Source organism: Eubalaena glacialis, chromosome 7, assembly GCF_028564815.1.
Source record: "Eubalaena glacialis isolate mEubGla1 chromosome 7, mEubGla1.1.hap2.+ XY, whole genome shotgun sequence".
Classification (NCBI taxonomy): domain Eukaryota; kingdom Metazoa; phylum Chordata; class Mammalia; order Artiodactyla; family Balaenidae; genus Eubalaena; species Eubalaena glacialis.
Genome location: NC_083722.1, coordinates 41,660,057 through 41,732,145, shown reverse-complemented (window position 1 = coordinate 41,732,145; position 72,089 = coordinate 41,660,057). Strand labels below are relative to the sequence as shown.

At 42.4% G+C, this 72,089-nt stretch overlaps 1 protein-coding gene and 1 pseudogene across 1 annotated transcript; both read left to right on the top strand.

Annotated features, from left to right (window-relative positions):
- The first annotated feature begins 20,580 nt into the window (after nucleotides 1-20,580).
- GCLC (glutamate-cysteine ligase catalytic subunit) lies at nucleotides 20,581-59,567 on the top strand. The gene is made up of 16 exons (XM_061196430.1): nucleotides 20,581-21,180; nucleotides 38,781-38,893; nucleotides 39,721-39,903; nucleotides 42,118-42,231; nucleotides 43,810-43,868; nucleotides 43,992-44,125; nucleotides 48,561-48,635; nucleotides 49,115-49,231; nucleotides 50,313-50,451; nucleotides 50,872-50,984; nucleotides 51,464-51,556; nucleotides 51,854-51,958; nucleotides 56,506-56,587; nucleotides 56,664-56,767; nucleotides 56,855-56,975; nucleotides 58,045-59,567. Exons 1-16 carry the CDS (start codon nucleotides 21,031-21,033, stop codon nucleotides 58,254-58,256), a joined length of 1,914 nt encoding a protein of 637 aa, XP_061052413.1. The 5' UTR covers nucleotides 20,581-21,030; the 3' UTR covers nucleotides 58,257-59,567.
- An 8,673-nt stretch (nucleotides 59,568-68,240) lies between these two features.
- LOC133095722 (DLA class II histocompatibility antigen, DR-1 beta chain-like) overlaps nucleotides 68,241-72,089 on the top strand; it is a 10,518-nt pseudogene continuing 6,669 nt past the window's right edge.

Below are 72,089 nucleotides of genomic sequence, written 5' to 3'. Positions count from 1 at the left end.
AGATTTCTGTGCATTAATTTTGTATCCTGCAACCTTACCAAATTCATTGATTAAACACAAAAGACCCTGAATAGCCAAAGCAATCTTAAGAAAGAAAAAATGGAGCTAGAGGAATCAGGCTCCCTGACTTCAGACTATACTACAAAGCTACAGTAATCAAGACAGTATAGTACTGGCACAAAAACAGAAATATAGATCAATGGAACAGGATAGAAAGCCTAGAGATAAACCCACACACATATGGTCACCTTATCTTTGACAAAGGAGGCAAGAATACACAATGGAGAAAAGACAGCCTGTTCAATAAGTGGTACTGGGACATGGACAGCTACATGTAAAAGAATGAAATTAGAACACTCCCTAACACCATACACAAAAATAAACTCAAAATGGATTAAAGACCTAAATGTAAGGCCAGACACTATACAACTCTTAGAGGAAAACATAGGCAGAACACTCTATGACATAAACCACAGCAAGATCCTTTTTGACCCATCTCCTAGAGTAAGGGAAACAAAAACAAAAATAAACAAATGGGACCTAATGAAACCTAAAAGCTTTTGCACAGCAAAGGAACCCATAAACAAGACAAAAAGACAACCCTCAGAATGGGAGAAAATAGTTACAAATGAAGCAACTGACAAAGGATTAACCTCCAAAATTTACAAGCAGCTCATGCAGCTCAATATCACAAAAACAAACAACCCAATCCAGAAATGGGAAGAAGACCTAAATAGACATTTCTCCAAAGAAGTCATACAGATGGCCAACAAATACATGAAAAGATGCTCAACATCACTAATCATTAGAGAAATGCAAATCAAAACCACAGGGTATAACCTCACACCGGTCAGAATGGCCATCATCAAAAAATCTACAAACAATAAATGCTGGAGAGGGTGTGGAGAAAAGTGAACCCTCCTGCACTGTTGGTGGGAATGTAAATTGATACAGCCACTATGGAGAACAGTATGGAGGTTCCTTTAAAAAAACTGAAAATAGAACTACCTTATGACCCAGCAATCCCACTACTGGGCATATACGCTGAGAAAACCATAATTCAAGAAGAGACATGTATCACAATGTTCATTGCAGCACTCTTTACAATAGCCAGGAAATGCAAGCAACCTAAATGTCCATCCACAGGTGAATGGATAAAGAAGATGTGGCACACATATACAATAAAATATTACTCAGCCATAAAAAGGAACAAAATTGAGTTATTTGTAGTGAGGCAGATGGACCTAGAATCTGTCATACAGAGTGAAGTAAGTCAGAAAGAGAAAAACAAATACCGTATGCTAACACATATATATGGAATTTTAAAAAGTGGCACTGATGAACTTAGTGGCAGGGCAGGAATAAAGATGCAGATGTAGAGAACGGACTTGAGGGCAAGGGGGGGTGGATGGGGAAGCTGGGATGAAATGAGAGTAGCATTGACATATACACTACCAAATGTAAAGTGGATGGCTAGTGGGAAGCAGCCGCATAGCACAAGGAGATCAACTCGATGCTTTGTGACGACCTAGAGGGATGAGATAGGGAGAGTGGGAGGGAGGCTCAAGAGGGAGGGGATATGGGGATATATGTATATGTATAGCTGATTCACTTTGTTGTACAGCAGAAACTAACACAACATTGCAAAGCATTTATACTCCAATAAAGACGTGGAAAAAAAAAAAGTTCAACATACACCTCCCATGTGACCCAGCCACTCCACTTCAATGAATTATCCAAGGAAAAAGAAAGTATATATATGTCCATACAAAGACTTATATGAGTGTTCACAGCAAATTTACTGGTAATAGCCAAAACCGGAAACAATCCAAATGTCCATTAACAAGTGAATGGATAAACAAACTGCCATACATTTATATAATGGAATAGTACCGAGCAATACAAAGGAATGAACTATTGACACATGCAGTAACATAAATGAACCTCAAAATACTTGTGCTAAACAAGAAAAACAGAAAAGAGTTCATAGTGTTTGATCAATTTATATTAAATTCTAGAAAATGCAACTAATCTACAGCGACAAAAAGCAGGTAAGTGGTTGCTTGGGGGTGGGGAAGAAGGGCAGGGAGGGGTGGGAGCAGAGTTACAAAACAGCAGAAGAAAACTTTTGGGGGACATGAATACGTTCATTATAGTGATATTATCATGATTACAGTAATGATTTTTAAGAGTGTATACATGTGCCAAGACTTATCAAAATGTACACTTTAAATATGTGCAGTTTCCTGTATGTCAATTATACCTCAATCAAGCTGTTAAAATGGAAAAAAATAAAAGTTACCAGAAAAATAAAATTGGTCTGAAAAAAGTAGATGAGGGACTTTCCTGGTGGTCCAGTGGGTAAGACTCCGCATTCCCAATGCAGGGGGCCCGGGTTTGATCCCTGGTCAAGGAATTAGATCCCACATGCATGCCTCAACTAAGAGTCCACATGCTGCAAGTAAAAAGCCCACATGCTGCAACTAAGAGTCCGCATGCCACAACTAAAGATCCCGCATATTGCAACAAAGGATGCTGCATGCCACAACTAAGACCCAGCACAGGCAAAATAAATAAATAAATATTCAAAATCAACAAACTTAAAAAAAAAAAAAGAAAGAAAAAGATAGATGAAATACAAACCCCAATTTTTTATTTTTAAAAAATGAGCAGGGCTTCCCTGGTGGCGCAGTGGTTGAGAGTCTGCCTGCCAATGCAGGGGACACGGGTTCGAACCCTGGTCTGGGAGGATCCCACATGCCGCGGAGCAACTGGGTCCGTGAGCCACAATTGCTGAGCCTGCGCATCTGGAGCCTGTGCTCCACAACAAGAGAGGCCGCGATAGTGAGAGGCCCGCGCACCGCGATGAAGAGTGGCCCCCGCTTGCCGCAACTAGAGAAAGCCCTCGCACAGAAACGAAGACCCAACACAGCCATAAATAAATAAATAAATAAAAATTTTTTTTTAAAATGAGCAAATAAAAGAAGGAAACTTAAAAATAAAAATACATATTTATAATAATCTAGAATTAAAACTCTAGATAATATCAACGCAGTGGTGGAGAGCAGAAGCCAAAGGGAGATAAGATGACGTCTCTCAGTTGGAGTCCACTTGGGAGGCGGAAACACACAGCCATTGTTAACAGTGAGTATTGAACATAATTGAGGAACTGCTAGCCAGGTTGCAAAGAACTGGAAAATCAAAAAGGGAACCATTACCACCCCTCAAGCCTTCCTTTCCCCAGCAGTGGAGTCTGTGCCAGTAGCAACAGTTGAGCCTGGTTTGCAGGGTTCCCGACATTCGCCCAGCCAGCCTCAACGTGACCCACTGAGAGCAAAGCCACCTCCTCAGAGCTGTTAGTCCCGCTCTGCAGGGCTCCTCCTCCAAATTTACAGATTTTAAAAATTTCCATCTCCTCTAATATTCTACAGGAATATTAGGGAAATACAAACACCACTTACTGAAGAAATAATTAAGGAATTTTCACTAATTTTTTAAGCAAGATAATAGCACTGAAGTTATGTTTCCCTCCCAAAAAAGTCCTTATCCCTTAAGGATTCAGGCTGAAATAGTTACAGATGAAATAATATAATGTCTGTGATTTTTTCAAAGTAATCTGACCAGAGGGATTGCTAAAGTAGGTGGGGCTATAGATAAAATAAGATTTGACAGGAACTGATCATTATTACAAGTGGATGATGCATAGTTCATTTACTTTTGAAATTTTCCACAACGAAGGGTATTTTAAAAAGCATGCACACAACCGTACTTATATAATAAAAACACATACAAAATAAGTATGACTATCAAGTGCATTAGCATGGTTGCCATTGCTGGGAGTGGGAAATAAAAGGAAATAAAAATGAATGAATGAATGAAACAGAAGAGTCTAGCACAGACCAATGGCCAAACTTTGCTATAAACTGAGGAGTACCATTGGCTTAACTTTTAGCACAATATAGGACAAAACAAAACAAAGTCCCAAGTCTTTAGATTGGCATTTTACGTCTTCTAGATTTGGATCTACCTTTTAAAACATTTTTTATCATTCACCTTGAAAATCTAACATTCCATCAAAATAGAATATTCACTGTGGACTGAGCAGCCTGTCCTCTGATTCCATGATGTAGTTCCTAATGGTCCTACTGCCCAAAACTCTGTGCCCATGTCGCAATCTCTACATAACAACTTTTCACTTGTCCTTCGAAGTCTAGCCCATGTATCACCTCCCACTGATGCCTCCCCAGTGCCCTTCTCTTCCAGTGGAGAGAAATCTATGTACAAAACAAAACAGAAACAAAAAACTAGCATTTCATCAGAATTTTCCTTAAATAATTATCCTTTTCTAATTCATACTAAAGTTTTTTTGGTATTTACCGTCGTTCTCAAGATCCAGTTCTTTGCAGTGTAGTATCCTAGGAAATGTACCAGCTATATTCATCTCTGTATCCCATTAGCACTGTCTCAAATATTGCAAGTGTCTCCTAAATGATCAATGAAGGAAGAAGAAAGAAAGGGTGGGAGGGAGGAAAAAAAAGATTGGAATGAATGAATGAACTGCATTTCAATTCACTGGTTCTTTCAAGGGAGAAAACTGATCAAAAAAAAAAAAATCCAAACTCACTTAAAATCGTAAGAATGATTTCATAACAAAAGATGTCATCACTTTTGTAACTATTTCTTCTCAGCTGTCTGGAGCTTCCTTTTTTTTTTTTTTTTTAAGCATATAAGTGCATGTATCAAATGGGATTAAAAAAAGAAAAATGCAAGGTAAAAGCTGAAACACATGTTCAGAAACCTTTTTGTTAGGACACTGTCCCTGCTTTATGCCCGAAACAATGGCAGCAACATGAAAGGGGTGGGGTGGGGTGGGGGTTAAACCAGTTGCACTTGGAGGAGAGATGTGCTTCCCACTTCTTACTCCACCTCCCTCAGCTGGTAGGCTCAGCAAGAGGCAAAAAAAAAAAGCCAGGAGGACAAAGAAAACTCAGTCTTCTTATGGGCAGTGGCATAGAGAGTTTTGGGTTCTCCGCCTGTCCGTGGTTTTCCTAGGTCTGGGACCTTGGACAAATCATTCAACCTCCAATCTTCTCTGCTGAGTCTCCTAATTTTAAAATGGGGCAACAGCTATTGTAGTCTCCATTATTCTTGCTGACTGCCTTTTCTGAATTTTCTTTTAAATGACTTGATGCCTTTTGGGGGGAAAGGAGGCCGCTGCAGTTTCCTTGTTCAGAGGGGAATAGGTTGGAACCGCCAGGACACTCTTAAGGAGACTAGTCTCTGAAAAGAAGGTTGGCAAAAACGAGGGATGGGGGGCCCAGGCGGCAATGAGGCAAGGAGGTGCCACAGAAGCGTCCCTCGGAGGCTTGGAGACCATCTGGCTTCCAGCAGAGCTGCCTCCAGACCAAGTGCAGTTCAGCCCTGGGGACATCTCTCCCGGCACTCTGAAGCCGCGGAGATTCTGACGACTGTACACAGGTGGAGGCAGCATCTGGGGACTTCCCTGTCTATACAGACCTGGGATGTCTGAAGAGACCGTCCTTGAGGCACAGGAAGTGCAGTGGGTGTGGCCCAGACAGAGCGGGAGAGAGAGCATGTGGGTCCATCGCGGTGACAGGAGAGGAGGGGCTTATAAGCCTGGTGCAAGGCACCCCTCCCAGGACTCGCAGAAATACCTAGTGGGAAATGTGGGAAAGTGAGGGATGGGGCAGGGGCTCAGGTCAATCAATCGCATTCTGGGGAGAAGAACCATGGTAAATTGGATATTAAAAATTAATGATATTCACACACTACTATTATATAAAATAGATAAGGAATAAGGACCTACTGTATAGCACAGGGAACTCTACTCAATACTCTGTAATGACCTATATGGGAAAAGAATCTTTAAAAAGAGTGGATATATGTATATGTATAACTGATTCACTTTGCTGTACACCTGAAACTAACACAACATTATAAATCAACTGTACTCCAATAAAATTTTGTAAAAATTAATGATATTTCATTTTATACCCCAGGTGGATGAAAGCAAGACTTGCTGCTGAAATCACTATGTACATCATGCCATATTTTGCCAATTCTAAGATCCATTACATTTGACCCTCGAATAAGGAAGGGGTTAGGGGTGCTGACCCTCTTCACAGGTTCACAGCTGAAAATCCATGTATAGTGGACCCTCCATACCCCAGGATTCAACCAACAAAGGATTCTTGTAATACTGCAGTATTTACTACTGAAACAAATCCATATAAGTGGATCCAGCAGTTAAACCCCTTGTTGTTCAAGGGTCAATTATAGTTGTCAGCTGCACCATCAATTTAAATAAGAAGGGTTGGGGGGAAAAATTTTATTTTACCCCAGCCGTAATGCTAATCATAAACAATGATCATAAAACAAATCGTGACTTCAGACTGTAACAAAGAAGAATCAGAACTGAGGAAATATATTTTTACCATTTAACAAGCTTTACTGTTATTCAGCAGTATTAACAGTTAAAATTAACAGTGCTTTTAATGGTTTGATAATTGTAAAATTTCTCACACACATTACTTTTACACTTTGAAATATACATACACCGCTTTACATGAAGTTTTTGCACAGAGGTAGGATGGAATATAAAAGATTTTGATCAATATTTCTTCCCACTAATTAAGATAACTATTTTTAATGTAAAATATTTAAGGAGTAACTTTCAATAGAAAATAAGGTGATAATTCATACTCAAAAGGAAGGGCGAGGGACTTCCCTGGTGGCATAGTGGTTAAAAATCCTCCTGCCAATGCAGGGGACACAGGTTTGAGCCCTGGTCCGGGAAGATCCCACATGCTGCAGAGCAACTAAGCCTGTGCATCACAACTACTGAGCCTGTGCTCTAGAGCCCGCAAGCCACAACTACTGAGCCCATGTGCCACAACTACTGAAGCCCGTGCGCCTAGAGCCCGTGCTCTGCAACAAGAGAAGCCACCACAATGAGAAGGCCACACACCACAACGAAGAGTAGACCCCACTCGCCACAACTAGAGAAAGCCCACGCGCAGCAAAGAAGAACCAGTGCAGCCAAAAATAAATAAATAAATAAACAAGAGAAAGACAAATATCCTAAAAAAAAAAAAAAAAAAAAGGTAGGGTGAAAGTACATATTTTATTGTATTTTTTTGGAAAAGCTTTCTAAATGTTTTATTTGGCCATTAAATGTTGCTAAAATTTTATCAGTTTATTCTCTATGAAAATGTAGATGTATCCTAAACCAAATATTTAAGTAACATTTTACTGGAAACAAAACGCTATGTGGTTATATAAATAAGACTTAAAAATGAGATGTAGCCCACATACTGTAGAATATTAATATTAAAACAGATATATTAAATGGTGAGAAGATAATTTCTATTATATGTATAGAAGGAGTTAAACTTTGGTTAATTGGGGGATATGAGGAAAAGAGAAATCTCTTCACAAAACAATTGATATTTTATCTGTAAAAATCAATGATTATTATGTCTTACTCCAGGTAATACAAAGATAATAATAGTTCCTTAAAATTTATAATTATAGCAGATATAGAAATATTCACTTACAGCTGAAATTTACTTTCAAAAACTATAGTATGCATATGTAATAAAAATAAATGCATTTCCTACTATTATGCATAACTTCCATCAAAGGTTAATAGTTATATTATTCTAGAATCATCAATATACAAGTATTTCAGTATCAAACAGTTTATAAACATGTTTTCAATATCACTTTCTCAGAAGGGCCTTTTCTGAAACTATCTCCCATATGAGGATATATGTATATGTATAGCTGTTCACTTTGTTATAAAGCAGAAATTAACACACCATTGTAAAGCAATTATACTCCAATAAAGATGTTAAAAAAAAAATCTAAAAAAATTTTTTTAATTAAAAATAAAAAAAAATAAACTGTATCCTCCTCTCCTTATTCCTTTCCATAGCACTCTTCTACTGTCCTAAGACATCATAATTTAAAGTTATGCATTAATTCACACGTCTCTTTATTTAACACCACTTTCTTTCTACCCAACCTGGCTGTAAACAGAGAGAGAACTACTCTGCCTTTTGTTCACTTTTTTGTCCCAGCACCTATCACAGTATTGGGCACCTAGCAGGCAATTAACTACTACTCATTAGATCTCTTCATATTTCCCTAGTAGCCTTACTTTACTCCTTTTCCTGCCTCTTTTCCCTTTTTTAAAAAATTCTTTTTTATTGAAGTATAGTTGATTTACAATGTTGTGTTAGTTTCAGTTGTAGAGCAAAGTGATTCAGTTACATATATATATATTCTTTTTCAGATTCTTTTCCCATATAATTTATATACAGTAGTATGTATGTTACTCCCAAATTCCTAATTTATCAGTCTTTCCCGTTTTTGAACCCTGACACTTCCCAGCTCCTCCATTAACCCCTGCAAAGTATTCACCAACCTCTGGAACTAGGAGAACATCACTGAGAAGCAAACCATGGATACCCTCAAGGATGGTGCCGCCACCCCAAGAGGGGAGAAGAAACACAGACACCCTCCGGAAATGCTACAGGAAAGGGGGACAGGTGGGGGAAAAAGGTCTCTGATTCCACAGGGCCAACAGCTGACTTTGCAGGGGAGCCCTGGGCCCCTTGCCTTTGAGCCCCTACACGCTGGGGAAGAGCAGGTGTCACAGGTATGCCCAGAGAGCTGAAGTGGAGAAACAAGGTGGTGAACACCTGGACTTGGATTCGAACTCTGCCGTTTACTATATATGTAACTTGTAAATATGCTTAAATCTTTAAAGGTTGCTTTTTTCAGCTGCCACGTGGAGCTATTATTGCTGGCCCCATAGAGTGGTTGTGAGAATTAAACAAGAGTACGCTTAAGAGTTTGAACACAGTGACGGACACATACTATGGCCTCAATGAATGGAACACAGCCTCCATAATTATTGGATCCTGGCCTTGAATTGGATGAATCAGCTTCCTTCACCTTTTCCTGTCTTGTAGAATGAATCACCTACCCAGTATCTTCCCAATGAGATAGCATATCTTAAATATGCACAAATACAGTTTTGGTTTCTTTGTTTTGTTTTGTTTGGGGGGTTTTTTTGTTTGTTTGTTTTTTACAATAGGCACTAATCAAAGAGATACTGTTCTGTTCCTCCTACACCCACATGCACCCACTTGAGTATTGAGACACTGCAAGTTTTCTCACAAGATAAAGGATGTTCATCTTACTCTCTGTGCCTGAGCCCGGCTTGGAGGCCCCTCGAAATACCTCAAATATAGTTTTAGAAATAAGATGGGAAATGGTCCTGTACCTTTTATTAATACAGGCACACCTCGTTTTATTGCACTTTGAAGATATTGCATTTTTTACAAATTGAAGGTTTGTGGCAACCCCGCATCAAGCAAGCCTATTCACACCGTTTTTTCATTAGCATTTGCTCACTTCGTGCCTCTGTGTCACAATTTGGTAATTCTCTCAATAGTTTACACTTTTTCATTATCATTATATTTGTTACAGTGATCTGTGATCAGTGATCTTTGATGTTATTACTACGACTCGCTTAAGGCTCAGATGATTGTTAACATTTTTTTTAGCAATAAAGTATTTTTTTAATTAAAAATTAACATTTTTTAAGACATAGTACTAGACTACAGTATAATGTAAACATAACTTTTATATGTACTGGGAAACCAGAAAATTCATGTGACTTACTTTATTGATATTTGCTTTATTGGGGTGGTCTGAACCAAACCTGCACACAGACTCTCTGAGGTCTGCCTGTAGTATCTGCAGAGAACTTTCTTCTGTAGAGAAGTTTTTTGAAGCACTTTCATATATGTTATGCTGTTTAAACCTCACAATAACTCTGTGGCTGGAATTGTTATCATTTTCAATTTCTTTTCTTACGTTTTTTCTTAATCTTGTTTTTTTTCCCCCAGAACCCAGGCTAAGATGTTAATGTATTTGCCCAGAGTCCTGTCACTAGCACACTAATATCTGAAGGAATGAGTTGGTCCGTAAGGAACCAAAGACACTGCTCCAGGCTGTCCCTGGTTTTTTTTTCTTCTCTTTCTCCCTTTCTTCTTTCTTTCATTTTCCCCTCAATTCTTTCCTCCTCTCCCTTTTTCCGGTAACCCTTCATAATCTACACCAGTTTTCATGCCCTTCCTCTGGGAGTCTGGAATGCAATACTAATGTGATTACTAAACTACAAGCCTCGGAGGAAACAAAATACAATAGCCTTTTTTTTTAATTATTTCAACAGTCTTCTTTCTAAGTACAGTTAAAAGAAACCCAGCTTTCATTAATCATGCAACATGTTACCTGAATTGAGCTGTTAACAGACTTTTAAAAGTTGAAATAAATATTTGCAGGCTTACGTTGGCACTTCTTTTTGCCTTTTAAATAAACTACCATATAATCATCTGAATATAAAACAGCCCTAAAACTATATAAACTGGCCATAACTTGAAAATGAAAACTTAGAAACCTCAGAACATATTACCCTAGTTAAAATGGGATGACCTGAATCTCCTTTTTACAACTAGAAAATACAAAAATGGATAAAAGAGAAAACTCTTGCTGGGCTTCCATCTTGAAGCAGAATTTATGTTTGTTTCTTATGAGGAGAAGAAAAAAAAAACAGGATTTATAAACAACCTTGGGTGTAATATAATATGGATTAAAATATGTATTTCTTATAAATTTGACCTCAATCAAATGTACCAAATATCCGAAAAACGGGACAATTTGTACTTTTTCCCTCTGGTTTTACATTCTAGATGCCCTTCACCACCCCGTGCTAGGAACTTTCTATCAATGTGGTCTCCATGCAGAAGAGCAGAGTCTAATGTTAGCAAAGGCAATGCCACTAATTATCATTTTCAATCCAAGTAAATTTTGGAAAAAAAAACCCTGACCCAAGTAGCATGTCAAGTCAATTTAATGAACATCAAATCAAATATTCTTTGACATTTTGACACTATTTTGACTTACTGAATAAATCCCATCATAAATCTTTCTTAAATACTTGACGTTTTAGAAATTGTTTAAATGTTGTTTCTAAGATCTAGAGATGCATAACAAACTATCAAAGGTAACTAAAGCATCTGTCTTTCAATAACAATTACAATGATTATCTCATTTTGAAGGATTTTAGGAAGGAAGCTGTATGCCCTACCTGAAGGAAAAGAAGGAAAAAACTCTCTACTTCAACTAATAGATTTTATCCCCAGCAGGAGCAAAGGAAAATACTCTAGAGCTGGTAGCTTTTTTGGCCTGCAAAATCACAGCTCTGGTAGTTAAATCGTTAGCAAAACTAACCAGAAGAAGGTCTGACATACGCAAATCATCACAATAGTAATAACTTCTCTCTATTACTTTCTTCAAAATGCACCTAAAATCACTGTGCTTATTCTCTTGTTTATTTTCTGTCTTCTCGCTCTAGAAGGAAAGCTCATGAGAACAGAAATGTTGTCCTTCCCATTCACCCAAAGTCCCCAGTACCAAGAACAGGACCCACATAGAGAGGGTACCTAGCAAATATTTGTTAAATAAACAAGCACACATTTAATCCGACTGGCAGAGAATTGCCTTCATTATATAATCATGGAACTTTATGTATTGTCTAAATTTCCAAAAGTTCTTTGTAGCCCAGATCAACATTGGTACTCATTTCACAACTAGTTTATGGACATATTTAATCCATGTTCTTAAATATTAAAAGACAACTGTAAAAGATTTCTTAGTTATTTGTTTTGCAAAGTGAAAACAAGAAGATAGTGCCTAAATCTACTTCAGTAATAATCTTAAATTCAAGGACAAATTCTCACATTCAAGGTTTTAGCTATCACCCTTGCAATTTAATTATGACTAAGAAAACCCACTGAATTTCCCCAAAATGGTTCGTGAGCTCTCACAGAAGTTACATTCGGTTTTCCTGGACAGGAAAAAGGGCTGTGCTATGTGCCTGAGAGACATCTCTGGGCAGAGAATTTTATTTTCAATACGATGAGTTTTAGTGAATGATACTGAAGAGGAGCGGCCTGTTTTACATCTATGGGTTTACTTTAAGGAGTGTACTTATTGAAGATTTTCCTTTAGAAAGAAATCATTTCTTGAGGGTCTTCTCAAGACCCTCATGACCTTGAGGGTCATCCAGTCTTTCTCTCATCTTCTTCCATCAGCACATGACTTAGGTAATTATTCTAATGCCCCAAAGTTCTGGACAAAGAAATTAAAAGGCATAGAGAGAGAAACAGAAATTTATAAAAACAAAAGAATCAAGTTTAAGAGTTTCTTTCGTACAGTCTTGAGCCAGTAAGGATGATTGCCTGATTCCGAAAGTCTCTACTGAATGAAATGACACCATCACTCCTAGGGCAAGGAGGGTCCTGATTTTTCTGTCAAAAGACCCGGGTTTAAGTGCAGGTTCTATCATTCAACTTTTCTCCAGCTCAGTTTCCCCATCTCTAAAATGAAGTCATATTAAAACTCTACAAGATTATATAAACTGGTTATGAAAGGGGGGCATATATATTAAGGCAGCGTATTATATGTTATATTAAGGCAGCCTATGTGTAAAGGCAGCCTGCAGGCAGGAGTCAGGTGAGGGTACCAGAAGGAAAGACTTTGGGAAAAGATGGGGTGAACCTGGGTGGTCAAGCCATCACCCGGATGAAGAGAGACACTGACCTTACTACCTGCCCCAGGCCAGCGGCTCCTTTACCCAGAGAAGAAAGCCATTTCCTGGGCCAGCCTTCTTTTTGTATTAGTTCTTAAAAGACAACTGATTGGTGATATTTTGTGTTTGTTTGTTTTGTTTTTGTTCTGGTTTTTTTTTTTTTTTTCTGTTGATTGGGAATATTTTGAAAAAGAGGGGCGGGAAAACTATCTGCTAAACTTCAACTCTTGAAGAACTGGGTTGGTGATGAAATACTCATGAACCAATGTCCACTGCCAGGTGCTGGCAGGGTTGGAGAAATAATGTGTGTCCTAATCCCAGCCTGGCCTTATGCTAGTGGTGCCACTTTGGGGCAAAATAGGTAACCTCTCAGCCTCAGTTTCTTCCCTGTAAAATTGCCCTACTCCACAGGTGTGTTATAAGAATCAAATGAGATAAACTATGTGAAAGCTACACTCTCATACACAAATATGAGCTATTAGTGTGCTTGTTCTTAGAACTCGTGAGGTACAGAGAGAAAATAATGAAAGGGCAACTTAAATTTGTAAAATAAACCAAGACCATCTACTATAAGTTTTGTGAATCAGAAATTCACACTGTTAAGAAGATTAAATAAAACGGTTGATGGAAAGCACCAGATGCAGTGTAGGTATATGAGAAATGTTCGTTCCCTCCCCTCTTAATTCTCCCTTTCTTCTGTCAAAGCACTTGGTAGGCCATAAAAGCCTAATCAAAATTTAGGTATTACTGTTTATATGGTTTGGTTTGGTTTTTAGCAGTGTGAGGAAGGTGGAATGAACTTGGACTTTGAAGGCAAACAGGCCTGGTATCAAATCCTGGTTTTGCTGTTCACTTGCTGTTTCTAAGTGTGGCCTTTGAGGATGGAATAATCTGTGAGCCTCAGCTTCCTCTTCTGTAAAATAGGCTCATACCTCACAGAAGTCTTTCCCAAACTTTTCCATAATATTGCACACCTTGAAAAGGAGAATATTTTTACTGCAAAGAATGTTGCCGCCCACAGTGAGATGTGACCATACCAGGTGGCAGCGATCACCCAGATCAGGTGCTGCTTTATTTGGTTTGTGGGGAGGAATAAATGTGAGCCTTCCTGATCATAACAGATGTAGCATGATTTCTTAGATCCCCTTCCTTCCCTAGATCAAGGACAAACGGAGCAACCTGCTTGGCTGGCGCGCATCTCCCTGGCTGAACACTCCTCGGAAGGGCAACCAGGGCAGGGCTGCCCATCCCAAAGTGATGCTTCGTGGCGACTCTCTTTGTGAACTCACTGGCCCACGTGCCATGTGAGCTGTGGCCTGCCCTCCTTGAAGCCCCTACAACGCCCCTACCTGAGGCCATGGGGCAGCTGCTGGGTAGCAAGCTGTTCTCTACTTTGTCCAGGCTACTTCTTGGAGAGAAATAAGGTAGAAAACCCATAGAGATTTGCCTGAATGACACTTCCAGAAAAGACACTGGCAGAAGTCACAAAACCTTAAAAATGAAAGTCCCAGAGAGGCAGTTTTCAGTGGCCAGGGGGGAGTTTTAACCCCAGCTTTTACAGGTACTGAGCTTTTGAGTTAACAAGGGAGTGTCACTCCAGAAAAACCTAAAACTTCTTACCATTCCAGCAGCAGAAGCATCCATGGCTGGAAGATGCTTCGTGAGCTCACTGCTATTTGAGTGTAGTACTGTTGCTACGCCTGAAATTCCTACCCTGCCTTGACTGATGCAAAAGAAGTACCATTTCATGGGCCCCAATATGTGTCAGATGCTCTGCAGGTTATTTTCAATCTTTACAACTACTCAACAAAGTAGCACCCAAGCCTTCTTCCAGCATGCTGTCAGGCTGCACCCCGCAGCTTGCCCAGCTTCAAGACCAAAGAAAGAGCCCGGAGTCAGCAACAGAGACGTCAATGGCTTAATGGATGGGGGAGCTTACACACCAGAAGCAAGGTCCTAGAGCAACCCCGCACTATGTGGCAGTCTTTGCTTGGGTTGGGGGGTGGGGGGTAGGAGGGACATGTGTGCTGGGGGCAGGTTACCAGTTACAGGGGGAACTGACGTCAGCTTGGCTATGGATGACCAGGGAAACTAGCAGAGGGGCACCCCTCACCGCCCCTTTGATAAGGTATCATGGTAGAGATGTTCTTATCTAAAGTTAAAACAATCACTAGCTGGGGCAGGGGCAAGTATGTATCAATAGGAAGGTCAGTCACGTGAGTAGGTGTAGGTGAAGCAGGCACTGGTCGAGCAGGGGATGTGCAGGGAACAAGAGAATAGCCATCTTGGATGGCCTGATCATACATATGACATATTCCCTGTCCAGTAGGAAAAGAGCTTTTAAGAAAGCTAATGAGTTTTCATTCTTTAAAACTGAATTTTTAAGAAATCTAGACAGGGGACTAAGAACTCTGCAGTTTAATATTAATATTGGTACAAATATATAACTAGCCTCACATGGACAGGAAATAAGATGCTATGGAGAGTAGACCAGGGTTGGATGACTAAGAGAACACGAGGAAAAGAAAAACAGGATAAAGAAGGGGCCCTAGCCTCACTCTCCTATCATAAGCTCCAGAAGCACACTACAGACTAAGAGTGTACTAGACAGCTGTATATATTTGTGTCCATGGTAACTGCAAATAAAGTGATACTAACCATTGTATATATTCAGTTCGTCTCAACTAATCATTCTGATGACCTTAGAAACCCTTGCAAAGATTTAAGGAAAGGCACCCACGTAATACTCAGAATTAATCCTGATCCATGTAGACCAAGATTTCTCACCCTTGGCACTGCTGACATTTTGAGATGGATGATTCTTCATGTGGGGCTGCCCTGCGCATTGTAGGATACGTTGCATTTTAGATGAGTTGATTTTTTTTCCCCCAGAGGTACCTATTACATTTTAGCCTAAGTACTAAAATAAATGGCCAGGGGTATTGTGTGTGGAAAAATACCTTCAGGAAGTAAAATTACGTTATTTTTTTTTTTTTTCTTTTAGGAACTGATCTTATCAAAGCAAAATTGCTCAATATTTAGTACAATTGCCTTTTCAAGTATATGTAATTACAGTTAGCACCTTTTCACATCTCATCATCCACAAATGATGGGTTGCTGTGTGCCAAAGGTGAATTATTTGATGTTATCTAATCTACAATGAAGTTTACATATGTCTGTGTGAACCAGTGTAAGCGAAATGGGAGGAAAGGGGTGTATACTACCATTAGGGATCTTTAAAAGGGTAAATACATGCTTGAAAGACCTTATTCTCCTTTTGACAGTGGGCCTACTTTGACCATAATAATTATCCATGCCAGCTATTGTGAAACAGTTTATACTACATGTGACAAGCACAGTTTTTTGGTTTTGTTTTTGGCTTTGTTTTTAAATGCAAGGTCCCATAATTTATAACAATAGCTAGAACATTTGGAATAAAAACCACTGGATAACGTCAACCGTCTCCAATTTCTGCATGAAGAAAACTGATTTCCAGTAAGGGATTAGCCTACTGCTCATTCCTTCCTGTCTTCCTGGATCACCCCTCATCTCTACGTTTTTTTCTTTAGCACTCACTTAGAGCTAACCACTTGAGATCATACTCAGTAAGATTTGCTCTACACTAATGAGAGGGGGTGAATACCCGAAACAAGATTAGCCATGCAGTGATACTGAACATGGGTAATAGGTATATTACGCTGTGTTCTCCCTACTTCTGTGCTTGTTTGGAAATGTCCATCAAAAAAAGCTGTGTTTCTTTAACTATACTCCAGTGAAAAGAGTGAGTCTATGGACCTCAGTTACCACATTGCCCATCCCAATACATCTTCCCTAGCATCTCACAGGAAGATGATACTATTATCTAAAAAAAGAAAAGACAAGAAAAGAAGCTCATCTCTTTACGTGTGCTCTGGATCCCATCAAGTCTTGTCTCCTGAGAGATCTTGCCTCTAAGGCATCCTTTCTCACTCCCACATCCTTAACCTCATCCCCAGCTGACTCCTACCCATCTTCTTTACACACTCACGCTTCCCCAGCTTAATAAAGGGCTTCCCTTGACAAGCAGATCTTTAGTAACTCTACATGAAAATGAACATGTTTATATTTTTTAAATCCATATAAACTAAAAATTGGCTTTTAGAAACTAAGTTAAAAGAGGTGTTTCTTGGGACTTCCCTGGCAGTCCGGTGGTTAGGACTCTGCGCTTCCACTGCAGCGGGTGTGGGCTGGATCCCTGGTCAGGGAACTAAGACCCCGCATACAGCACAGTGCGGCCCAAAAAAAAGGTTTTGTGTTTTTTTTTACTTAAAATAGCAATTGCGCATCTCAGCATCATGTGTTAGAAATACTACACAATACAAAAAGGTTTGCACTTTTTCAACTAATTTAATAGTATTAACATCAATGTTTAGGTTGGAAGGGAAACCTCATTTCTTCCAGATTCTCATTGGAACAGGTGAAGAGGTAGGGGTCCCCTACACAATGTTGCTTAGCTCCACCCAGCTGGTTACCGTCTGAGCTAACATGAAGACCCCAATCTCTTGGCTACTGCTCTTCTATCATAAGGTCCTGGAGGCCTTCTTCAGTATAATCAATTCAGATTCAAAGTACAGTGAAATTGTAGGGAGAAAATCCTTTCCACAGCTTTTGGATTTTGTACTATGTACACTGAAGTTAACTGTCTTTCTGCCAATTAATGAAAATAAAAAGAAAGTCTTAAGCCCCTCACTAGCAGACCAGAGGTCTTTTGGGGGAAGGGTGTGTCAAAGGAGGAAGGCTGTAGTGGAGGAAGTATCAAGAACCAAGAGTCCCACTGCAGGAGGCCATCAGCTTCACGCAGGATGTGAAGTGCAGCAGAAAGTGCACAGGCTTAGAAATCACACTGGAGTTCAAATCCCTGCGTAGCGACTACCTGTTGCTATTACTGGATCTCAGTTGCCTCGTCCATAAAACGAGACAACAACCAGGACTGCCTCACAGATTTCCAAATCAAAGTGCGTGGCATAAAGCAGGTGCGCCATAAAGAGTAAGGTACTGACACCACCCAAGAGACCATCTAGGGGATGCTCAGGCCAAACGGAGCAGTAAGGGCTGGTGCGGGTGACCGCAAGTAGCCTGAACCTCAGAGAGCCCTAGGCACAGCCCCTCTGCTCTCCTCATTCGCCCCGTGCAAGGCCAGCTCCGGGTTCTCCGCGGAGCCGCCGACTCAGGGGAAACTAGGAGAGGCGTAGACACAGGGAAACATTTTTTTCCTCTTTGACCGGAGGCCCGAAAACCGACGAGACTGAAATGGCTGCCGCAACATCAGCAGCAGCAACCCCGGGGGCAGGAGTGGAGGACCAGACTTCAACCCTGGGCGGCCTCTCCGGGATTGACTTTTAGCTCTGAGCCGGCACAAACTGCTGAGTCACGGCGAGGCGGCGCTGTGCGCGGGGGCCGGGCCCGCGCAGTCACGTGTCGGGGGCTGGACCACAACAACGGCTCGGCGTGCAGCGCCCGCGGCCTCGGCGCTTCCTCGCGCGACCTGCCGGCTCTCCGAGCATGCTCAGAGCGGCGCCCGCTCCCCGCCTCCCGGCTCCACCGCCCGGATTTTCCGGGCGGCCCTGGGGGCGGGGCTTGCGGCCTCCCTGGATGCCCCGAGCGCAGGGTGCGGTGTTCGTACAGTCGCTGGGTTCCGGCCCAGCGGGTCTTGCTGTTTTCTGCAGAAGAACTGTCCGGGAATCCACCTTTGGTCAAGGCTGATTCTGCACGATATGCGCGCCTTCTTTTCGCTTTAGCCATCATTAAGGCCTTAAACGTTCTGTGCGGGGCTGTCTGCTGAAAACCCACTCCCACAAGTCGAAACGCAGTCTTGGGTGCAATCTACAGAATGAAATCGAGAAGTAAACCAAAGAAAATGCAAAACACTGTCAAATAGAGGGGAATGACTTGTTAAATATGACATCTGTTGATCTGTAGTTGTTTTTTCCCCTTGTAACAGCAATTACAAGTCACCCTGGAGGTCAATTAATTTAAGTAATATACTATAACATATCCAAAATACTAGTATAGAAACATGTAATCAATATAAAATTACTAATGAGATATTTACATTCTTTGTGTGTGTGTACTAAGTCTTTGAATCTGGTGTGTGTATTACACTCACAGCTCATTTCCAGTCCAATAAATTTTCTTTGGAAATACTTGATCCGTATTTAGATTTCATAAAATTTGCAGATGAAAAAGTGGATTTCACATTCCCAATCTGTTCCAGATTTACTTAGAAACTTTCCAGTAGCCAAATGGAACATCAATTTTACAATTTCTATTTTAGTGGATTAAAACAAAAGTAAAATTCACTTTCTCAAATTAGCCGCATTTCAAATGGTCAGCCACATGTGGCTGATGGCTATTGTATTGAACAATGCCAGGGTATGCAGATGTGAGATGAGATTATGAGAATTACAAAATGATCCTTTGGATGCCTCGCCTGGACGTGAAACAGTGACCAATACTATCCCTCCCTCCCCACCTCTACACTGCCTTCTTTCCATTTATACCAAGCACTTTTCTAGAGTTAAAGATACAAAAGGCGTCAATCATCTCTATCCCAGAGGAAGTCACTACCTAGTGTGGAAATATTTTTTAAATGATTCTATCATAACGTAGAAATAGTGACATGTTCAAATGCAACCAAAATACAGAGAGGAGTAACTGGAACTCAAAGAATGAACAGGATTGTGTCAGGTGGAGAATTCCAAGCAGAAAAAACAGCAGAAAGCCAGGACCGCACAGGTCTAGTGAGGTTGGTGGGGAGGGTACAAGGAAGAGGGGGCTGTGGACAAAGTAGAATGAGACTTGGTTTTTATCCTGGCTGTTGAAACAGATGATTGAAACCTCATCTACTGAGCTTCAAACCCCCTCACATCCCCACCCACACTCCAGACACATATACATACACCCCTGTGGACATTACAGCCAGACCTTGGGTATCCATGTCCCCAAGCCCTGAGATGGGCACAGCCAATATGAAGGGTGTGGGAGAAGAGACTTCTATGATCATGTACCCATTTGTCAGTCAGTAAGTGGTCACTAAATGTTAACTTTGTGGTGTGAGGGAAGAGGGCACAGTAAGTACACACTTTCTGGTCTCAGTACACATATGATCTAGTTGCTGTCACTTTCCCCCTGATCTGTCATCTCATTGCTCTGTTGACATATTTTTTGAACAACTACTTGGGGGCGAGGTACCTCGTTCCTTCCCTTTCCCGCCAGGATAGGGCCAACTCCAGCTGTTTCTAAAACCTTCCACCCCGTGGTAAGCTCACATGAGCATCATTTTAATCACTTGATGGTTGAATCCTAGGTTTGGATGGGGGATATACTTTGGAGATGACTCCTTCTAACGATCCTTATGGAAATGTTGACAAAGCCCCTTTGGTTGCAATGAATGGTGTCTGTGCCATCCACAGAACATATGTCATCAAATAAATAGTTAGAGACTACACAAATACTTATGTACACGTCTAAAAACCTGTAGACAAATTTTCTTGCCACACCTTGCTGCTCTCACCCTGGTTTTATAAGTGTGAGGCGCTTCTCTCCATAAAAAATAATATGGTGGATTCTTCATTAATTCGAATAATGAAACTTCTTCCCCAATGCAGAGTTTCTCTCTTTGGGTTAGAGAAAACGGATTTTTACACATCGCGTTTGCTTAAAGCGAGGCTGACCCCGGCCTGGTGAGCCCCTCCCCTTGGACTCCGCCCTAACCACGCCTGCGCACGCCTACCCCGCAGCCTCTGAGTCTCCGCGAGTGCTCGGCCACGCCTCCTCGCCCGCACCGCCTCCTTTCCCCGTCCCAGCCCGCAGTATATAAAATCCGGAGCGGCGGATCGCGCTGGGGAGCGGTGAGTGGTCGGAGGCACTGGGCATGCTCAGCGGCGCAGGTTTTGGTCACAAGTAGGAAGGAGCTAGTGCAGGACACCGGCAAAGAGAAGCGAGAGCCGCCGCCGCGCCGCGGCTGTGGGGGCCACCGCCGCCGCCTCGGAGCAGGAGCGGGGCGGGAGCCGGAGCGGGCGAGCGGCCAGGCCGTCGGGCAGAGGGCCGCCCAGCCCGCCCCCCGGTCCGCCGCCTCCGTCCGCGCGGTGCACCCGACCCCTGGGTCGGTCCCCCGGACGGCGAGTATCTCGCGCCGGGCAGCCGGAGCGGACCGGACCTTCCCTCCGCCGGCTGCGGCCCGAGGGCGCCCCCTCGGGGCTGAGCCGCCGCCGCCTTCCGTGGGCAACTGAGTGTCCGGCCCGCGCCGCGCGCCGGGAGCCCGGAGCGGCCGCCGCCGGTCCAGAGGGCGAGGCGAGGGGGCGGCCATGGGGCTACTGTCCCAGGGCTCGCCACTGAGCTGGGAGGAGACCCAGCGCCACGCCGACCACGTGCGACTGCACGGGATCCTCCAGTTCCTGCACATCTACCACGCCGTCAAGGACCGGCACAAGGACGTGCTCAAGTGGGGCGACGAGGTGAGCGCCCGGCCCCCGCCGCCCCGCGCCCCTTTGTTCGGCGAGGCCCCAGCCCCCTCGGTCCGCGCCCTGCGCTGCCCTGAGGGTCCCCGCCGCGCCCCTGAGGGTCCCCGCCGAGCCCGCGGGCGTTCAGCGCTGTCCAGGGCCGTGCTCCGAGCCTTTGGCCGGATTTCTCTCTCCCATTCATTCATTCGGGGTTCGTTTCCATTCAGCAAGTGCGGAGTAGGCGCTGGGAGGGCGTGAGCATGCAAAAGTGTGACACTGGGTGCCTGGAGGAGTTTTCAGGCTGGGGTGTCTGCCCGCCGCCTATCGACCCACGGTCCCGTCTCAAAACGCCATTAACGTGAAAGGGACTAAGTTGTCCTAGAAGGCCGGTTGCTGTTAGGAATCAGGTCTTCAGGATTTCGCTTCCGCCGCACCTCATCCTGGTACCTTTTAAACCTCCAGCTTCTCCTTCTCATCAACCACCCCCCGACCACCACTTTATAGATATAAATTAAAACAAATCATGGCTTGGTTTAATTCTAAATGGGAACTCTGAGAGCTTCAAAGTTAGGATTTGTTAGTGCCTTTCCATGGCCCAGATCTAGTATATAAACTTTCCGAATCTGTGCTTCCACATGTGTGCTGCTTCGAGGTGAAATGCCTCTAGATTCTCAATATTGAACCATTGTTTATTGGAATGATTTGGAAAGCACTGTCTCCTGTTAGTTTTAAAATCTTTTCTGCCAAAGCTTTTTATGCCTTCCCTTCCTGTTTTTAAAAATCACGTGTATATACAGTTCAAATAATCAAATGACATCTGGAAAGGTCCGTTTATATTTTTCGTGTTTTTACCTTTTGCCTTCCATGGCTTGCTCAGGTGTAAATAATTTATCTCCTTGTCAGTGTTGTCACTTTTTACCTAAGTGTCAAGGTGCTGCTACACCAGTGCTGAATCTCTCTCCTTGCAAAAAGTTAGTTTTTCTATGATTGGAAAATGCTTCTGCCTGTCAGTTGAAGGAATTGTGCTCTTGTAAGCTAGAAAAGTATCATGACTAGTAATTCACGTTTCTACCATAAGTGGTTTGCCATACTTTATTGGACGGAAGAGGGGCACAGTATGTTTGGTGATGATTCTTCAGTTTTAGACTAAAGCTCTTTTTTTTTTTTTTTTAACAGCATCCGACATTTTATATATTCATTTGTGTATTGTGTTTATTTTATGATCTATCCTCTGTTCCCTCTAGATTTTTTTTTCTCTCCCACACCTCCCTTTCCTTTTTTTCCACTAACAAACCCATGTCCTTTGGAATGAGGAGTTTACTGTTTAACAGAAACCATGGAGTAGAAAAGTTATCTTAGATTTAAAAAATAACCCGCTGATCATTTATTATTACTTTAAATTCTGCTTCAGTCATGTCTGGGTAGAGTGTAAGATTTTCAAAAAGAATAAAATTCCTGCCTGCCAGTATTGACAGGCCTCTTGGAAATAGGTAGCGTGACCCAAGGGGAAGAATTGAGATTGTGAAGACTTCCCAGGTGGTTAAGAAAAAAGCCCCACTCTTCCTACTCCTGGAATAGCACTTCAGTGAAGCCTTGGTCTCCCCCAGTTTGATTCTGTCTCCTCTCCTTGACCTGTGGCATGCAGGGGCTAACTCTCCTTTGTGGTACCTCTGCATCTCTGGACAGAGAGATGTGACTTGGGCGGGAGAGGGGGGGTTGTCTCACACCTAAGCATTTGCTGATGCTTTTGTTCCTCTAGCATCATGTAAAGGTAATCACTCTTATGTTACAGAAAATTACTTTTCAAACTGGAGATCATGATCCATTAGTGGGTTGAGAAATAAATTTAGAAGATTTTAGAAGTCTGAAATTCATCGTTTCTTTACAGCATCTGACATTTTGACCCTTGAAGAACTAGAGCCTAGGTTTACTCATACGAGGTTTTTTTGTCAGATAGTGAATACTACCTGATCCACGGTTGGCTGAATCCACAGATGCTGAATGGAAGGCCAACTATGGGACTTGAGCCTCTGCGGATTTAGGTATCTCTGGCGGGTCCTGGCACCAGTCCCTCGTGGATACCGAGGGACTACTGTGTATTATTTGTGTACTGTGTGTATTTTATGATCTCTCCTCTCCCCCTAGATTTTTTTCTCTCCGAGACTTTAAAAATTGAAATGGGGTAGGATGAAGAGTATTGGTTTATCACACATAGTGAGAATATTATGTCAAACGAGTTATTTGAGAGTGTGTGTAGGGGTGGTATATTGGGTGCATGTAAATTATTTCTTACTGTGGTTGCAGTTACGGGGTTTGAAAGTCAGAGTCCCACATTTATCGTGGCAGACCTCCCTGATGAGGTGAGCCTCTGAGAAAGAGCAGGACGTTAACACTGTTAGCCCTGATCCTTGCACACAGTGGAAACTCCCTGTCACGTCTACTGAGTAAAAGTCTGCAGGCAGGATCAGCCTGCAAGTGAGCTTGTTTGTATGCAGAAGCCTAGGAAACAACCAAAAGTCAGGCTGGGCCGATAAAAGTGGAGAAGGGTGTGGTGGGTGCCGTGGCCCTGGAGATGAAGGATGGCCCCATCAGACAGAAAGGGGTGTTTGGGACGTGATATGTTGGGCTGGGTCAGCGTGATACCAAAATACTGCTCTTTGTGGAAGTTTTGATGTTGCGCTTACAGGACCATGGACTCGGATTAAAAAAGGAAAAAAAGCAGCCTAAACCCATCATTGTAGATCTGGTTGGAGGGAGAGCCTGCCACTTTGGAAATGCTTGGCGCTAGGACAGTATTTGTCTCTGGTGGTTTTATCAGGAAGAACTTGGATTTGGAGTTGCACTTGTGTTGTATTCCAAGGCTTGCCAACCACCTTTGTGGTTGTGAACCTCAGTTTCCTCCTTTGGAAAATGAGAGGGTTGTTCCTCTTTGAAACTTGCCTGGGATCATCTTTAGACTGCTGAGTGAAGAGAAGGCTGCCACCAGTCACTGTGGTAAAAATGGTTGTATTGTACAAGTGTGTGTCTGCTGGCTTTTTGGAATTCAGAAGTATTTTCCTGTGAGAACCTTAGAAACAGGCAGATTCCCAGGTCAGCTTACAGATGCGAGTTTCGCCTTTAGTGTGGCTGGTCCCAACCCATTGATCATGCTGTTATTATGGGTAATCGAAGTTCTAACTCCCAGGTACTGGGAAGATACTTCATGCTGCCCCAGATGGGGGTGAGGGGGAGGTGAGATGGGTGTTCCTGGGGGCCCTGATGCTTGCCAAGCGTTCTTTTATGCAAAAAAGTAAGCACTTCTCTCTTCACAGCCCACACACAACTTTTTAGGTACAGATTTTGTTTGTAAGTTGGAGTATGCACATTAAAAGACAAACCTAGGAAGTTTATAAACACTGCAAATGTGGCAGTAAATACGACTCTTGAATGCTTCCTAATATCCCTCTAGTGTCAGCTACCTGCCAGCCTCTTCAGCTACTTAGTGGCAGAGGCATTATCAGAATTGAAATCTGTCTGACTCCAGGTCCATTTCTTAAACACATTACATCAGGTTTTGGAATATGTACAATGTATGAGATTTCATCAAATCTCTTTTTACAGAGTTCAAACTCTCCAGGTTACAGAGGTGTCAGAAAAACATTTTAAAGGAAACATTTTTTCTGATTTTTCTTTTCTTTTTTGCCTTTCAAAGGCAAGAAGGTCAATTGTGCTCTAATTAGCAGGTAAATCCATGAGAACTTTGAGAGAAATATACATCTTTAATATTTATGAGTGCGTTATTATCATGTGTAAAACCAGTAAGAACTGAGATGGGATTTATAAAGGGCTGGCATATCATTCATAGTTTGAACTTCAAATTACCTATGTAGGTTAAGAATGCTTACATGACTAATTAGAAAATGCATAGCTTGTTAATCAGTAAGCTTATGATCCTATAGCAAAAATAACATCCTAAGCTATAAATCTAGAATGGACAAAAGCATAGTCATTTGAGTCTAATTGAAGGTTCTGTGTAGCTTTGGACGAAGTGCTTATGTCAGTTTTGTCATCTGTAAAATGGGGAGAGTAATACCTTCCTTGTAGAGTTAGTAAGATTAAATGAGATAATGTTGTTGGAATGGTTTACAAATAAGTGCCTAGTCTTTTAAGTAAGACTCATAAATGTTCACTTGGAAATGTTTAAATACCCAGGATATCTCATTTAAAATATATCATTTAAATAGCCATGGTTATTGGGGAATGAGGCATTCCATGTTTGCCGGTTTTTAACTGAAATTTGCCCATTCAGATATAATTGTATTCCATTAGCTTAGTAATTGTTTATGGTATTTCTAAACTGCATTTCAGAATCTAAATTGTGTTTTTAAAATGCATTATTTGACAATGACTTCTTAGAATAAGGTATTGAGCACAAATTACTCTGAGAATTCATGAAGATTCCGTAGGTCATTGTGTGCTCTCTGCACACAAAGCACAGTTGCGTCATCTTTCTGTCTCTTGCTGTCACTGTGGACATTAGTTTATCAGCATTTACTGATGTGTCTAAAGCACGGTGGTGAAATCCAGGAAAAAGAGTGAAGTATGGTTGGAGCTTTCTGGTGATATTTTTTTTTTCAACATTACCTTTTATAACCAAGAGGTTCATTTCTGAAGGTTAGAAAACCAGATAACTGACTGTGTGTACAGTTGAGCTTTAAATAACATGGATTCGAGCTGCACTTGTCCACTTATACATGGATTTTTTTCCAATAAATAACGTAGTAGAGTACCACATGATCCAGACCATAAAATTTATATGCAGATATTTGGCTGTGGGGAGAGTCAGCATCCCTAACCCCCTCATTGTTCAAGGGTCAACTGTGTATTAGGAATTGAGGCTAAGAATTTAAGCTTGGCTTAAATGTGAGCTTGACTATCACTTCTGGTGTCCATCTCAGTTTGGGATTTTTTCCCCCTGCTCATTTTGTGTTATATAGTTTTATGTGGGCTTTCTTTTTAAACCAATTTCATTGAATTATAATTTACATACAATAATACGCACCCATTTTAAACACAGAGCTCAATGACTTCTAACAAGTGTATACAACCAGATATCTGCAACCACAGTCAAAATTAAAAAATAGGAAACATCTGTGTATATATAACACTTCCATCACCCTCCAGAAGTTCCCTTGTGCCCTTTGCAGACATGTGAGACACACAGCACCCCAGGTGATTCTGATGCTTCAGGCACCATCTTTGGGAAGCTGCCCTAGAGAATTAGGGTCGTTATTTATATGAAGAGAAGGGAAAGCATTCCAGGCAAGTGAGCAGTGTAATAAAGGCAGAAAGGTGAGAAATAGCATTGGTGTGTGAGCGTTCTGTGCCTGGTGGTGTTGTCAGTGTGGTGAACAGGTAGGATTAGTTTGTAGAGGTCTTTGGATACGTAGAGGTTTTGATGTACTTTAAAGATATGGCGAAAACACAGTGGGAGGAAAATGTTTATTCCTTCTGCACATGTGGCTCCCCTAGAACATGTTTCTGGACTCCTGAACAAGTTACTGTGACCCCACCACATCACTGTTGAATTCCTCTTTGTGAAGAGGAATGTCCAGGATATCACTTCTAAAGGTACCACTTCTAGGAATGTCTAGTAGTGGTGTTAGCAAATGTACTAACTAGAACTCTGTAGCTTCATTTTGAAGGAGAGACCTAGGTAATGTTCAGTGTAAGGCCCCGTATCTTGAGAAAAGATGTCAGAATATTATCTGAGCCTCTAACATAGAGTTTGTTTTTCTCTCTAGGAAATCTTTCATTATCTAAGGTTTTCTCCTGTATTTTCCTCTAGAAGTTTTATGGTCTTAGGTTTACTATTTAGGTCTATGATCCTTTTGGAGTTAACTTTTGTATATGATGCAGGGTATGGATTTTTGGGTTTGGTTGCTTTTGCACAGTGCCCTAGCACCACTTGTTGAAAAGACTATCCTTTCTCCACTGCCGAAGGCCCTTGCACATTTGTCTAATATCAGTTGTCTATGTGTGGTTTCATTTCTGGACTCTTTGTACTGTTCCATTGCTCTATTTGTCTGTCCTTATGCCAGTACCACACTTTTTATTGCTATAATTTTTAATAAATTGTGAGATCAGGTAGTCTTACCTCTCCAACTTTGCTCTTTTTCAACTAATTTTGACTCTTTTAGGTCCTTTGAATTTACACATGAATTTTAGAACATCTTGGCAGTTTCTACCCAAAACAAACCCTACCGGGATGTTGACTGTGGTTGCGTCGAATCCGAAGATTGTTTGGGGAGAATTGACATCTTAACAATGATGCTTCCAGCCCATGAACGAGTATATCTCTCCACTTGTTTAATTTCTCTCATCAGTGTTTTGTAGTTTTCAGTGAACAAGTCTTTCATGCCTTTGTCAGATGTATCACTGAGTGTTCCATTTTTTTTTTATTGTAAATGGTATTACTCTTTAAGTTATAATTTCTGATTGTTGTTGCTAATATATTAAAATAAAATTGATTTTGTGTATTTATGTTGTATCCTGCAACCTTACTATACTGTTTTTGAACGTAGGGAATACAGTTCTATAACTGTTTTAATGTCTTTGCTAATTCTATCATCTTTGTCATTTAAAGTCAGGTTCAAATGACTTTTTCTCTACATTTTGAGTAGGTTTCTCTGCTTCTTTGCATGCCTGGTAGTCTTTGATTGGATGCCAGACATTGTGAATTTTACCTCGTTGGGTGCTTGATATTTGCGTTTTCCTAAACGTATTCTTAAGCTTTGTTCTGGAATATAGTTATTTGGAGATGGTTTGATCCTTTCAGGTCTTGCTTTTACAATTTATTCAGCAGGTCCGGAAGAGTGTCAGTTTAGGGCTAATTATTCTCTTCTGTGAAGGCAAGGCCTTCAGGGGTACCTTCCTCAATGCCCTGAACTAGGAGTTATTCCATTCTGGCTGGGGGGAAAGCACCCTGTCCCAGCTTTGGGTCCTCACCTCTCATGTGTGGGTCGATTTACTACCGAGTCCTTAAGGGGGGACCCTCTGCAGATCTCCGGAATTGTCTGTGCAGCTCTCTTCTCTTTGGTACTTGGTCCTGTGACCTCTAAATTACTTGGTTTCCTCGGATATTCAGCTCTATCTCTTCAATTCAGGGAGTCCTTCCCCCCACCAAACCCCCACTCCCACCCTGGGCTCTGCTTCACCTCCCTGCCCATGATCTAGTGCCTCTCGCCAGGCAGGAAGCTGGGGCATTTGTAGGGCTCACTCACTTTAAAATTGTCTCTCCTATCACAGGGATCTCTGCCCTTTGTTATTTGATGTCCAGTGTCTTGAAAATTCTTTTATATATTTTCTCTCTTTCTCTCTTTTTTTTGGGGGGGGGAGGGGTGAAATTGATCACTATTACTCCATCTTGATCGGAAGTGGAAGTCTTTCTACCTTTTCTTTCAGCTCTGCTCTCCTTTGTCTATAAACTTTGTCCAAAGGCTAGCTACCCTCATGGTTATATCTCCAGCAACCTAGATATAGCCAAGTTTTTAAAGTCAGGATTTTCTTTGCCTTTATGCTGTAATGTTCATCACTTAGTACGACTATTATCATCCTATGACTGGGTATTTGGTGAAAACACAATTATTTTGAAGTTTGCATACATGTTTAAGAATGGACTAACTTGAAGATGGGAGTGCAGCCCCAAGTCTTCCTCCAAACAGTTGTGTGATCTTAGATACAGAACTTAAATTCTTTGAACCACAATTTCCTCATCTGCAAGAGTAATCAAAAAAGTCTATCATTTGGTTTTGAATTGCATGCTTTTATATATATATATAATTTCTAATTGTATCTTTTAACAATTTGACTGTTTCAGAATGCTTTAAATGCCACACAAATTACAAAAATCAGGAAATGTGTACAAGAGATAGTAGAATCCGTTTCCTTATCCTGTCACCTTTTGGGTTTTAGGATTTTTCAAAGAGAACGTACTTTACTGGCTACTGAAAAAGTAATCTAATTACAAACCCATAGATGTTAGGTTTCTAAAACCTTTTCCTTAACTTCCTAAGTAAACCTGTTTGAACCCCATAATGTTTCTATAAAAAAAAAAAAAAAAGCAAGATATTATCACAGACTGTTTCCTTCAGAAAAACTGAGACTTAAGCTTCACTTATATGTGGCAAACACTAAAGGCTTTATTTCCATGATGGATGACTTTTAAGTATTTATTGAGTGACTCCTGTTTATTAAGGACTTACTGTGGTAGGTCATGAGGTTGAAGAGAGAAACCAAGAAAAGGGAGAATCTGCCTGCCCTTGAAGAACTCCAGTGGCATGGCAGGGTCGGGGGACAGGCTGGAGGGAGGAGGGGAGGAGTTTGCTCTGTGCCTGGAGATCCTGGGAGTCTTAGAGATGGGGGGCGGAGTGGGGGACCTCCTGGGAGGATCTCAAAGGGAGACAGAGAGCGCAAGGGAAGGGTGCGTGCAGACGTGCGACTGTGAAGTGCCTGCAGTTGAGGATCACTGCCGTGGCGTGGTACCAGAGCAGGGCAAGGAGAGTGGCTAGAGGCTGAGGCTGTCGAAGGTCCTTTGTTTTTTTGGGGGTTTTTTTGTTTTTTTAATTAATTTTTTTATATTGGACTGTAGTTGATTTACAGTGTTGTGTTAGTTTTAGATGTACGACAAATTGATTCAGTTATACATATACATATATCCTTTTTTTTTGAATTTCTGAATTTTATTTTATTTATTTTTTTATACAGCAGGTTCTTATTAGTTATCCATTTTATATATATGTCAAGTGTATATATGTCAAGGTCCTTTGTAATGGACCACGCCAGGAGACGTGGTATTGTCAGTCCAGGAATCGTACAGGGAGACTAATCCTGGGTCCCTTCGGCGGTCGTGGGGAAAACGGGCTGGGAGGGTAACTAGAGGCTGGGAGCTCCCACTGCAGAGGTCACCTCGATGCTGAGGGAGGGGAGAGAGTGTAGCCTGTGGGGATGGTTCCTGGGGAACTGCTTGGATCTTCTGCTTTGGGACCTCCTGGGTGAAGGAGCCCAGTGCTCATACAGCGGAGATGCCAGGTAGACAGTGCAGAGGGAGCTGGAGCAACATCTGAGCTGGCCGTGTGTGTGGCAGGGCAGCCGCGGGCCTAAAGGTGGGGTTAAAACCAAGGAGGAGCGCGAGATGACTAACCCAGAGAGGAAGCATGGCCATCACCTCCGAACCCTGCTGATACACACAGAAGGACCTGGACGTGTGTGGGATCTGGAGTAGGACCAGTGGGGGCAGTAGGGCTGCCCTGGGGGCAGGAAGGGTGGCAGGCTTTCGAGAGGGGTGCTAGGATGGGAACGGAAGTGAAGCCGGAGTTGGCCGGTTAGGGGACTGGAGGCTTTGGCAGCGACCTATCTCGAACATACTAAGAACTTGGGAAAAGAGCAAAAATTGGTTTCCTGCCAAAATAAATGGCCCAAAGCCCATGCATGTTTTCACAGCTTGTAGGGTCCTTGAAATCTTGGTTATGATTTTCAGAAAGAAACAGAATTGATTTGGGAAAGCATATGCATTTTTGTTACTTAGTAGCCACGGGGATTGTATATTGAAACTGATCATAAAGGATTAAGTAATTTAGAATGATGACCCTGAATCTCCTCCACTTAAAGGCTGGGTTTCTCAGACATTGTTTCAGAAGTTAAAGAAACATAAATAAGCGTCAGACTTCTAGCCAAAAGATCACATCTTTTATAGGTATCCAGAAAACTTGGTTATCTAGGTTGGTATATTTTTGCAGCATTCATATGCCCTCGGCTCTACTCTGTTGGACACTGTTTGGAGAGCTTTCTGTGTTCTTAGATGTTTGTGTCTGTTATGGTCAGGATTTAGTAATTAAACTTATTTCCACAACAAGATTACAAAAGAACCCCCAAACCAGATGTTCCTTATTACATAAATGTTCACACAAACCCACTGTCTTGTCTCCCATCCCCCAGGCCCTTTTTTCAGTCCTTTGGATTTAGTTAACACCTTCCTTTTTTTTGAACTGGATGCTGATTTAGCAGAGTTAAAACAAACCCTGAAGGCGAGAGCCTCCGTGAAAGTTTACATTTTTTAATTTAAAAAGTTTTTTGCTTGAAAGGATACTCTGAGCACTGTAAGCCTCAGAGCGACGTTAAAAAGATTATTTGGGAGTGCTTCCCTCATTTCCCGCTAAAGCGTTCACGTATTTACACAAGTCGGGCACTTGGAAGGCATATCGTCCAACACACCATGCGGCAGCAGCCCTGCCTGTGGTCCTCCCTCCATGGCTGTGTGAGTGGTATTCAGGGCTCAGGAGCTGCCGGCCCCAGAACACAGACAGCGAGAACTAGGAAGCAAGCAAAAGCCCTCTCAGTACAGAGTGCGTGTACTTTACTCCTGGAAGCCTGTCTCAAGCCCTCACCCGGAGATTGCTCACTTTATACACAATTCCTGCAAGCTGGTCATTTCCTTCCTCAGGTCAGGATGAACTACAAAAAAGTCAGTCGAGGCAGCAATGAGAGACCAAGTCGGAGAGCAGCTTGGAAAAGCAGATCTAGACACGGCAGCCGGTGCCTCCCAGGGCCTTGCTCTGTTAAAGAAATGAAATTGCCCCGAGTCTGAAGCCTTAATAAAAAAGTGGAAGTATGTTTAGTATCTTCCTATTGTAGCAGAAGAGGGCGTAATCAATTTTAGAAAGATTTCCACTGATATATGCATACAATTTAAGAGATCATGTGCTTAGAAGGGGTGAGCTTAGGTAGCAAGATGATGCAATTGAAAAAAATTCCCTTCCTGGCAATGCAGTGTGTGTAATGTCTTATCTTTGAGAGGGAAAGAAAAATGGATGGTTTTATACCACAAGAATCTCTGGAAGAGTTTAATGACAGACATAGTAGTTTAGAGTTGGAAGGGACACTTTGTTAGATTAGAACATGTTCCAAATGTCCATAATTGTAATATTTGTGAGGAGAGAGGGAAAATTAAGACTGCTCTGGCCTGGGTAACCACTTCCACAACTCCACAAGGCACTAGTGTGGGTGGCACCCTTGGGCGTGGGACAAGAGAGGTCCTAGTGTTGGGTGTTAGCCAAGGTTGCTCTGAAGAGGTAGCACTTGACTAGAGCCCGTCAGGAGCCAGCTACTTGAAGGGACAGCTACACAGAGGTGCTGTCCAGGCCCTGGAGTGGTTGGCTGGCGGAGAAGCAGAAGGAAGGCCTGCATGGGTGCAGCCTGGGGGGCGGGGCTGGAGTGGAGGGGCGGCACACGTGGTGAGGGTGCTAAGATGTGCTGAGTCTGAGCCATTTGAAAGTGTCCGGGAGGGGGGTGACTTGACCTGTGCCCGCTGTCGCAGAGCTGGCGGTGTTCTGCACGAAGTCTTTCCTTTTACTCAGACTGCGAGTACCTGAAACAAACGCTGCGCGAAACAGTATTTGGGTGAAATAGTACTTCCTTTCCCATGAATGACATATTCTGGTATTTATTCTACTCATTTCAATGTTTTTTGGTGATGTTGATTACAGGCCACCATGGACCCGTAAGAACACTTAAAAGACACTGTTCTGCCTCAATACGTGTGTCCCTGCCCGAGAGCTAGAAAATAATCACTAACACGTGAGGATATGTGTACTCAACTGCCACTTTAGGCACTTGACACGTGTTATTTTGTGTGCTCCTCCCCAGTGGCCCCCTGAGGTAGGCGTTATCCTCATTTTATACAAGAAAAAAACACAGATGTTACTAAGATTCAAACGAGGCTCCAACCCGAGACGAGGCTGGAGGTGGAAGGGAAAGGAGTAGGGTGTGGGGTGGGGTAACAAGGGGGGTGGGCTGCTTTGATAAAGGTCTCGAGCAACAAGTGCAAGCTTTGGTGTTTTTGGTTACCAGATGACCAGTGATTCCCTCCTAGTGAAATGCCAGCTGCACTTTCAGATCTGAAAAGTCGAGGATGTGTGGTCAATTTCTCGGTCCGCAGGGCAAATGCTAACAGGTTTAGCGATGTGGCTGCGGCCTTTCCAGCTAATCTTCTGCTGGCAGCCTAGCCCTGTGAAAGGGCAGACACGGATGAGCCTCTGTGGGGATGAGGCTGACCTCACTTGATAGCTATGCTGCCAGGCGGACCTTGTCCCGGGCAGCAGGTAGTGGGGCCAGCATCAGAGCCCCGAGTCAGGAGCTCTGGTTTATCTGTTTGAGATTGTAATCCTTTCCCTTGAATTCCAGGTATGGCAGGAAGGGGTTTGTATTAGCAGGTCTGCATCCTGCAGACCCTGTCTTCAGCAGGTCAGAACTGTTCTCTTGGTGGGACCTGCCTCAGCATCCACGCACCATCAGATGCGGTTATGAAGGAGACCCTCATTGTGGTGAAATGGCATTGGTCTTGGAGGTCTGGAATCGCTGTCACCTGCCCCTGGGGGCCCCAGGGGCCCTCTGAGCACAGCAGTGACTTAGGAGTTGCACGTCCTGTTTAGGCACTGGCTCTAGGTCTCTTTAGAAAGCATCACCCTCCCTTTGTTGGGTGGGTTAATCTATCACCAGTTCCTAAGAACTCAAGCCCCGAATTTCTCATCTCTCGATGGTGGTCCCTGAATTTGGGCCAACTTCATCTCTAAACACACTTACAGGGACCTAGCTTGCTTTGTCAGTCACCTGCTCCAGGAGAGCCTGGGGCCCTGAGCCAGCCCTGTTGAAGCCCTGAGTTCTCCTTTACCTCGTGGGAGTCCTTCAGGGGCCCTGACCTCTCACCCCCTCACCGCCCCCTCCCCAGCTAAGCGCTGCAGAGCAGCTGGTCCAAGACACCCTCTCTTGTCAGCCACGTGGTGACCAGGACCCTGTTCTCAGGAAAGAAGCGAAGAATTCACTTGTCCTCAGAACCCAGAAGCTATAGTACTAACCTGCAGGTGTTTTGAGGTAAATAAGAACTATTTATATTTACAATATTATTTCTTTAGGAGGACGTGTCTTCTGGCTTAGGTTTCTAAGTTGCAGAGTGCCCGTGTTGGTGGCCACAGCAAACATCCCCTTTGGTAACTTCACGTGATGTGCTCTCTTTTGTGAGGTTAATTTGTGGGAGCAGACTGGTTGGGTTCCACTTTGGTTCAGAAATAAGGTAGGAGTGACTTAGCCTGGTCTTTGTAACCATCAGAAAATGAAAACTGACACACGCCTGAAGTGTAGTGGCATGGTTAAAAAAAATCAGCCAGTGTCAATTCAGAGGCCCAAAAAGTAAACATCTCACACCATTTGTAGGACATGAAAGAGCAGATCGGCATGCAGGGCTTTCCTTTGCACCAGCAGTAATGCATCAGTAAGTGTGTCCAGATATAATTCCAAGAGGTGGTTTTTCTCGGGTTTAAGTCCAGTGCTGTCCAGTACAACTTCCTGCAGTAATCGAATTGTTTGCAATATCCAGTTAGGGACTTAAGAACTGAAATTTTTATTTTACTTTAATTTTATTTTATTTTTTATAAATTTATTTTATTTATTTTATTTTTGGCTGCATTGGGTCTTCGTTGCTGCTTTCTCTAGTTGCAGCGAGCCAGGGGCTACTCTTCATGGCGGCGCGCAGGCTTTTCATTGGGTGGCTTCTCTTGTTGCAGAGCATGGGCTCTAGGCGCGCAGGTTCAGTAGATGTGGCACATGGGCTCAGTAGTTGTGGCTCGCGGGCTCTAGAGTGCAGGCTCAGTAGTTGTGGTGCACGGGCTTAGTTGCTCCACGGCATGTGGGATCTTCCTGGACTAGGACTCGAACCCGTGTCCCCTGCATTGGCAGGTGGATTCTTAACCACTGCAACACCAGGGAAAACCTACTTTAATTTTAAATCTAAAAAGGTCACTAGTGTCTACCATAAAGGAGAGGGTGTTTTTTTTTCCTTTATTGAAAGGTGTCATTGTCCCCTTTATGAGATCCATCACAATTTTCCCTGCTGTCTCCTGAATCTTAAAATTTTTCACTGAGGCTTCATATTACTAATCTTGGCATGTGAAGAATTTGTTTTGGTAATGATTCAAGGAAGTTACTTTACGTAATCGTATAGGAAATTCATCATTTTATGCAGTGTTAAAATTGAGATTAATGTATTATACATAAAGAACCTCCTGCTCTGTTAGCTGAAGTCCTGGTGTAGGACACTGGAGGAAGACCAGGCCAGGGCAAGGCCACGTTTATTTTGTGTAAACTTTCCTGGCATGCACCCTTTGTTATTCTGTGGTATGAAATGGCATTTCATAGTGGGGGAAAAGTCAGAATATAGCAGATACTATAAGAATTTGATGTAACTTTATTTTTGGCCTGGGTGTTTCTTTTTTTTTTTTTTTTGAAGTATAGTTGATTTACAATGTTGTGTTTCAGGTGTATAACAAAGTGATTCAGTTATACATGTATATACACGTACATATATATGTATACACATATATATATTCTTTTTCAGATTCTTTTCCCTTATGGGTTATCACAAAATATTGAGTATAGTTCCCTGATGTAACTTTAGAGTAAACTACTAAAACATTTCCTTTTAGGGAAAATAGAGCAGTTTAAAATAACATTTCAACAGTTATAGTCTAAAATGTCACCATATACAAAGGGTTCCTGGACCTATGGTGGTCACCTCAAGTTCACCCACTGTTTCAGGCACAGCTGCTCTTCTGGTCTTGCCACGCAGATCTTCCCTATTTCACTATAAGTGATTTTGAAACCAAGTAGCATTGCCATTGGTTCTAGCACCCCTTTGGGTGCTCCAGGCTTGAGTATCTTGCTAGATACAGAAATGGGTGCCATCCAACTGGATGGTTGAAAGTGCTCAGAAATATTGGTCATTAGTATTTTGCTGTGTGAGGAAACCATCTTCTGGGCAGAAGACACAGTTACTAGCATTAAAACAGTTTACAGTCTAGAGGCGGGACTACTGTGACATGGTCTCCAGGGGTGGGCCCAGTTTATCCTCATCTCTGGGCAGCCAACCAGGTGATTACGCTGCAGTCAGGGTGGTGGTCAGGGGAAGCACAGGGGTCGGGGGTGGGGGCTGTATTTATGACGACCCTCTCCTTTGCCTGGCCACCCCCCTCCCCCCAGGAAACCTTCTGATACCCCAGGCGGGACCAGACCCTCCTGTTACACGTGCCCCAGACCCTTTAGCTCCCTTGAGTTACTGGCTATCATTTCAGCCACCTGTGAGCTTGAGAGCAGGAGCCACATCCACCTGGCTCTGTGCAGTGTTCCCAGCACCTGCCGACCACAGGACTTTGGGCGAAAGGACAAAAGGTGTGGAGGCAGCAGGACGCTGTGTTTCAGCACTGATGGGTCATCAGCTAGTTAGAGCCTTATCACAAGATGGCTGCGGAATTGTTCAGGAGTCGGTGTAAGGAGAAACCCGGGTCTCTTAGATGCAACGGGTGGTTCCAGCTGAAGTCAAGACTGCTTACTGCTTGGGCCGGTGGAATGGAGGAGCTGGCCCTGAATCCTGAATTGTGAATTTCTTTAGGGTGGCTACGGACCCGGCCCTGCAGCCCAGTCCTCCTGGGCTGAGCTTCACCGCACCTTCCCCCTCCTCGGCCTGACCACCCGGATGCAACCCCTTCTCCAGGGTGTAAGGAGGCCAGAGTCTTCATCCCAGTGCCTGGGAAGCAATGTAGGACCTCACTGTCCCCCAGGGACGCAGTGATGGGTTCCCTCTCTCCAGAGGTCAGACACATGATAGGTTAAATACTTCAGAGAGGTGGCCCAGGGACCTTTGTATAACATTGTTTCAAAGGAATTTGAAAATTCCTTTTTTCTAATGTACGCAGAAATTGACAGAGGAACTTTCTCAAAGTACAATCTCCTTAAATAGGGAACTGCCTGTAGCTGCTTCTGAGTCTTATGGAACTAGATTGTTTCCAAATTAAGTGCTGTTTTCACCTCAGCGCTGATGACTTGAACTCATCAGTAAGACAACTCTCGGTCTATTCAGGCTGCTGTAACAAATACCACAGACTGGGTGGCTTAAACAGCAAACATTTACTTCTCACAGTTCTGGAGGTTGGAAAGTCCATGGTCAGAGGTGCTGGTAGATTTGGTTTCCAGGTGAGATCCCTCTTTCTGGCTTACAAAAGGCTGCCTTCTCGCTGTGTTCTCACACAGTGGAGAGAAATCATCTTTCTCCTCTCTTCTTATAAGGGCACAAATCGCGTCACAAGGGCCCCACTCTCCTGACCTAATTACTCGCTCCCCCCAAGGCCTCACTTCTAAATACCATCACATTGGGGGTTAAGGGCTTCAATGTAAGAATGGTGTGGGGGGGCACTAACATTCAGTCCATAACGACAACTAATAAAAATTCATCGAAAGTTTATTTTTGTTGTCATTTAAACCTGCCAGGCTATTTCCCTATGGTCACTAACATTTTTTCCCCTTTTATATTTCTTAGCTGAAGGGCAAACCAGTCTCTTGAATGGTACTATTTCTGTGATAGGGAGGGCTGACTCAGATGCCTTCCACCGGGATGGTGGGTCTGCAGACCAGAGCCCCCCTCAAAGGGGGGCTGCCCAGCCCCAGCCCCTCTGGACCCAGGCCTCCTGCTGAGCTTCCGGGCTTTGGTTTGTTTTTAAGGCTGGGATCTGGATTTACATGTGAAATGTCAGGTAGATAAGGTAGATAGGGGATGTATTGTTGCTTGTCTCTTTTATGATACGCCAAAAAAAGTACTTTCTGGGGATTGGTCTGCCACGTGCCACAAGTTTGCCATCTCTTCTCTGTCTTGGGGTCTTGTGCAAAGGGTGCTCTCAAGTGTTTGCCTAAATGGTCCAGCTCCAATCTTTTCACTTACCTATGGATGATGTGTGTCTTATTTTAACCGTAAATAGTGAGTCACAATCTTCACTATTAATACCAACTATCATGACTTACAGCATGCGATTTCAGGGAAAACAAATGCAGGTTCTATTTGTACTCTGCCCAGAAAAGTCTTACTTTGGTATTTCACTCTTGATTTTTTATCAGAATTCCACCAGGTATTGTTATGAATGCACTAGTGCACCTTGCATTGTAAATTCTGTATGAGTTCAGAGTGGGGAAGTGGTCTTAAATTATTCCTGAAAAACCAAAACAAAATTGCCGAAACTCCTAAAGAACACCTCTATATTGATTTTGATTTAACTGTCCATTAGTGGGGCTCATAGTGGGATGATTAAATAACCTACCAGTGAGGAAGGATAATCTACCTTGATTAGACCGCGCAGGTAACCCCTTTCATAAACTTACAGTAAGCCCACCGAGGAAATACGTTGTAAAATGCGACCACTACTTGCAACTGCAATTTACAGAATCCTGGCTTTGAAATACTTCTTTCTCGAAGTACAATTTGTCAAAATGGGCATCTTGACCTTTCCATAAGGTATTAAGTAGAACGGGGGAAGACGGAATCACGTAAGAGCCCTTGTCCTCCCACAAGGCCACTGTTGGCCATTCTCTCCAGGTTTTCACATTATGCAAACCTCACTCACTAAGCACCGTTGTGTAAGCAGATGTGACTCCTCAGGACACTGTCATCCTTTCCAACCTTCACGTTTCCCTACTTTTCCTAAAGGTCGCATCAAGCACGAGTCTGGAGGAATGTTCATCTTTCTCTCCTTTATTTTCAATAGGTGGAATACATGTTGGTATCTTTTGATCATGAAAATAAAAAAGCCCAACTGGTACTGTCTGGAGAGGAACTTCTTGAAACTCTGCAAGAAAAGGGGGAAAGGACAAACCCAAAGTAAGCTGATGTACTGAAGGCTTCTTTGAGAGTTTCTGAAACTGTTAGAACCACTGGAATATCATCTTTCCTCCCATGTACAGGAGACAGGAGAGCACAGCAGTTTAGGACTCTGGCTCCGGTTCCCAGTTGCCTGGGTTCAACTCCTGCTTCCTCTGCTTAATAGCTGGGTACCCTTAGGCGAGGTACTTAACTTCTCTGTGCCTCAGTTTCCTCAACTGTAAATCAGGGATAATAATAATACCTACCTCTTAGGGTGTAGACATTCTAAATACGTTAATAAGCACTTAGAAGAGTAAACTCAATATAAAGTCTGTTTACTATTTTTTTTTTTAATTGGCAGTTACCAAGATCACAAACCATGGTGTCAGAGAAAACTTGCAGATGGGTTTTGCTTGGCTGGCAGGATGTTTTTTAAATATTTCTTTATTTCAGTAGACAGAGGTGAAGGGGGCATGTACCTCCAGTTCATTTTTCTACCCACTAAAATTTGGGAGGCTGGGTTTGCATTTGGAACCCAGTCTTAAACTGAAGGAGGCCTTAAATCCCCACGTCCTTCCCCGCAGAGTGGACAAGCTTGCTTGCCTTGGACAGTGCATGCCCTGTGTGTGTCTCAGTTATTTATAAATATTTTAGACCCAGCGCTTGTAACCCTTACGTAGTTGAAAAGCTGTGGAAGATTAACAGCCACTGGGAATTGTAAAGAGTTCTTGGCTTCTTGTATACCCAGTGGTTTCTAAATTTTTGGAAGCAACTTTTTCAAAACTAAACATGGAGCAGACTGCAGCAGAAGAATAAGATGGACTGAAGCCTTTTCTCCTCTGCAGCCACCCTACCCTTTGGAGACCGGAGTATGGGAGCTACATGATCGAGGGGACACCTGGCCAGCCGTACGGAGGGACCATGTCTGAGTTCAACACGGTCGAGGACAACATGAGGAAGCGCCGCAAGGAAGCGACATCTCTACTGGGGGAAAACCAGGCCCTCTGCACAATCACTTCGTTTCCCAGGTTAGTCCCTGTGTCAACGTGCATGGCTGGCATTTCAGAGCATCCGGGTATCAAGAGAGCAGATCACAACCCAGCACTTGACCCCACAGCTCTCATGCTTTGCAGACAGTTCATCCTCATCACACCGTGTCTGATAGAATCTGTAACATTAGAGCTGCAGGCAGAGTCGCATGCCAGCCTCTGCCAGTGGTGGTGGTGGCCGGGGGGACTGTGGAAGGACCCGAGGGCCACAGACTCCTCAGGCCGAGGGGAAGGAGCAGTGCACAAGGAAGGATGTGCGTTGACCCCCAGATCAGATCGGGGGCCCCCGATGGGGGGCTGGCATCAGCGCTCCCAGGGTCTGTTGATGCATATTAACAAAGAATAAGGGAGTCACTGGGTCATGTTTGGATTGTGCTGAAAAGATTTAGGATTTGTCATCAAATCTAGTTATGGCTAAAGTTTCATAAGAGTAAATATAAGGTAAATATGAACAGTGAAATTCTGTCCTTAGCTTAGTGTGAGGTACGTAAATATCACACAATTATACGTAGGCCCTGTACTCAAGAATGCAGTTCTACCAAATCGTAAATCTGGTTATCTCTGCTAGATATCTGTCAGATTGTGGCAAAGTATGCTTACCTCCCCAAAGTTCAAAAGCACTTTGGGGATTGGTATCCGTGGCCTGGAACACTCTGAACTATTTTTATGCCTTCTTTTTTTTTCCTGATAAATGTCCACGATGAACATAGGCATTCACAGTCATACCACTGGTCTTGGGACACTTAAAGGGAATTTTCTTTTTTAAAATCTCCATGGTCACATATAAATAGTTGAAACCTTATTTAAACAACTCATCAGACATTTAGAGAAGTATCTTTTTCCTTCTCTTAAGTTATTATGAAGGGAGGAGAGTTGAGCTAGGAATAAGTTTTATTCTAAAAATCTAATTTTTTTTTAAAAAGCCTAACCATATCTTTTATGATGAGAGGGCATTTTTGGATTTGTAAACAAAACAAAGATAATAATTATTTGTTTGTAGAAGCCTCACCTTACATCCACAGTTAAATGATAAGGGAAGTTTTATTTCGGGATCAAGAGGGAGAGAGGAAAACTCAGTTTCTTCAGTGTAAACAGGGTGATTCTCTTTCTGTAAACAGGTGCAACTGTAGTGTGGCCCAGTAACCCAAACAGTGGTCATGTGACTGTTTACATTTAAATCAATCAGACTTGCATACAGTGAGAAGTTCAGTTCCTCAGTCTCATTCGCCTCCTTCCACCTGCTCAGTACCCATCTGGGCAGTGCAGGTCGTGAGCATTTCCATCCCTGCTGAGGTTCCGTTGGACGGTGCTGGTCTGGAGGAAAAGCGGGGCTGGGGGTGCGGGTCTGAGTCCTGGCTGCCCGCTTCCTGCCAAGTACACACGTGCTTCACCAGCCTGATTCCGGTCAGCAGAGAGCCCCCCAGATCTCAGTTTGTCACTCTCTGCAAGGGCTTTTCCTAAGGCTGCAGGCTGTCCGTGAATAATGTACGGAGCTGCAGGAACTCTCAGGAGCCCCCATGATAGCTGGGGCTGTTTTCCAGATAAGATCGGCAAGTTCAGTTGCTGTTCACAAGGCGAACGTGGGCGGCCAGTTTTATAAAAGGTGAGGTTGAAAATAAGGCACCGGCTAGTCTTGGCTCCCAAGCCAAAAGTTTCCCACTGCCAATCTACACCCTGCTTTGTTTCTGTGTTGGAATTAAAGCTCTTCTTCAGGTCAAGTGAGATAATAGGGTTGGGTTTCAGCCTCCAGAGGGAGATCTGGGGGTGGACAGGGGCACTGGCAGAAAACCTGCCTGATCTGGAGGGATTCATGAGGTGCCTGGCAGAGGCAAGAAACAGGAGGCCTGTCCCAAGTCGAACCAGGCTGATGGGGAGGTGGTGGTATGCAGGGGTCAGAGCTGGTAAAGGAAGACGCCTCAGAAACTGCGTGGGGGAAACAGCCAAGGCGGCCAGGACGTAAGTAAGTGCTCTGCAGACCCTGAGTGGACGGGGGCTTCTGATAAAATCAGCAAAGGGCTGCAGTCACAAGAGAAGAGCTTGGTGAGCAAGACAGACTGCAAAGGCGTGGCTGCAAGGGGCACAGTGTTTGCAGAACACCTGTGTGCCGGACCCCTGAAAAAGGCAGCGTTACACATGCACATTTTTAATCCCTGAAGACAGATTCTATCTCTTTAGTTCTTCAATTTGTTGTAGATTAGGCTGCCCTGGGTTTACGCTGCCCGAGTTCAAGCCCAACCCAGTGGAAGGAGGAGCTTCCAAGTCCCTCTTCTTTCCTGATGAAGCGATAAACAAGCACCCGCGCTTCAGGTGAGTGTGTGGATGACTCGGATCCCTGGATCCCTGCCCTGGGGGTGCGGTGTCCCTTCCGCAATCATTACTGAGCGGTTCCTGAATTCCAGCTCCTGTGGTAATTAACCAGAGGAGCCGCAGACCCACAGCTACGCCTGTTCTCGGTCCCCCAAGGCTGCTCGGTTGGTGCTGCTTGTTTCCAGGCTGGATCTGCCTGTTTTCCAAGTGATCCTAAAGTTGTTCACTTAGCCACAGATGCATTTGAATCCTAGTTCTGTTAACACCTGTTTGGAGAAGCTTTCTTGTCATTATTTTTACCTTTCCCTCCTCTGAAAATTACCACCAGTATCTGTGGTCTTCTCATCCCACTCCATATACCTTGGCAATAAGGTAAAATATGTACAATACCTGTGTATATAGTAGGCACTCTCTACCTTCTGTTCCACTAACTTCTAAGTCTGTTAGTCTGTAGTTTTAATTCTAGGGTTTCAAGTTGCTTCAGGGCCCACACCAGTCTGATCTCAGCTTTGTACCTTTGAGTCTCACCTGTCATCCTGAACCCGGGCTCCTGACCTAGAGTTAGGGACCTGTGACTTCTCAGTGTTCATTCCTGTAACAGGTCTGCACACCTGCTACGTGCAGAGTCCGTGGGGAAGATAAAGACATATAAACATAGTTTCCAACATCAAGTGTTTATAGTGTGCCAAGGGGAAGGTGGAGATGTTCAGCTCCAAGAAAAGGTAGATTATGACAGGTGTCCAAAGATGGTAACACCAGAGAGAGGAAGGTGCTTCTGACTGAGGGGGTCAAAAGCAGGCCTCCTGGGAGAGGTGACATTTAACACCGTCGACAGCAGCACTGCCCAGTAAAACCATAATGCAAGCCACATGTGTAATTTTAGTAGTAATTTTGTAGCCACGTTAAAAAAGTGAAAAGGGTAAACTTATAGTGTATTTTATTTAACTCTATATATCCAACTTGTGACCAGTATTTTTTAATTATTAATAAGTTTTACTTTATTTCTGTACCAAGTCTTCAAAATGTGCTGTGTGTTCGCCCTCAGAGCACATTTTAATTAGGACTGGCCGCACGTCCAGTGCGCACAGCCACAGCTTGCCTAGGGGCTTCTGGATCAGACATCGCAGGCTGGAGGATAGTGTTAATGCTGCAGGATGGGTGGAGGGAGTGATGAGATTCTGGGGTCCAGAGATGCCCGGGGAACATGAGTACCACAGTTGGGCTCAAGTCTTTGGACTTAACATGGAAAATGTTAGACACATAGGGTGAGGCCAGACCACGGCAGACCTTGAACACTTGAGCTTGGTTTGGTGAGTCACACGGAGCCAGGGATCAGGGCTTGGGCAGGAGAGAGAATGACATTCTCAAACAAGAGCCAGAGGACCTGGTATTAATGCAAAGCCTTCTTTCAGGAAGTCCCCTCAGAGTCTCTCGGTCCACATGAATTTTCGGTAGGGATGTCTTAGAGGATTAGTTTGAGGGAGGATTTCATTCCATGTACTTGCATATTGTCAAATTCTTCTTTTGCATGATGGTTCTTAGGTGACCAACTTAGGACATTTGTTGTCTGTTTTTTAGTACCCTCACCAGGAACATCCGGCACAGAAGAGGAGAGAAGGTTGTTATCAACGTCCCAAGTGAGTCTACAGAGGTGGCAGGTGGGAGGGGACCCCCCCATTGTTGTTAATCCTTGACTCTCACCCATTTCCTGCTCTTTTCTTTCTTTTTTTTTTTTTTTTTTTTCCCAACTAATACTGCAGTATTTAAGGACAAGAATACACCATCTCCATTTATAGAAACATTTCCTGAGGATGATGAGGCAGCAAAGGCTTCTAAGCCCGACCACATTTACATGGATGCTATGGGCTTTGGGATGGGCAATTGCTGTCTGCAGGTATCATTTCAAATATCCAGAGAGGCAAGCTGTCCTCATCCGTTTCTATTTATTAACTTCTTTTCTTTATATGTGCATGTTTCCTTTTTAAAAATCACATTTTAATCAGGTTGAAATAGTAGCTAGTACTTCTTTCTGAAAACCAATGAAGTTATCTTAGTAAATTCACTGGAAGTTATCTCTGGACAGAATTTACGGAATGTACAGTTCACTACAAAGACATAGTTGTTAATGAACTTAAAATGTGAAATATTCTGCAGTCAATGTCTCTGTTCTCTCTGTGCCTAATTTTTGCTGCCATCTAGTGACTAGCTTTGAGATTGTAAACATTGCTCAGATCTTATCATTTCTGAAAATAAACTCTGGATGCACTCCAGTGAGCTTGTGATCCAAGGGAAGGATTATATGGACTTTAAATTTTTATTTTCCTACAAGGCCATCTAGTGGTATAAAAAGAATAAATATTTAGCAGCCCATGTTTGCCTTGCCCCTGGCTAAGTTTCACAGGAGGTATTGTAGAATAGCCTTTCTCTCAATGACTTGGTTAAAACGTCCCCTGGATCTAATCAGATTACTGGCACCTGTGGCGGGGATGGTGTCCCACGTCACAGGGGACCTGGAGCGGGGAGCAGGAACCCATCGGGCTGCCCACAAGCCTGTGTCTGGGCTTTAGCTGTAACTTCTCAGGTATTTGGGTAACTCCCCTTCTTCTGGTCTCAGTATTCTCAACAGCTGAAAGAAGGGTTTATATTAAGGCTGCTTCTAGGTCTGTCTCTGAGCTAATATTCTTTAATTGTTTTTATTAACAACAGTATTGGTTTTAACCTTTAATTTGTTTAAAATCATGTTAGAACAGAAGTAAAAGTGGCACAAAATTAAAAGTTTCAAACTGAAAATTTCAAAAGAAAAAAAGAGGGCCTCTTGTTATTATCCAAGGAGATTTTATCCAGTTCTGATTATTTGCTGATTGGAGCGGTGTGAAGCCTGACCCCACATGAGCACCCCACAGCCCACCCCCAGCCCTCAGTCTGCCTGCCCTCCACACGGCTGGGGACCCAGCATCCCATGATTTCAGGCAGCTGCACACAGACACACACCTTCTTGCACATGTATCTTGGATGTGTTTATTTTACAACTATGTATAATCAAAATTGAATGCCGGAGTCAGATTTTCACATGCTAAGTGTGTTCAAATAACCATGGCCAAGGATACCATTTCCCCTGCTTTCCCTGACTTATATAGGTGGTATAAAATGTGTCTTGCAAACAAACCTAGGCTATGAGTTTCCTTCCAGATGGACACACTCATAAAAAAGAGACCTGTTGACTTTTAACTGCCTTATCTGCTTCCCTATCTTAATTCCAAATATTTCTAAAGAGAACCATTAAGCTCTAGAACTTACAGTGCACAGCTTTAAAATCTATCAGTGCTCTTGGAGGACCGATTGCCTTTTTTTCTTGGTTTAATATTAAACCAGGGTGTTTTGCCATGGACAGCACAGTTGCCCCATTCCAAAGGGATAGTCTTTCCCTTGAAACACTGTGTTTACACAAATAAATATGTCCTAATGGTAGGTAGTTTACATTTTTATTGCTTGTAGATACAGTTTTCCATCCAATTTAAGCTTTGTCATGGGTTTAAGGTTGTTTTCTTTTTCTCAGTGGTGTGTCCAGCACCCCACTTTCAGTACTCCACTTAAAAGTCTTTAGCACAGATAATGTAAGTATATGGTAAATGAGACAAATTCCATCAATCACCACAGAAATTTCTGCTTTATCTCTTAAGTGGAACACTAGAAACTACTTATTACAATAAGGCAAAAAAAAGATGGTTTCAAAGTTTTTGTTTGTTTGTTTGATTTTTAAGGTCAGTGAGCATCTTACTGTACAGAACAAAAAGTACTTCAACTATATTCAAATTCTTGACTCTTGGTGGGGGACTTTGCAGGAATCATTTAATAAGTTCATGCACATTGTGATAGGCTTCCCCCGCCCCCCAAGAAAATCTTGTGGCTTCAACACTGGGTTCTGGACAAATTTTAGATATTTAGGTTTCTAACATCAATTTTTCATACTTTCTCTTTTTTTTTCCCTCATCAGTTTTCTAGTGACATTGCTTCTCTTCTTTATATGATACTTTAAAAGGATACCAGAATCCAAAACTGTTCATATATTCATATGTTTTTAAGGTGTTAGAACTCTTTTTTTTTCTTCCCCCACTAAAGCCATTACTACAGTGATGTCTCAATGGCTCAATCAGCCCTGGGGTAAAGAAGCTAGTTACTAAATATACTTAGAATAACTAAGTCGTATCACTGTTGTAACTCGGCTATTGAATTCCAGTTGCCAGTTTTCTTAAGCATATTTTTCTAGGGTTGACTTTTTCAGAATTTGCCTGTGAATTGTCTAGTATATACTAGGCCATCTAAGAGAAGCCAATCAAAAAACTGAAAAGAAAAAATGCTTATCATAGGATCTTCTTAAAAACAAAAATAACAGACTCTAAAATAGCTAAGAGTAACTCAAAAAAGGACCTAAATAAACTAAGAGATGTATGTTCAAAAGCATTCAGCAGTCAAAACACTTGGGGGAACATTTAGGTATTCCTAATCTCAATCCATATAAGTTTGGGCTGTAGGGTCAGCTTTTCAAGTATCCCTCCATTTTATACAAATAAAACTTATCTTTGCTCCTGTGTTCTCCTCTTTAGCACCCTCTTTCCTTCAAGATACTCTATTCACTTAATAAATATTAAGGACTAAGTGGGTGTCAGACCCTGTCCAACACACTGGGGATAGAGAACCGCAAGGCAGACCCCTGCCCTCCTAGGGCTTACACTTTAGGGGTGGAGTCACAGCAGATAAGCCTGTAAATACTCTGCTCGCCATCTCCGCCACTTCTCATTTAACTCTTACCGACAGACAAGCTGATTTCTTCATTCCCACCTCTTGGCAGAAACTGCCCTGGTTTGGGTTATTAGTGACCTGTCAGTTCTTCTCAATTTCTGTTTTCACCTTTGACATTCTTGCCCTTAACACCTGTGACACAGCTCTTCTCCGTGTGTTGAATTAATTTGTAATGGCTGGGTACCTATCATTATGTTTTAATTAAAATATAGCACTGACTTAATAATTCACATAGAAATGGTAGGAAAGTCAGGACACAGTAAATGGTCTGAATCATCGTTTTCTGTAGTCAGTCACCACACTGACGTGAAATGCCATGAATTCAGCGGTTAGACCCTTGAGTCTCCAACAGAAGTCCTCTGCCATTTAAACAAAAGCCAAAACAAAACAAAAAAAAGCAAAGTTGAGACCTGGCTAAAACTACTGGAACTAACAGTTTGCGATTAGAATAGTAAACATTCACTCAGCTGCTAGTTCAACTATTAAGCACTTAAATTATTTACTGCACCAACACAAAATCCAAAGTGTCATTATTAAATAACAACAGGACATGAGAACTGTTCCCAGTTTGCAGTTATTACAAATGTGCCAACACAACCACAATTTGTGTTCCCTTCCCCTTCCGCTGCCCCAGCCCTGCAGAGCGCAGCACTTTTTTTTTTTTTTTTTTTTTTTTTGGTTTCTTTTGGGTAACTGTTTGGAGAGGATTTGCACTAATCAATTACATGATCTCCTTCTCTGCCTAACTCTTAAGTGTGCTACTTACCCCTCTTGTGCGGGCTTCCTGGGCAATCTGCCCTTCTTAGTACATCATCCGGGCCTGCTCCCCAAATACTTCTCCAGCTCGGATTTTTCTTCCTGGCCCCAGCCCTGGAGACCAAGCCACTTACAGGGCCATTGTGTCCTGGCACTGCTGCTTCGCATCTGTCCGAGGAGCACCCAGGCCAAAACCCAGGTCACTCCTCGCCGTCTGTGCCCACTGGTCACCAGGCCTGCTTTGGCCCTGCTGTGCCTCTTCCCACCAGACTTCCTCAGTCTTTTCCTGGACAGTTGCAGTGTTTTAACTGCCCTCTCTTCCTTCCTCCAGTCCTGCGCCCTCCCGAGCTATTCCCCATTGTGCCACCAGCGAACTCTGAAACCCATCATTCGCATCTCCAGATCCCCCTTTTGTACCAAAATGTATACAAGCCCACAGATGTGGATGGGCAGCTGTAGAAGGAAATAAGTCAGTGGAAGAGGAAACGCCTGGCTGAACTTCATTGTTAATCTAGGTCTTATTTTTCTTTCCTGACTTCTTAATCTTACTTAACTTTGGAACATGGTTATTTATAGTAGATGTGAACATGATTAAAGCCATTTTCTAGCAAAATTCATCCGAGACAGCTCTTAAAACTCCTGTATTCAATGTTGTCATCAACGGAATGACCATCACATGCCATGACCAACCACCTTCCTTCTCAGACTTGGCTCCTTGTGGAGGATGGTACTGATTTTGTGTTGTTGTTTAATAACTTGGGATTCTTAAACAGGTAACGTTCCAAGCCTGCAGCATATCTGAGGCCAGATACCTTTATGATCAGTTGGCCACTATCTGCCCAATTGTCGTAAGTAGAAATCACACCTAATTTTAACTACTTCTTTGTATAAAATAAAGACTGCACGTGCAAAATTTGCTGACCATGTACAATTTAAGTCCAGTTAAGACTTCATTTAGAACTGAACTAACATGAATAATATGCAGACTTAGAGCTAATGGATAAGAGTCTAAGCTGTAGAGTTTACCGTTGCCAGTAAGGCATTTTTGTGTTGAAGTGTCGAGCTTGAGCATAGCCGTTTTCCCCCTCCCATCCTGCCTGTCCTCACGATATAGAGAAGATGATTTAAATGAATCAGAGGCAAGGATTGGAGTCACTTCTGGTGTATTTCACCATGAGAAGGCAGGTACAGTAGATGTAGTAGAAATCTGTAGGGGTTGCAATAAGAATAAACTTATTCTTCCAGACCAGAGGTAACTGCATGGAGCTTTTTTCAGCATGTAAATGACACTTTGAACTTGCAGGTGCTGACTTCTGTTTGTTTTTAGATGGCTTTGAGCGCTGCGTCTCCTTTTTACCGAGGCTATGTGTCAGACATTGATTGTCGCTGGGGCGTGATTTCTGCATCTGTAGATGATAGAACTCGGGAGGAGAGAGGACTGGAGGTGGGAGTGATTTTCCTTAATAGTCTTTTAAATCCAGCAGGTAAAATGGGGATATTGTCACTACTCACAGTTTTGAAGTTGCCCTTAAATTTTTATCCTGAGTGGGTTAGTCACACATGGAAAGAAGCTGACAGGTTATCAACCTGTCTTTGGCTTCACAATGTGTGTTTGGGGTGAGAATGTGGGAAATGTGATTTGGTTGGGGGGGGGGAGGGGTTCAAGTTAATTTTCATCATTTGTTGAAACCAGTATTTGTTTTACCTTCTAAAATTAGTAGTACAGTTTTTCTATATTTTGGGAGTCAGTGCTGATGGCTGTTTTTACCAGAAAGCTTTTTGGTGCTACATGAGTGCTTTGTCTGTGATGCTCTCTGCTGTGGAAAGTGTAATCTGTTGTCAGGTTCTTTTGCCTGTTACAAAGGGTCAGGTTTGCCTAATAAGGGTAGGTTTGTGCCTCTTGTTTGCATGTTGAACTGCATCTCTCCAACCAAGACTGTGCATCAGAACCACCTATAGAGATCTTTAAAAATAAGTACCCAGGCCCATCCTAGCCCAGTGAGTAAGTATGTCCAGAACTGGAACCTAGACATACATGTTACTAAAGGAGCCCTCACAGGTGATTCTGATGTTCTCGACCTGGGCTGCCCTATTGCTGCTCTGCTCTTTATGTAATTGTTCATAAATTGTTGAACATGCCTTCTAAGTAGAAATAAACTTTAAAGCAGAAATCATTTTAATAGCTTTGTTTTACATTATAGTTTTATAGTTTTGCTTTCAACATTGGCATTTTCCTATCTTAATGAGAATGAAGGTGATCCACTTTAAAAAAAAAAAAAGAAATATATATATATTTAAGTCATATCAGAAAACAGACTACTTAAATTGTCTTCAGATTTTTTTTAATATAATTTTTCTAATACTTTTCAGGATTAACTAGCTTTTTTTCGGGATCTCATGTTCAGGTTGGACAGTTTTATGTAATTACATATATAGTATATAGGTTTTTAATATAATTATTTGGAGTGTTAGTTTATTGCCACATCATTTTATATGGCATTCATTTGTATTTTTTTCAATTTTAGCCGCTGAAGAACAACCACTATAGGATCAGTAAGTCCCGATACGATTCAATAGACAGTTACTTATCTGAGTGCGGTGAGAAATATAATGACATCGACCTGACGAAAGACAAAGAAATCTATGAACAGCTGTTGCAGGAAGGTGAGCCTCTGTTCCTTTTGTCTAGATTTGATTGTAAGCCTTTAGTTCTTCAAAGCCCTTTTAAACTCCTTTGCTGACTCCTGGTCTGGCTTCTATTTTTAATGTGAAGTCTCTTTTCTCATGAGGCTGCGTGTTCTTAAAGTTTCAAGTTCCAGATACTTGTGAGATCTTGACTTTTATTTAGCAAAAGGAACTGACTTTGGAGGTCTGTCCCTCGGTCCCCAGCTCTGCCCCCATGGGCGTTGTGTAAGGAGCGAACAGACTCCATAGGATAAAATCCTGGGAGACACGAGAATCCTGCACAGCCCAGCCACTTCCTGAGCTTCTAGATGCCCTTTCTTCAGACTTCCCGAGCTGTCCTGCCGTCTTTCTGGGCATGGAGAACAGCTCTGAAGTGAGCGGTGTGACCTCTCTCTGCAGGCATCGATCATCTCCTGGCCCAGCACGTGGCTCATCTCTTCATTAGAGACCCGCTGACTCTGTTTGAAGAGAAGATCCACCTGGACGATGCCAATGAGTCCGACCATTTTGAGGTATCTGCTCCGCTTTGAAGGCATTTCACTTCACTGTCCAGGGTGGAGGCCGCTGTCTGGAGGGGCAAGGCGTTGATGACAGTAGAAGCCTTCTATGGCCTCCATGACCCAGTGCAGCAAAGATTTTAAATTGGTTCAAGTACCCTTATTTTATGATTCTTACTCTCCGGTTCTGAATTTTTCATTCAGTATTTTCTCGTGTTTTCATAGTGATGAAAAATGCAAATGTGCTGCACGGAAAAATAACACGACCGCTTCTTTCAGGACTGCTGTTGTGTCACCTAACTTCCGTTAAGCACTTGCCGTTTTGTCTCCCTAGCAGGTCACGCTCCACAAAAATCTTAGATTGTACCTTTTTGTATTTGTAAATTGAAGAGTATTTGGTATGGACAGTAAACGGTCTGCTTCACGTATTAAATATCAAATCATCTTAATACCTTACTGGAAAATTGGTTTTATTCTCTGCTTTTTGAATACAGAATATTCAGTCCACAAATTGGCAGACAATGCGATTTAAGCCTCCTCCTCCAAACTCCGACATTGGATGGAGAGTGGAATTCCGGCCCATGGAGGTACGCAGCCCGTTGGCAGGAACCGACTCGGACGCACCCGTTCCCAGCCACCTGCCACCCACCCGCAGCCTTATCAGAAGCTCGGGTTACTTGGAAGGCAGCACAGATCACGTGTGTGCGTGTTACACGCAAGTGCAGCAGCTCGGGAGGACTGCTTCTGAGAATAGATTGTGGGCAGAGGCTTCCAGACCCAGGTGGGAGGTTAGGAGATGCTTGGGAAAGACATGACCCTCAGGGGCCTCTCAGGGAGAAGCTGTTTGCACGGCGGGCCCCTAATGTCTCGGGCCCCGTGTCCAGGTTCAGTTGACAGACTTCGAGAACTCCGCGTACGTGGTGTTCGTGGTGCTGCTCACCAGGGTGATCCTTTCCTACAAACTGGACTTTCTCATCCCGCTGTCAAAGGTAAGGACGAGTTTCAGTGTAGGGCTGGGTGTCTGTAGGTTATCATCCATGGCTCATTTACGGATAATAATTGTTTCAACTCTGACCTCACTTAGGATTGTTCCTCCCTTAGAATAAAATGCTCTCCTTCCACCCTATTTTTTTTTCTTTTTAAACCTAAGTTTATGCTAGAGATTTTGGTACCGTTTTGGTGGAGACTCCTGGAAAAAAATGTTAATAGTAGCTCCTTACTCAGCCCATTTGGAAGACATTTAGGGTTGCATTTGAACAATCTCTAGTTTCTAGAGGCTTTTGACTCAAGATGATGGTGGGAGGGATTCCCACAAATGGGTTTCGTCCTGTCCAGTCCCAGGCCGATCACGATATTAGACTCAGGACGGAGGGACGCGTAACTTCGGTAGTGCAGGGAGTGGAACCAAACTGGAGAGGTTTCCGGAGAACATAGTTGGCGCTGCACTACTGGAAAAACAAATCTGAATCAGCCTCAGCCCAACAAAAACCAAGAAGGAGCTTTCTGGAAGCAGTTTCCCGGCAGAGCCTTGGAACAGTTCCAGGCTGTGAGGCAGCAAAGCTGGGGGCCGCGGGGCAGTAGCCAAGTGAGTATAGAGACCTTTGGTTCCTGGCCGGTGGGTCTCTTGGCACAGAGAGTGGCTGGGAAAGGCTGCCGGGCGGAGTGAGGGTCTGCCGGGGCTCAGGGCTGGAGGGAAGAGAAGCAGAGCTGCCCTGTCCCACGAATAAAGCTGCATAGCCGAGCATCTGCGCCTCCCCTGCTCCGCTCCTCCCTCCTCAAGGGGCTTCTGCAGCCTGCACCTCCCTCCACCACACACACACACACACCCTCCCTCCTCGAGGGGCTTCTGCAGCCTGCACCTCCCTCCACCACACACACACACACACACACACACACACACACACACACACACACACACACACACACACACCCTGAATGTGGTACAGCCACTGGGGAGATGAACGCACGTAAGGGGGGGTTCACGTGAGCCGCCAGTCCAAGCCTTTGCTTATGAAATACACTTGACCCTTGGACAGCACGGGGGTTAGGGGCTCCAACCCTCACACAGTCGAAAAACTGCGTGTAACTTATAGTCAGTTCCTCCGTATCCGAGAATTCAACCAGCAGCAGATCATGGAATGCTGTAGTATTTACTGCTGGAAAAATCCTCATATAGGTGGACCCACATTGTTCTGGGGTCAGATATAGATGTCTGAAAGTCAGTATAAAATTGAAAACTTTTAAAGAGAAGAGCCCATGGGCCTGCAGAGTATATTATCCTCAGTGAAATACAGTTAATTTTTTTTTTTTTTTTTTTTGGCCGCGTAGCATGTGGGATCTTAGTTGCCTGACCAGGGATCAAACCCTCACCCCCTGCAGTGGAAGTTCAGAGTCTTAACCACTGGACCGCCAGGGAAGTTCCAAAACACAGTTAATTTAGAAACGGGAAAGAATTTTTAAATAAATTCTCAGTGCCCTCAAAGAAATTCTAGAGAAAGGTCACATCTTAAATAAACAAGCCCTGTGGACCAAAGAACATTTGGAAAGTAAGAGTTCTCAGAAACAAAGGACGTGGTAGCCACACTCAGTATGCTTACCAGTAAGCAGGTGTGGTTGAAGATCAAAGTCTGTGATTTAGGGGAACCAAACTGAGATTCATCCCAGCAGGATGGCAAAGAAACAGAGATTATGGGAAAAAGGAAGAGAGGATTTCTCTGGAAAGTTCAGGGTTTGTATCAAAATTTAGAAGAAGAGAACAGTCTATACAAAACAGATGTGAGATACAATAAAGAAAATAAAAAATAGAATTACCCCTGAGTGAGAGTCCACTGAGGATGAGACAGAATTATTTAAAGAAGAACCCAAGTCTAGGAATTTCTGAATCTCAAAGAGAAGATCAGTTGTCCAGACAGGAGAGGAAATTAGGATACCTAAACTTCCTGCCAAGAGGGAGAAGAAAATCAATTGATATCATTTCTCATCTACAACATTAAATGCTAGAAGAGATGGCGAGAGGTCTACAGAATCCGAAGGGTAAAGAATTAGAACCATGCCAGCCAAATTAGTCTTTAAATTCCAAGTGATTCTAACAAAAAAGATTAAGTTAGGGCTAAAGTAAGCCAGAAATCTTATCTAGCAAGGGGACAGTGGAAGGAGGGGAATGGTAGATACTTCTTAATGCTTGACATTTGGAGAGAGAATTTCAAAACTACTTGTCTAAAAGTAAGAAAGACCACTAACAGTATAGAAATAGGGTTTGTCGCCTCTAATCTCCTAGCTAAAGAGGTGGGAAAAAAACAAAGAAAACTTCCTGGTGCCACAAAAGCGGGTCTGGGGCCACGGGCGTGATAAGACATTATGGTCCAGAGAACATACAGTGGTAAAAATAAGATGAAAACAAATTTGAATAGACTAAATTCTCCTATTCAAAAGCTAAAACGGGTGATATAAAATAGCAATGTAATGGTACATGTTGTTTGCATAAGATATACTTAAAACAAGGACAGATGTTGACAGTAAAGAGCTCCATAATGACCTTTTAACAATTCAGGAAGGGCAAAGTCTCAACAGACAAAATGTGAGAAGGTCTTAAATGAGAGACAGGAAACAATTTTATATACTCTTTCAAGATAACATTAGAGCCATTTTTTTTTTTTTAACATAAAGTGTAGCAAACATTTCTCAGCAGCATAAGAAGAATTTAAAGGCACTGTAGTACGGTGGGTAAGATGTGGCTTCCAGGTGAGCACTCAATTCATAAACCACTTGCACTACTTACTAGCTTTTTCACCTAGACAAGTTAGTTGTCCTCTCAGTGCCCCAGTTCGCAGGTGTAGAACAGAGACACGTGGGCTGTCATAAGGCCATGTGGGGTTCGTGGAGTAAGTCACTTAGCAGAGTTTCTGGCACGTTACTCAGTAACTGACAGGCCATATAATCAAAGGATGAGAAAGGCCACAGGGGAATTAAATGACACAGTTAATAAGCTTGGTTGTGTCACCTGATCACAAATCTTATACCATGGCACACCTTTTTTAAATGCCCTGAGGAAGAATAACAAAAATTAATTAAGGAAAATTTTCACTTCTCAGAAGTAGACACTGTACAGGATACATTCCCACCAAAATTCAACAAGAAAATGTTCAGGAAAAATTTAACTATTGGAAATTTTAAATCGTTTTCCTAGTAGGTTCTAGATTAAGTCAAAACTAGAATTATAGATGCAAACTAGTATATATAGAATGGGTAAACAACAAAGTCCTACTGTATAGCACAGGGAACTATATTCAGTATCCTGCAATAAACTAGAATGGAAAAGAATACATATGTGTATAAGTAAGTCACTTTGCTGTACAGCACAAATTAACACAATATTGTAAATCAACTATACTTCAATAAAATTTTAAAAAAAAACGAATTATAGATTGTATAGGAAAGTGATGCTGGCAAAGATAATTTCTAAGGGAAAATCACAGCTTTAAGTACTATAAACAGAAACATTAAAAATAAACCTAAGTAATTAAATTAAGAATCTAAAGAGCTGTAGTAAAATTACAGCTTTTTAAAAGGAATTCATAAAAGCAGAAATTAAAACTGGTGATCTTTGTGAATTTTTGTCAAGACTAAGAAAAATACAAACGTTATTAGAAATGAAGCCAGATGTTCCTAGCCATGATAGAATTTTAGATTGCTTGAATATGTTCCTGTGTCTAGATTAATCCGAAGGTCATATGTGCCTTAAAACAAAAAAAAAATAATGATAGGAATTAATCAGTGTCAGGGGGCAAAGCTAAGTAATCAAAGACTCTGTACTGACCATCCCTCTTCAACATGACCTCTGACTTGTGTCTGTTTTCTATATGGAGAGTCCCCTAAGGTTTCATTACAGAAATAAGGGACTACTACTAAAAAGTTTTAAAAGCTCTACTTTGAGGGTCTTAAAAAGTCATTGGAGAAATGGAGAATTCACAAATAGGGGTTGGGGTCTCCTGAGGGAGTGGGCACGGCAGAGCCGCAGGTGGGCAGGCAGCATCGGTGACCTGCCCTGGGAGGGGTCACCTTATTCCAGATCCCACAGCCCGCCTATGAGGCAGCAAAACCCCAGGGGCGGGGAGGGCATAGCCCTCAACTCCAGGTGGCAGGAGAGGCAGGAGAGTGAGTCTGGGCTGTGAGGAGGGACCAGCCCCCTGACCTGCCAATGCCATAGATTCATCCCACGGTGTCTCAAGGGACCTCGAGATGTGGGCGGCCTACATGAGTGTAAGTTTCGCATTGATTTTTAAGGTAAGCTTCTCTTAGAATTGCCCCGTTGTTATTAAAAAGCACATCCCAGCAGTCTGGGGTTGAGGGACACAGCCCCACATGACAGTGCAAAGTCTTATCTGGCCGCCAGCAAGCGCTGGCTGTGGGAGGCTTCTTCACAGATGGGTCCAGACCGCGAGGTGAGCGAGGCGCCGCAGCCCCCAAACGCACGGGAGCAGGAGTGCCCTGACTTCGGCAATATTCTGACTTGGCTGCGATTGTTTTCCTCCTTTAGGTTGATGACAACATGAAAGTAGCACAGAAGCGAGATGCCGTCCTGCAGGGATTGTTTTATTTCAGAAAAGATATTTGCAAAGGTACTGCCTCCTCTTGTATTTTTGGGGTCCCTGTAGGCCACACGGGCCGCTAACAGCCTCTGCGCCCCTCTGGCAGGTGGCAACGCCATGGTGGACGGCCGCGGCAAGACCACGGGCAGCACCGAGCCAGCGGCCGAGGAGTACGCGCTCATGACCATCGACACCATCATCAATGGCAAGGTAGGGCCCGCGGCCCAGCTACCCGGCCCCACCCCACACCCCCCCGCCCCCGGGGAGTCGGCTGACAGCGCACCCCACGTCTTGCAGGAAGGCGTGTTCCCCGGGCTGATCCCCATCCTGAACTCTTACCTGGAAAACATGGAGGTGGACGTGGACACCAGATGCAGTATTCTGAACTACCTGAAGCTGATTAAGAAGAGAGCATCCGGTATGGCATTCTGTGCTTTGCTTTTTTAAAAATCTCTTAACGTAGGCAGAACCTCACAATCTTACAATATTCACTTTTTAAAGCAGTCTTTTATTAAAGTATACGGTATCCTAAATCAATGCACTTTTCCACATTGTACCATCTCTGCGGTTGGATGCACCTTGTAATCTTTGACAGTCACAGATTAATTAGCAGTGCTTTTTTTCTTACTGGTTCGTACAATAATGCTGCATCTTTAAGCCAATGGCCTCTTAGGTAATGAAATACAGTATCTGGATTGCCTGTCCGACATTTATGCCCGACTGTGTGTGTCGTGAGGCACCCTGGGCTCTTTGCACAGTGAGTCTAAGCCGGTCCTCAGGTTAACTAATAGCACAGCTAGGACGGTGGCCCTCCAGCCTGCCTCCCTACAGGGGCGCCCTGGAACCCCACTTTCTCACCTTTGAGATCATGGTGGCCGGGGAGCTGTCAGCCGTGACTAAGAGGACAGTAGCAGTGGCATCTGTATTTTGCTCGAGGCTTCTGTAAAATTTCCAGACCCACAAAGGGTATACCCCGCCCCCAAATGCTGTATCTGCCAGTTTCTGTCTTCATGAATCTACTTTTCATTATTCTCTCCGCCTCTTTGATCAGATGGCTCTGGGGAACTGGGGGGCCCTCCTGTCCCGGGGCAGTCTCGTGACACCGGCGTGGGCAGGACTTGGCCAGATGGGAGAACTCGGGCTCTAGTCCACACATGTTGGCTCCCATGTCTTAGAGCCAGCAGCATCACCATGTGGGTGGCATCTTAACAGGTCCCGTAGCAGTGGGATGTGTGTGTTCTCGCCGCCTGCCTGCAACATGAAACCCTTCCCCGGGAGGAATTCTTCAAACATTACGGCCACATAATATAGCTCGTTCCTGGCCCCTGCCATGTGGGTACACCAGAAGGCCACACTGATTCTTCTTCAGGATTGTATTATGTGGGCCAATAAATGTCAACTTACGAAAGAAAAAAACCAAACAAACAAAAAACAAACACTACCATTAAGTTGTTTAAAAAAAAAAAAAAAATTTTTTTTTTTTTCAGGAGAATTAATGACAGTTGCCAGATGGATGAGGGAGTTTATCGCAAACCATCCAGACTACAAGCAAGACAGTGTAATAACTGACGAGATGAACTATAGCCTTCTTTTAAAGTGTAACCAAATCGCAAATGAATTATGTGAATGCCCAGAGTTACTTGGACCAGCATTTAGGAAAGTAAAGTACAGTGGAAGTAAAACTGACTCTTCCAACTAGACGTCCTGCAGAAGGAGAAATGCTTCACCATGTTAGTGAAGGACTGACCGCAGGATCAGCCCGTGTGCGTGGTGTGAAGACCAGATAATAGCACTGCACTGTTTCCTGAGCTGCTCGGCAGAAGTGGGTTTAGGCAAATCTAGAGTTTATACAGTGTACATGTACATAGTAAAGTATTTTTATGACTAACAATGTATTTTAATAACACTGTATCTAAAGTCATTCGTGAGCTGGCTTGTACATTTTTCAGTTCTGACTCTGGAGCAACTACTGTGGAAACGGTTTTGTAAATGTAACTTACTGATAACTACTATATCTGCATTCCAGAGTTTAAAATGTTTACTGTAAATTTTTGGTTTTTTTAAAAAGACTTTACCTGGGACCTGATTCACTGAAATCTGTCACTTCACCTTGAAAACAGTTTGTCCTGCTAATTTTCTTTGAATCATCTCCTTTGGCATATACATAAAATCACTGTTGAATCCACCAAAGTGCTTTGAGGGGAAGCTTGGATTTCCGGCACCTTATCTATGATGATTCTTTTGTAATTGGAATAGCTAACCCCTCGGTAACCCTGTCCCAAGCTTTTCCCACTAAACAGAACCCACTGAACTGACAGTACTTTCTGTCTGCAGTTGCTAATATTGGCATCAAGTTTGAAGACAACTCTGGAGAAAGACTCTGAGTTCATGTGTAGTGATTATTGGGGGTGAATTTTTTTATGGAAAAAGGGGGAGAATCGTTTTTCTTCTTGTACATACCAAGAGTAATGTCAAAAATGCCACCAGCTCTTCTGTTGTGGTCACCTGTTTATTCGGATTGCTGCTGTCTACTTAAATTTTCAAATCAAACGCAGCTGCTGAAGTTTTTGTTTTGTTACTTTTTCTCTAGTTTCCAGTAAGCATATTACAGACATTCTTCTAAAAGCCATTTATTCTAGATTTTACTTGGGGATTATTCTGCATACTACTTACCTTCTCTGCGAAACTCATAAATAAATCATGATATGCACTAAGTTTTGTGAATCAGGACCCTAAATGTTTAATTGTAAATAATTAAGTTTCACACAATTGTTAGAGCTTTTTGTTGAAGTTTTATTTCCCCAATTAGTTAAAAGTCTTAACTGCTTCTGAAAAAACTATGTATAGTAGATTATGCAAACTTTATAGGCATAAATATCTAAACTGTCATGCTAATTTTAAGAAATTACCATAAAGCTTCAGCTAAACCTGTTTATGTTTAGATACTAGGGTTTGTGCTATATTTCATACATGCATTTTGGAGGATTAAAGAACGCCTGTTTTTCCTTTGCAATTTGCTTGTGTGAATTCAGTTTGTAAAAAGGCAGTAAAGTGTTTGTGGTATGAGGAAATAAAAGAATGGAATTGGCATTGTGAAAACTCTTGAATGTGTGAGTTCTACAACTAAACGGATGGTGGTGAGGGTTGGTTTTTTTTAATTAGCCCAGATATGCCAGGAAATGATTTCTTCATCATGATCCTCAGCTCTTTCTAGAAAGACGCATAGTGATGAAAACAGATGCCTCACCTCCCTAGTAGCTGTCAGCTCCTGTGGGGAGAGGAGAAATGACCACTGGAAGTGAATTTTTCTTTTACTCCAAACTGTCGCTGTGCCAAGTCAGTTGTCACATGGTGAGTTACAGGTAACTCGGGCTGTGTGCACACTGGGGTGCTGTCCCGCTTAGACTGGCTCAGCAGACCCTGCAGAGAACTGTTTCCAACCCATGTCTTTGGACCCACATCCCTCTCCTACCCCCAACCCCTAGTTCATCTTGTCCACCCACTTTTCTCAGCTTCATCTGCTTGTCTACTTTTCTTTATCTGAACGATCCTAGGGCAGGGTCATTGTCAAACTAATCTGCATACATGTCTCTTACTGAAGTGCACCTCTGGCTCTGTGGGCCTGGCATGGGGGCCCACGTTCCTACATTTCTAAGAGGCCCGCAGGTAATGCTGACGCTGCTGCTGTGTGCGCCACGTCAAGTAACAAGGACTTAGATCACTTCTGTACCTCAGACACAAATCAATTCCAAGTCTCAAATGACACTGGTCTTTAATTTGAATGTGTGTATCTGAAAACCAAATAATGGCACCCTATCTATATCCAAGACAGAAAGTACCACCTTTCATAAGCTTTCCCACCTGAACACAGCTGAGGGTTCAGGGCTTTGGGAACAGAACAATGAACACTGAGATAAGCAAAGAGGGCCTTTTTCTTGGTGGAAATAGCTGTGGCTGAGCCCGGACCCTCACTTAGAACACAACTGGCCCTAACTTAACCCATCCAGTCTCCTGGATTAACAAGAGGTTTCCTCCTGGTCCCAGGCTGCCTCTGCCCCGGCCACCGGCTCCTCCCTGAGGCTGTTTGTGAGCCTTCTGTCCCTCAGTGGAGGGAGCTGGCCTTGGCCACCGCCTTCTAAACCACCTACACAAAAGTTAACTAAGAGTGGAAAGTGTGGAAACCCAGGATGTGAGAGACCATGTCTCAGGAGGTTTCTTGGGCATCTTGCAGAAGAAAATGTGACAGTATCCTTCAAGCAGCTGGTGATGTCTGACATGGGGGAAGGGACGTGCGATGTGTGCCTGGGATGCCTGGGCGTCAAGGCTCTCAGCTGGGAAGGGGCCCTTTTCAGAACTGTACATAGGCTGGTTCACTGCAAGTTTCTTGGGGCTGCTGCTAATAAACTTTCCATTTAGGTTAAGGCTCCCCCTGGCTTTCCCTGAAGATAAGCCACTGAGATCTACCAGCTGCTCTCTCCTCTCCATTATGCTTTTGTGTAAATATTTAACATTCCCTGTAAAAACTTCGGAACATACATGCCAAGTGATATTTAGGAAAGTGTAAATTGGAAGGGAACTCATGAGGTCTGGACTGGACGTGAGGAGGCCTTGGTGGGTGACCTTGGCTGGGAAAGATACACTCCTCCGACTATTTGCATTTTCTTGGTAAGTGGAGGCTGAAATTGGCTGGATAGTCCCTAAAGCCCCTTTCATTCTTAACATTTTATGAAATGAAACATTATAAAGTTAAGTATGGAAGATGCATTAAGAGTAATGGTGCCTCCAGCTTTGATTTCAAACCATATTAAAAAGCTGTGGTAATCAAATCCGTATGGAATTTGGAAAAACAGATCAATGGAACAGAATAGACAGCCCAGAAATAAACTCACATATATTTGGTCAATTAATTTACAACAAAAGAGCCAATATACAGTGGGGAAAGGACAGTCTCTTCAATATATGGTGTTGGGAAAACTGGACAACCACATGCAAAAGAATGAAATTAGACTACTATCAATATTCACATCGTACACAAAAATTAACTCAAAATGGGTTAAAGACTTGAATGTAAGACCTGAAACCATAGACTCCTAGAAGACAACATAGGTGTTAAGCTTCTTGACGTAGGTCTTGATGATGATTTTTTGAATCTGACACCAAAAGCAACAAAAGTAAAAATAAACAAGTAGTACTACATCAAACTAAAAAAATTCCTTCGCAGCCTTCAAAAAATGAAAAAGCAACCTACCGAATGGGAGGAAATATTTGCAAATCATGTATCCAATAAAGGGGTTAATATCCAAAATATATACAAAAATTCATACAACTCAATAGTGAAAAAAAAAATCCCATTAAAAAATGGGCACAGGACATTTTCCATGGGCTTCCCATTTTATTTACCCCAATGCTACCATGAAAGATGCCCTGGGTACCCCGTCCTCATCAGTACCTTCCTCCTAGGACCCAAGGCATTCAGCCTGACCATCTGCAGCCTCATCCTTTAAAAAAAATGTCCCATGACGCCCTCCCCCCACCCCGCCCCCGCCAGCCACCCCCTTGCTCCCAGGGTCCAGAGGAACAGGAAGCTGGGATCACAGAGTGGCTGGTGGGTGGGCTGCATCCACCATTAGCCCCACCAAAGAGCCGGGTAGGCTCCAGTGCTGGGTCGACTCAGGCCAAACAACCAACAAGGAGGGAACCCAGCCCCACCCGTCAGCAGACAAGCAGATTAAAGTTTTACTGAGCTCTGCCCACCAGAGCAACACCCAGCTCTACCCACCACCAGTCCCTCCCATCGGGAAGCTTGCACAAGCCTCTTAGATAGCCTCATCCACCAGAAGGCAGACAGCAGAAGCAAGTAGAACTACAATTCTGCAGCCTGTGAAAGGAAAACCACATTCACAGAAAGACAGACAAAAATGAAAAGGCAGAGGACTTTGTACCAGATGAAGGAACAAGATAAAACCCCAGAAAAACAACTAAATGAAGTGGAGATAGGCAACCTTCCAGAAAAAGAATTCAGAATAATGATAGTGAAATGATCCAGGACCTCGGAAACAGAATGGAGGCAAAGATCGAGAAGATGCAAGGAATGTTTAACAAAGGCCTAGAAGAATTAAAGAACAAACAAACAGAAATGAACAATACAATAACTGAAATGAAAACTACACTAGAAGGAATCAATAGCAGAATAACTGAGGCAGAAGAATGGATAAGTGGCCTGGAAGACAGAATGGTGGAATTCACTGCTGTGGAACAGAATAAAGAAAAAAGAATGAAAAGAAATGAAGACAGCCTAAGACACCTCTGGGACAACATTAAAAGCAACAACATTCGCATTATAGGGATCCCAGAAGGAGAAGAGAGAGAGAAAGGACCCGAGAAAGTATTTGCAGAGATTATAGTCAAAAACTTCCCTAACATGGGAAAGGAAATAGCCACCCAAGTCCAGGAAGCGCAGCGAGTCCCATACAGGATAAACCCAAGGAGAAACATGCCGAGGCACATAGTAATCAAATTGGCAAAAATTAAAGACAAAGAAAAATTATTGAAAGCAGCAAGGGAAAAACGACAAAAAACATACAAGGGAACTCCCATAAGGTTAACAGCTGATTTCTCAGCAGAAACTCTACAAGCCAGAAGGGAGTGGCATGATATACTTAAAGTGATGAAAGGGAAGAACCTACAACCAAGATTACTCTACCCGGCAAGGATCTCATTTAGATTTGATGGAGAAATCAAAAGCTTTACAGACAAGCAAAAGCTAAGAGAATTCAGCGCCACCAAACCAGCTCTACAACAAATGCTAAAGGAGCTTCTCTAAGTGGGAAACACAAGAGAAGAAAAGGACCTACAAAAACAAACGCAAAACAATTAAGAAAATGGTCATAGGAACATACATATCGATAATTACCTTAAACGTGAATGGATTAAATGCTCCAACCAAAAGACACAGGCTTGCTGAATGGATACAAAGACAAGACCCGTATATATGCTGTCTACAAGAGACCCACTTCAGACCTAGGGACACATACAGACTGAAAGTGAGGGGATGGAAAAAGATATTCCATGCAAATGGAAATCAAAAGAAAGCTGGAGTAGCTATATTCATATCAGATAAAATAGACTTTAAAATAAAGAATGTTACAAGAGGCAAGGAAGGACACTACATAATGATCAAGGGATCAATCCAAGAAGAAGATATAACAATTATAAATATATATGCACCCAACATAGGAGCACCTCAATACATAAGGCCACTGCTAACAGCTATAAAAGAGGAAATTGACAGTAACACAATAATAGTGGGGGACTTTAACACCTCACTTACACCAATGGACAGATCATCCAAAATGAAAATAAATAAGGAAACAGAAGGTTTAAATGACACAATAGACCAGATAGATTTAATTGATACTTATAGGACATTCCATCCAAAAATGGCAGATTACACTTTCTTCTCAAGTGCGCACGGAACATTCTCCAGGATAGATCACATCTTGAGTCACAAATCAAGCCTCAGTAAATTTAAGAAAATTGAAATCATATTAAGCATCTTTTCTGACCACAATGCTATGAGACTAGAAATGAATCACAGGGGAAAAAACGTAAAAAACACAAACACATGGAGGCTAAACAATATGTTACTAAATAACCAAGAGATCACTGAAGAAATCAAAAAGGAAATCAAAAAATACCTAGAGACAAATGACAATGAAAACACGACGATCCAAAACCTATGGGATGCAGCAAAAGCAGTTCTAAGAGAGAAGTTTATAGCTATACAAGCCTACCTCAAGAAACAAGAAAAATCTCAAATAAACAATCTAACCTTACACCTAAAGGAACTAGAGAAAGAAGAACAAACAAAACCTAAAGTTAGCAGAAGGAAAGAAATCATAAAGATCAGAGCGGAAATAAATGAAATAGAAACAAAGAAAACAATAGCAAAGATCAATAAAACTAAAAGCTGGTTGTTTGAGAAGATAAACAAAATTGATAACCCATTAGCCAGACTCATCAAGAGAAAGAGGGAGAGGACTCAAATCAATAAAATTAGAAATGAAAAAGGAGAAGTTACAACAGACACCACAGAAATACAAAGCATCCTAAGAGACTACTACAAGCAACTCTATGCCAACAAAATGGACAACCTGGAAGAAATGAACAAATTCTTAGAAAGGTATAAGCTTCCAAGACTGAACCAGGAAGAAATAGAAAATATGAACAGACCAATCACAAGTAATGAAATTGAAACTGTGATTAAAAATCTTCCAACAAACAAAAGTCCAGGACCAGATGGCTTCACAGGTGAATTCTATCAAACATTTAGAGAAGAGCTAACACCCATCCATCTCAAAGTCTTCCAAAAAATTGCAGAGAAAGGAACACTCCCAAACTCATTCTACGAGGCCACCATCACCCTGATACCAAAATCAGAAAAAGATACTACAAAAAAGAAAATTACAGACCAATATCACTCATGAATATACATGCAAAAATCCTCAACAAAATACTAGCAAACAGAATCCAACAACACATTAAAAGGATCATACACCATGATCAAGTGGGGTTTATCCCAGGGATGCAAGGATTCTTCAGTATATGCAAATCAATCAATGTGATACACCATATTAACAAATTGAAGAATAAAAACCACATGATCATCTCAATAGATGGAGGAAAACTTTTGACAAAATTCAACACCCATTTATGATAAAAACCCTGCAGAAAGTGGGCATAGAGGGAACCTACCTCAACATAATAAAGGCCATATATGACAAACCCACAGCCAACATAGGTCTCAATGGTGAGAAACTGAAAGCATTTCCTCTAAGATTAAGAACAAGACAAGGATGTCCACTCTCACCACTATTATTCAACATAGTTTTGGAAGTCCTAGCCACGGCAATCAGAGAAGAGAAAGAAATAAAAGGAATACAAATTGGAAAATAAGAAGTAAAACTGTCACTGTTTGCAGATGACATGATACTATACATAGAGAATCCTAAAAATGTCACCAGAAAACTACTAGAGATAATCAAGGAATTTGGTAAAGTTGCAGGATACAAAATTAATGCACAGAGACCTCTTGCATTCCTATACACTAACGACAAAAGATCAGAAAGAGAAATTAAGGAAACAATCCCATTCACCATTGCAACAAAAAGAATAAAACACCTAGGAATAAACCTACCTAAAGAGGTAAAAGACCTGTACTCAGGAAACTATAAGACACTGATGAAAGAAATCAAACATGGCACAAACAGATGGAGAGAGGTATACCATGTTCTTGGACTGGAGGAGTCAATATTGTGAAAATGACTATACTACCCAAAGCAATCTACAGATTCAGTGCAATCCCTATCAAATTACCAGTGGCATTTTTTACAGAACTAGAACAAAAATCTTAAAATTTGTATGGAGACACAAAAGACCCCGAATAGCCAAAGCAGTCTTGAGGGAAAAAAACGGAGCTGGGGGAATCAGACTCCCTGACCTCAGAATATACTACAAAGCTACAGTAATCAAGACAATATGGTACTGGCACAAAACCAGAAATATAGATCCTTGGTACAGGTTAGAAAGCTCAGAGATAAACCCATGCACCTATGGTCAACTCATCTATGACAAAGGAGGCAAGGATATACAATGCAGAAAAGACAGTCTCTTCAATAAGTGGTGCTGGGAAAACTGGACAGCTACATGTAAAAGAATGAAATCAGAACACTCCCTAACACCATACACAAAAATAAACTCAAAATGGATTAGAGACCTAAATGTAAGACCAGACACTATAATACTCTTAGAGGAAAACATAGGAAGAACACTCTTTGACCTAAATCACCGCAAGATCTTTTTTGATCCACCTCCCAGAGTAATGGAAATAAAAACAAAAATAAACAAGTGGGACCTAATGAAACTTTTGCAAAGCAAAGGAAACTACAATCAAGATGAAAAGACCACCCTCAGAATGGTAGAAAATATTTGCAAATGAATCAACAGACAAAGGATTAATCTCCAAAATATATAAACAGATCATGCAGCTCAATATTAAGAAAACAAACAACCCAATCAAAAAATGGACAGAAGACCTACATAAACATTTCTCCAAAGACATACAGATGGCCAAGAAGCACATGAAAAGCTGTTCAACATCACTAGTTATTAGAGAAATGCAAATCAAAACTACAATGAGGTATCACCTCACACCAGTTAGAATGGGCATCATCAGAAAATCTACAAACAACAAATGCTGGAGAGGGTGTGGAGAAAAGGGATCCCTCTTGCACTGTTGGTGGGAATGTAAATTGGTACAGCCACTATGGAGAACAGTATGGAGGTTCCTTAAAAAACTAAAAATAGAATTACCATATGACCCAGCAATACCATTACTGGGTGTATACCCAGAGGAAACCATAATTCAAAAAGAAACATGCACCCCAATGTTCATTGCAGCACTATTTACAAGAGCCAGGTCATGGAAGCAACCTAAATGCCCATCAACAGACAAATGGATAAAGAAGATATGGTACATATATACAATGGAATATTATTCAGCCATAAAAAGGAACGAAATTGGGTCATTTGTAGAGACGTGGATGGATCTAGAGACTGTCACACAGAGTGAAGTAAGTCAGAAAGAGAAAAACAAATATCGTATATTAACACATATATGTGGAACCTAGGAAAATGGTACAGATGAACAGGTTTGCAGGGCTGAAATAGAGACACAGATGTAGAGAACAAACGTATGAACACTAAGGGGGGAAACTGATGGCAGGGGGTGGTGATGGTGGGATGAATTGGGAGATTGGGATTGACATATATACACTAATATGTATAAAATAGATAACTAGTAAGAACCTGCTATATAAAAAATAAATAAAATTAAATTTAAAAATTTTTTTAAGTGAGAGAAAGGGAAATATCCCCAATTAAATGAGGAAGTCAAAATGGGAGCTAGGAGGAAGGGATTGATCACTTTTTCACATAAAATATTAATTATTCTAAAGCAGAATTGCTGTGCCAAAGGCTGCTTTGAGTCCTTTATCAATCTCTCAGCCCCCTGTAGAATGTGATTTGGACATTGACCCTATTACACTGTTAGTTACATGCTCTACAAAGGTACCTTCAAGACCCTCCATTCCACATGGAGGGTCTTGTAGAATGTGATTTGGACATTGACCCTATTACATTGTTAGTTACATGCTCTACAAATACCTTCAAGACCCTCCATTCCACAAGGATTGCCCCCGATAAGCCACTTTCTCTACGTGTATCCTGGAGGTCCCACTAAACTCAGTGACAGCATCTGGAGACAATCCTGAAAATCCTGGGTGACCATCACTGACCAGCACAGAGCTGGGTCATGATAGGGCCCCAGTTAAAATGTTACAAATACAACTAGATCAAACCTTTAAAGCACGAAATTAAAACAATCCTCCTAAGGAAGGAAATCGAAGTTTCGGAAGAGGAACTTCATATTGAGTATCTAACCAGCAACTGATGATGATATTCACAGATGAATCTGATTGGTTCTCCAAAACTGAGACGACCCAATCCAGGAACAAAGAAATGAGTTCCTTGGTTGGTAATATCTGAGATGTGGGTTGGAGGAGGGTCTTAGTCCTCACTGAGATTTGTCTGCTCCCCTGCACCCTGTCTTCTTCTCTTCTCCTGCATGGTGTGCCTTTGTTTCCCTGCAGGCTCCTGGACAGTAATTCTGACAGTGATACTGATGGTGCTGAGCCCGCTCCTGGCTTGGGCTGGAGAGGTAAGTGCACACCTTGGATGGTGAGCTATTTTGGGGGGTGGGGCAGGGAGGGAGTTAGGTTTGTCTGGGTCCAGGCCATGTCACTTAAAACACTGACATCTTCTTCAGTGACTACTTACCTTTATCACATGGATCCTCAATTCCTTCCACAAACAAAAGGAGCCTGGATACTTGCCCTCTTTATGAGACCTGCATAAGGTGCCTTCGTATATATACATATAGGCTATTTCTTGTCAACTCTCTTCTAATAAAACCTCTCCAGCCTTACATCCCATTCCCTCGGGGTTTTGAGAGGATTTAGAAATGCTTTCAAAAATAATCTAAAATGATTATTAATGATTTCAAAATAATTCCCATCCGTGGTTCCCTTTATTCTGTTGAGTTATGCCAGAAAATGGGAACAATCCTCTGAAAATTTTATGGGGACTCAAAAGGAGTTAGAAAGATCTCTCCTAGAAGATCCTGTGTTATCCTGTGTTATGTTATGGGATCTGTGATGCGGCTACCTCTCGCTAATACGTGAGGATGCATCAAGAGACTTCATCATTGTCTCCTTTTCTTTTCTTTTTTTTAAGTTGAAGTATAGTTGATTTACAATATCGAGTTAGTTTCAGGTGTACAGCACAGCACTTCAGTTATATATATATTATATATATATATATATTCTTTTACAGATTCTTTTCCCTTATAGGTTATTACAAAATATTGAGTAGAGTTCCCTGTGCTGTACAGTAGGTCCTTGTTGGTTATCTATTGTCTCCTTTTCTTTCTCCCTAAACCCCGCTGTTTATAAGGCCTGTATGCCTGTACTGGAGGTACTCTGACAAAAGTTGGGGTTAGTTTTCTCCCTATTTCTCCTGCGTAAAGCACTCTGGACCTGAAGCAGGGATCCTTAGTACTTAGAATGACCCTGTGGTTAAGGAGCATCTAAGGGGCATTCTATGATGCCTTAAAGAACTCATAAGAACTGAAAACCTGACACAGGGTAGTGCTTATTAGTGCTTATTCTATTTTGAACCTTTCTATCCTATCAGTTTCTCCTATATCTCCTCTTTCTCTGGCCTGAACCCACAAGAAGAGATTCAACTAGTACAGAATAAATTATATGAAATTATATTTTTATAAACCCAAAATAGTCAAATATCAGCAATTTCATATGGTTCAAACCATACACCCTGAGCAGGATACAGAGCGTGTGAAGGCTGTTTCCATCCCATAGGGCTGAAAGCCAGTAAGGAAATCAAGGGAACTCATTGGCCTCTTGGAGTCTTGGGCCCAAATTTCATGGGTTCATTCATCATGCCATCTATTTTCCATAATTAGTCATCTTTGGTTACCTCTCCTTCTGGTTTTTCCCTATTCTTTCCCCTACTATGTCATCACCGTTACTAAAAATCCCCAGTTTGCACAAACCCTCAGCACTATAACAGACTCATTGGATGAAATGAAACTTCATGAAATGTTCCCTATCTCTTAAAAATCACCTTTTCCTTACCTTCCTTTCCTCTTCCTTCCAAGTAGTAAGAGGAGAAAGAGGAAGTTAGTCTGAATTTCTCACAGGAAAGTAGAAGAGACATAAGATGTCATGATTACAAAAGTGTGTTGGACCTGGAGCCCCTTCTTGCTTTACCAGGAGCCCCACAAAGATCAATTCCCAAAACTATGGCTTTATTCATTTAGATGACAAATATTTTTTTGAGCAACTATTATATACTGGGCTCTGTCCTAGGCGCAGAGGATTCTATTTGAATAACAGAAAAAAAGTCCCTTATGATCATGGAAGTTACCTAATGACAAGAGAGAAAGACAACAACCCAATAAACATTGAACCAAGAAAAACATTTCAAACAGCAATAAATGCCCTAAAAAAAATATATAAGGGTTAAGGGACTGAGAAAATTGTATTCACCTGACCTCAGTGCAAGTGTCTAGAGGGCTCTCCCTGTGACATTCATCTGAGACATAAATGATGAGAAGAAGCCAGACATGGGAAGGATCTAAGGGACAAATGCTCCAGGGAGAGGGACCAGGGGAAAGGTCAAAGTGTGGGAAGATGTTTGCTGTGTTTAAGGGATGGAAAGAAGGTTAGAGGAGCTGAAGCAGAGAAAGCAAGTTGGGGAGTGGAATAAGATGAGGTTAGAGAGAAAGTCAGGAGCCAAATCATGTTAGGCCCTGATGGCCATAGTGAGAAATTTGACTTTTATTTACAGAGCTATGTGAAGCTACAAAGGGGTTACAAGGAGAGTCCATTTATATTTATTTTAAAAACTAATTCTAGCTACCTCACGGAGATTGGATTGCAGGGGTTCCAAGTGGAGTCACGGAGACCAGTTAGGGGAGAGTAGAAGGGTTCTCCAGGGAAGATGTGCCTGTGACTTCATTTAGTGTAGTAGCGATGAAGTGAACAGATTTGGGATAGAGTGTTGAGTGACTTGTTAATGAATTAAATGGTGGGAGTTGGAAGATAGAAAATCAAAAGCTTATCCCTCAGGATTTTGTCTTGCATGATAACTGGGTGGATGGTGGTGCTGTTTATTGAGATAGGGAGGACTATGGACCAGTACATCTCCTTAGACTGGATCCAAAAGTCACCTAATTAATATAAAAGACTCATTTATAGATTTTACCCCTTAGGAAATTTCCAGGGTTTTAGGAGATCTGTGGCAGAAACGGGGATGAAGAACAAATACATGTTTCTTATCATAAATCACAATATCACAGTGACTAATTGCCAAGGCAAAGAAATAGTCAACTTTGGTTGGACTGAACAATTTTATTTGATTGGAAAAAACAGCTCTTCACTGGGACCGGCTTCCCAAAAAACATATTTCTTGTAGGACCAAGATTTTCAACAGATATAATATTGGCAAATTTTTCTATGTCACTGTCAGCTGCTCCATGATTGAGAGTGGTTTCTCCAGGACATTTTTTTCATATGATTTACACCCAAGGTTCTCACCAAACGACAGCTCAGCACCCTTTCTCCCCGTTCCTTCACCCACTGCAGAACATTGGCTCCAGATAGCGCCATTTTTAGTTGTCACACAGGGGGTTTCTTTTGACAACTGATTGGGTAGAGGCCAGGAAAGCTGATAGACAGGCTACTATGCACAGAACACCTCCCTCTCCCCAACCACAAAGAACCACCTGGTCCAAAATGTCTACACTGCTTCATATACACTATGCTGCTTCTAAAAATTCTAGACTTAACACTTTCTACACACACTCACCATCCAGTTCAGCCCTTCGTGGTTTTATTTTGCTTGTTTCATTACCCCCAAAACTAGACAGTTGAACAAATTCACTACTTTCTTGTTGAATCCATTCAATCAAAGCAAGTTCAAGATCTTCATTTTGATTTTTTGCCTTACGCCATGTTTTTCAAAATGTCACGAGTTCTTGGTCATCACATCTCTATTTGCTTTCAACAACTTGTCTTTTTAAGTCATAAATAGTGGTGGCTGCTACAATATTTTTCAGTAAAATGCCTCAAATTTCTGCAGCAATGCTACTTTCCACACTATTAATGATATCAGAAACTTCCATTTATTCTTCTTACTTTTAACCACAGGGTTATTCTTTAACTCTTTTTGACATTTTCACAGTTCAACTAAATCTAAAGACAAAAACATTAAAAATATTTTCATTTTCATTTTTGAAAGAAACAAAAACATTCGTTTGAAAACATACATGCAACCCAATGTTCACTGCAGCATTATTTACAAATATCCAAGATGCAGAAGCAACCTAAGTGTC

Excerpts from the sequence above, each read along its gene's own strand:
- GCLC (XM_061196430.1), top strand. The coding sequence starts at position 21,031 with ATGGGGCTACTGTCCCAGGGCTCGCCACTGAGCTGGGAGGAGACCCAG. Across the intron at positions 38,894-39,720 it reads GGGGAAAGGACAAACCCAAA|CCACCCTACCCTTTGGAGAC; the intron begins GTAAGCTGATGT and ends TCTCCTCTGCAG. Across the intron at positions 49,232-50,312 it reads GGGAGGAGAGAGGACTGGAG|CCGCTGAAGAACAACCACTA; the intron begins GTGGGAGTGATT and ends TTTCAATTTTAG.